The 71,667-nt window shown below is 39.1% G+C and overlaps 2 protein-coding genes across 4 annotated transcripts; both read right to left on the minus strand.

Annotated features, from left to right (window-relative positions):
- Window positions 1-42,761: 42,761 nt before the first annotated feature.
- GJD2 (gap junction protein delta 2) lies at window positions 42,762-44,297 on the minus strand (the record flags this gene model as incomplete). The annotated part of the gene is made up of 2 exons (XM_082317072.1): window positions 42,762-43,605; window positions 44,227-44,297. 2 exons carry the CDS (start codon window positions 44,295-44,297, stop codon window positions 42,762-42,764), a joined length of 915 nt encoding a protein of 304 aa, XP_082173198.1.
- Window positions 44,298-64,559: 20,262 nt separating this feature from the next.
- On the minus strand, window positions 64,560-69,178 carry ACTC1 (actin alpha cardiac muscle 1; the record flags this gene model as incomplete). Of its 3 annotated transcripts, none has more annotated exons than XM_082316778.1 (6): window positions 64,560-64,703; window positions 65,071-65,252; window positions 66,487-66,678; window positions 66,794-66,955; window positions 67,605-67,800; window positions 69,050-69,178. In XM_082316778.1, 6 exons carry the CDS (start codon window positions 69,176-69,178, stop codon window positions 64,560-64,562), a joined length of 1,005 nt encoding a protein of 334 aa, XP_082172904.1. The 3 variants fall into 3 exon arrangements, with proteins under 3 accessions (XP_082172904.1, XP_082172903.1, XP_082172905.1); XM_082316777.1 differs by having other exon boundaries at window positions 67,605-67,929; XM_082316779.1 differs by lacking the exons at window positions 66,487-66,678; window positions 69,050-69,178 and having other exon boundaries at window positions 67,605-67,929.
- Window positions 69,179-71,667: the final 2,489 nt, after the last annotated feature.

The following is a 71,667-nucleotide window of genomic DNA, read 5'->3' on the forward strand; positions in this document are numbered from 1 at the left end:
TGGTGACATGAGAAGTATGTGATTCCTTTGTAATAACTTAATAAGTGAGTCTGAGGATCTGTACTATTTGGGTAGTAGAGACAGACCCACATTCCCAAAACTCAAAGTGCCTTCCTGTAGATCTTCTACATACCCACACAAATACCATTCACAAGTTGTGATCCCTATTTGCCTAATTTCTAAAATAAAGTGAACAAACTCAATTAAAGGAAGAACATAACTTAAAGTAGAGAACAAACTGCCTGAACCTCTGCACTTGAGGATTGTCAAGTCCCTGACTGGTGTTCTATAGAAGTTTTCTGAATATTCTGGACATTGTTTATGGGAAAGCGCTGCTCTCTTTAACACAGTCTACAAACTACGTTATGCAGCATGCTTGATATGTGTTTCACATAACTCCTTGAGAGACAGGCTGTTTAGACATGAATATCATTCTCAGTAGCATTTAAGTCCTAATTTTAAAATGAGACTGAATTCAAAAGGGGGTATAGGGGACATACACCATGCAGTGCAGAGATTCCTGAACCAAGAAGTAGGGCTCGTTAGGTCAGTTAAACCCAATGCCACACATCTGCACTTAGGTCATGTCTGGATCCAGAGCTAGGCTGAGTTCTGAGTTGTTCTCCTATGTGAATATGACTGTGAGTGCATAATTAGCAACTTAAGGGAAATTTAGCTCTTAAGTTCAAAACTGCATTTCTCCAAGCTCCTAATTCAGCTGCCGCCCAATTTTTCAGGTGCTCAGCCCATAGACAACCTACTTTTCAATGCTTAAATTCAGCCTGTGCTCTGAGTTCAACTTCTGCATTAAAAATCCGCAGTCTTTATAGGGACAGAAAGCTTAGCACTTATCTCAAATCCAAATCCCCTAAAGGTTCAGAATTTATACATTTCTCCTTTGTCTTCAGGAGGAACTTGATTCTGTCAGCATCCCTTCACACACCTAAGATACAAGTGGTGTTAAGCTACTTAAAACATACATCATCAGCCAGCATTTTCTTTTATAAAAAGGGCTCCTTCTCTTCCCCCAAAACACAGACTCAGGTTGTGAAAGAGATTAATTAAATTCTAACTGAGATTATTCAGACCCACACTAGCCCCCAGACAAAGTCCTAACTAGAAAATTGTAAGCTTGGCAAATTGTCTTCTTGGACTTGGGACACTTTCTATGCTTTCTTTGAAGCTAAGCCACTGTTCAGTATTTGTTAGGAAAGCAAAAAGTGATCCATCATCTGCAAAGTACGTAACCAAACTCTCCATCTCATGAAGAGGGCTTCAAACCTGCTAGTATGAATGGCATCAGCAATGGATTAACTACTACTATAGGTAGACAGGCATTGCCCGGTGCTGTGTAGCTGATACTATCATAGGAAATAAATAAATAGCTACCACCTACTAGGCTTTCAAGCTATTCAGTTTTCAATTAGCATCATAGAATCATAGAATCATTAAGGTTGGATCAGTATTATTTTCTACAGATTCCGTAGTTCATTAGCAAGACTTGACAGTCCTGACAGCTGGTGCTTTGGAGCACTCCTGTATAGTATTCTTCAGTGACCTTGATGAACCTTTTAAATCACTTTAGCTCTGTTTTGGAGAACAGATTGTACACACTGAATTTATAACCTGCACTGCTACTGAGGCAGCTTTCTTGGCCAGCTTCTGCCTCCCAATTTCTGAACATCTGCTCTTCAGAAAAATCTAAGTCATCACCTGGATATTGGGTGAACTTAAAGGTAAACAAGTTAATAAGAACGTAATTTGCCTCATTTCCCATATAATATATTGAGGGTAATATGTATTTTTCTAATTCCTATACTAGTGCATATTGCAAAATGAAACTAATGAAAGTGAGATTTTTCATCATGTAAATGTACCAGCACAGTCAGCACTGTGTGAAACTGTTACAGAAACATTCACTGTCATGCCCTAGAAAAAGTAAAGTTTTGTTCCTTTACAATCCTATGGTTTTGTTTAATTTCACTGTTGTTTCCATGCCAGCTAGCAGCATCCCTCCCCGTAATTCTGCACTATCTCCTGTGAGTCAGGCCCAATTTCGTCTGTCACTATAGAGTTAGGATTTTTGGACTACTGCCCAGACCCTCAGCAGTCACTTCTCTTCTTTGTCTTTCCAGCATGCACTAAGTGCTCATAAGTCACATTAACTAGAATTGAGGCAAAGCAACAAATTGAACAAATAACTATAATGACCAGCAGGGAGAGCATAGACCAGTTTATAATTGCTCAATTTGCCGAGTACATGGATGTTAACATGACTGACTCCAGGGCAATTATGTTGTAGCTTCTGACAGGTGTGATACGGCATTGTTGATTTTGGCAGATATCTCTAGTACAATTACTCTGGTCGACCTTGAAAAGTCTGATGTCAGCATTCACTACTAGTGCCCTGATACTGACCCTCCTCATATTCCCTGCTCTTCCTTGAGAAACTGAACTTTAATCCTTTTGCTCAATATTCAAAAAAAAAGCCTCTGGTTTAGCTAATTTCATTGATATTTTTTGTTTGCTGCTTCCCCAGAATGATTGTTGATACAAACTTTTGCAGACTACCTTGCTTTATAACCCATTTCTGATGTCTAAAAGGGACCTGGGGTTTGCCTGAAAAGGGATCGGTACATTACAGTTAATCATCCACATAAAGTATCTCACGTTTCTTTATCCCCAAAGAAAAGGGAATAAAACTTGAGCATTATTTTAATGATTTATACCATACCCAAAGTCTGAGCTTCTTCCATATGAGCCTATTCAGTCTGAAAGTCCTGCAGGCTTTACACCCAGACTTTCAACAGACTTACTCCTGCAGTCTAATCTGCGTAAGCAGGATCATACCTTCAGGGTCAAAGCTCACTTTTTTCTGGCTTGAACATTTTTCTGGCATAGTGAGCTTGAATCTATGTACAAAAGATACACATTGACCAGCCAACTCAGATGTACAGATGGATTTGGGTTCTCGTTGTGTTTATGTATTTTTGACACATATACTAGATCAGTCCACCCCGTTTGTGCCAAAACCCAAAACGCAACAGAATAGAAAATAAGAAAATATAACAAGGACATTAGGGTCCAATTAATTAAAAAAAACCCCAACACTTCTCACTCCTTTTAGTTATCCGTATTTAACACAGGTAATACTGGATTTCTTTCACAGGCTTTTCTCCTTTTTCTTCACAAATGTTAACAAATTAATTTCCTCAAGAATTATCTTTATTAATAGTAACTCAGGACCTTTGGGGTGACATTTTCATTTCTGTTGACCAGTGTTTAATTGTTCTAACGTCTCAACATTTCCTCATGAAGCTTCCACGCAATTTCTGGGAGCGTTGGTTACTCATGGTTATTGCACAATTCTATTTCCATTCTCTGACCAAGTGTCAAGATCTGGCAGCTTAAACACTTGTAATGAACAAAATTTTGCTGACATGCACATGAGGATAGTGATTTGGACAGCAAGCTAGAGCATTTCAAAATGAGCTGATTTGATAAAGATCAATGTTTAGCACATCTTAAAAATCAAGCACTTTAAATGTATGCCTATTTGGCATTAAATCTAAGGGACAGAAAAGTGTAAACTTTCCAAAGTTTATAACTTGGCTTCTACACTCATTCATTTCAGGAAAATTCAATTAATTGAATGTCAATGAAAAGCTTCTTCAAATGGGGACATAAACTCAGCTGAAATAAACTCATTTTTCTTACAGGGACATGTTTGAGGAATATTCTTTTTTCTTTGCCAAGTTCTGATATTTATTGACCTTCAGGTAAGTGCAAAGTAGACCGCAGTTACCACTGCAGTCTTGTCATAAAGTTTAGACTCCAAGAATTTAAAAAAACAAGTGATACAGAATGACCAAACACATTTTGTGCTCTATATTATGAACACACACTGATTAGAACTCCTAGGCAAAACCAAAGACAGATTTCTTCCCTAGTATTCAAAATGTACTAGGATTAAGAACATTCTAATACATAATAAAAAATAATTATTAAAATATACATTGGAAACTTTAGCAAAGACAATTAAATTATTCCCCACATTGCTAGCAGATGCACAAGAAACTTCTACTGTCCAGAGAATGTGGTAAGTGACTTAAGTGAAATACTTGCCTTACACAGCAGTCTTTCATAGCATGTTATAACTAGTAATCTACCCAGGATCAGAGCCAAAGAGGGATTAACCCATCACAGAAAGACATTCTATTTTAGGCAGCAGGCACAAATGCCTAGTGACTGAACACACTGAGCTTTGTGCAATATGCCACTGCAGTTTGCTGCTTGATGAAAAAGAATACTGTAATTTATCTTAAGCTCATAATACTGTGTTGATGCATCACACCTGTCAAATTGATGTTAGCGTAGTAAACTCGTAAATCACACGCATCTTCCAAAAGCCTTCTTTGGTGACTCTTGCAGTTTAAAAAACACAGCTACAGCTTAATTGCAGCGTTCTTTCAGTGTAGGAAGAATCAGATTCTTCCTACCATCTCAGAAAGTTCCCACATTTAGAACAGAGAATCTAGGTTTGGTAACTAATCAATTTTTTTATTCTTTTATTAAACTGACTATTGAGCCATTGTTACAAGGGACTTTACTCCCCAGAGAACTATGCTTTAGTCCTTGCACTAGAATTCATGAATCTGATACAGGGATTGGGAAATATTTCTGTGCAAGGGGTATATGTTCAGCCTTTTAAGCTATTATCTGTAGCAATGACTAGATGTTTCTGTTTACTCCTTTTCTACTACCTTTGAAACCACTGTAGACCTTAGAGTTGCTGGTCACAAGAGCTTCTATTTGCAAAGCAGAACTGTTTAAAAATTGAACAGGTTAAACTTTCCCGCAAGTATCCCCCACCCATCCAGTTTAAGGGTTCATTTAACCAGCTGCAGTTTTCCCTTTTATTCATCAGTAGCATGTCTGATTCAAAACCATGTATTCCAGGATCACAACGTGTGCCCATGTGCTGTAAGACTGCAGTCATTTCCTTGGAACGTTTCACACCTGCCTGTGCCAAGGGGTCTGACATAACACTGCAGAGGTTCAAAAAAGCTACTCAACTATCGAGGGAAATGTTCATAGTGGGTGGGGAAGTATATAACTCTCAAATTCTAGATATATTACCTTAGAAGTGTTTCTGATCAGCATTCCCCAGATGACAGACCAAGGAATACAATTTATAGACCCAAAAGTCAGCTTGAGAATAAAGTGCCTCATGTTACTTTGTACAGTGCACATTAACCCTTTTTAATTTATTCTGGTGATCCTTTGCTATTATTGATTTTAAAGCACAAAGTGTTCTCTGGCATTTGAGTGATCACTCAAGATCTCTGTCTAATACAAGGTATCCGAAAGCAGCTGATAATTTAAACAAGCCAAAAACTTGAGCTTTTATCCAGCTCTGTACATCATTAAAATGTGTATGGAAATCGTACACACTCATTTTCATATACTTTAAAACATTCTTTCATAAATTAGATTTATTTTCTATAGGAGCATTTCTCATTTCATCCAGTAGAGGAATGAACAGCTATTTCCTATTTTGCTGCTTCTTCATGAATGGATGTGTGGTACTGTCTTATTCACGGAACATCAATCGGTCTCTGTTCTGGACACACAGTTATTTACCTCCTCGTGTAAGTCTTCTATTTGTCCAGCATCTGTAGCTCTTCACAAACATTATCGAACTTATTTTTGTACCACTGTAGTGAGCTGGTATTCTTATTGCCAGATACAGAAATATCAGAATTCTGCACTAATTTGGATTCCCAATTTCAAGCACTTCTGCAAAGAATTTATCGTTCCATGCTATCATCTGTGTACAAAACACAGGGTTTTGCTTTTAATTGCAGCTTTAAATGCTCAGCATTTCCAATAAAGTGCTCAGCAACTCAACTTACATCTTCAGAAATGAATAATTGCATGTGGAAACCCAATCTAAATTTACACTGCACAGAAACTATGTGACAGAGTCAAGGATAGAATCCAGTTCCCCAGAGTGACTGTCCTTTTTTTATTTTTTTTAAGCTTACCCATTCCACCCTATATATCTCACAAATTCTCCAACAAATGGAACAGTTATCCCAGAGACAGCAAACTAATTCAGCCACAGTACAGATCTACCTGGTGCACTGAAGTAGGCATGGCTGAGGGGAAAATGGTGTGCGATCATGTCATTTTAGATCAGAACTCCATAGGTTACAAAACTAGAAGGGTCCATCTTGATCATCTAGTCTGACAACCTTTATAGAAACAGGCCGTGGGAATGGCTCAGAATGAATTCTCCTTTCATAATGCATAAGTAGAGAGGAACAGAATTAAAAATGTGCAGGCAACTTTCATTCTGACAGTCCACAATTTTGACTGTCTCTTTTTTTTGCAGTGTAGATCTTTTTCAAGTGAGGAAGAAGGGTACAACTGTTTAATGTTTAATTCCTAGTTGCTGTTTTTCCAAAGCAGTCAAAAATTCCATCAGAATAATCTATAAATATCCTCCTGATCCAATTTCCTTCCCTCTGGGGTGTATAAAGTACTGGCTTTGTAGTGTGCCAGTGAAGTGACCACGTTGTCTTACTGCAGTAGATGCCAAGGGAGGGAGGCTATGGAAGCACTGCCACCATAGATGAAGATATGTCATTTGTGAGGCAGTGAAGGAGATTGCAGGGTGGGATATGGGTCCATGTTTACAGCTGGGAAAGAGGAAGCTGGGACAGAAGCAGAGAGGGGGATTTATTATACTTTATTCTCTGCATGCCATAGTTACCGTGTTCTCAGTTCCTTGGAACAATGCCCACTTCCGTAACTATTTTGTTATTTTATTTACTTATAGACTAAGTACTGTTTCTAAGTCACTTACCCATTTTAGTGGCAATCACCTATGCCACTACATCATTTACAAGTGCCATGTCACAGTTAGCTTCACCTAAGGAGGTATCTGATAGACAAATTGTTTCCCTGTTGGTAGTTTGTAACTAATGAGCAGTAAAACTTGGCAATCTCTCCGTATGTATTAAATATCAAAACTCTGTGTCAGTGTCTGGTCAGAATAGGGTGCATTGAGCACTCGGCAAACAGCAGAAGGCATCCCTTCTGCTCCGCATATCAGCTGAAAAAGTAGGTCTGCTGAGGTTCCTTCAACTGAAGGCAAAGCTTGCGGAATGCGGGAAGCAGCAGAGCGCCTGCCTCCGCTGCCTTCCCACACCGTCGCCGCCCTCCTCACCCCAGATGCCAGGCTATATGTCACACAATACGTGCACTGAGCCCCAGGTTTGGTCAGTCACACAGCCCTCTCCCTGCACTCCTAAGGGGACTAGTTGCCACAGGCAGTGTTTTTACCTCTACGCGTATGACTTTATGAAGTCATACATAGAAAGTATAGTCACAAAATTAAAAGCTTGCAATTGTGGGCCAAATCCAGCTCTCAGGCGTACTTGAATACATCTGGAATTGAATAGTTAGACATTTTTCAGATCTGAGAGTGTGCATAATCTATTTCTGTCATCCAAATATCTCATCTTTTAATCCAATCAGCCAAGAAGTTTGATCCCAACTGCGTAGATTTGATTTGCAAAATCAAATGGAAATGGCCAGCATAAACCCCATAGTACTTCAAATATCATTTTACCAACAGTCATCATGTAGTTAATGCTGTGAAAGTAACAGTGCTGTGTTTGGGGGATGGGCTAAAGCCCTGCCTGAATGCTTCTTACCTAAGAAGAGAAGAGATCTTTCTTATTGCTGCTATTAATCTGACAGCAGAGCTGGAGGGACCAATTCAAATTTAAGAGCTGAATTTAATCTGAAATGATCAATACCCTGGAACTTGCCATGTCCCAAAAGATTAGGCCAAATAGCAGCATCATGTATTCTGAGCTCATGTTGCAAACCACTGTGTAGTTACTAATTCTATTAGGGAGAGCATATTTCCTCCTCCTCACCCATTTCCAGCTGATAAGCCCATGCTAATGAATTTGACATTCAGTGGTCAGAGAATCAGTAGTTAGCAACATACAGAAAAACATTCTTTGGAACCAAGCAAAAATGTATTTCACATCTCTGTCATAAGAGAAAACATTTATTTTTTAATCCAAATAGGTAACGCCTTTACCATCAGTAAGTGGATTTTTAAAGCTAATATTTGTTCCTGAGTTACAAATCCTTTCATAGCACAGTGTGCGTGAAGCTGTGTACTACAAGCTTAGGGGGCCACTCATCCACACACAGCTTGATACAAGACCAGGGTCTTAGCTATTTTCCAATCACCACCCTAGCATGCATCTACAAGTCACTGTGTCACTGGTGCTGGCAGCTCATCTTAGTGTGATATGCAAAAATGAGCTTTGGATTCTGAGCAATGTGACAATCAGTTTGGATGAAGCTTTTTCCATGAGTTAGATGATTACTTTTTCCTATGTTAAAGCGTTTTTTTGTAACCCTGGATTCTTCCTGTATGGCACCTGGTATGGAATGACTGAATTATGTAAGGAGGGGCTGATTTTTTGGTATTAGTGGCCTACTAAAACTAGAAGCTAAAAGCAAGCTTGCTACTATGATATTCCATGACATTATTACACTCTTAGCCCTGTGGAATCAGATCATTTGTAAAAGTGTTGATACTTTTTTCATGCTTTATCTCATCTGGGCGCTTGCCTCTGGTCTTGCTCTAGATACTCCTTTTCACTGTAACTTTACTCAATCCAAAGAAAAACTGTATTGTATCTCCTGAGTAAGCAAAACCCAAATGCCTGTTAATAAAACTCAGGATGAAGGAATAAAGCTCAAATTTAGCTCTCAGACTTAGTATTTCAAAAATGGAATAGAAATATGGCAGCTTTCTGTGCAGTTGTGACTGTGTTTTAGTAAATTGACAGAACATTTAGATTCTAAAGGGACAGACATTGTGATGCTGACATTGTGTACAGAACCATTAGACCTCAGGAGAATCACACATCATGATTTATTACAGTCTGGTGACCTATTATTCCTTTTCTTGCTCAGCTAGAAACAGTGGACCAGACAGTGGCCTGGATAAAGCAACACTGGCATCAGGGGTATTTAAAGACAGGTTTTGATGAAAAGGGATAGTTTTAACTATGTACTTTTCCAAATCAGGGCCACAGGCATACACCCTTACCCTGTTGAAAACAAAGATTTAATTTGACTTCTGTGAGAGAAAAATAAGTATGCACTCTGAACTGAGCTAAAGGAAAATTTACTCCACCAAATTCAATTGAGTTTCAGCACTTTCAGAATATTCAAACTTTTGAAAAGCTTGAGAGTCAGTGTACATATATTTATATTTACCTACTAAAAAAATTTATAAATTAAATGGCACATACAAAATATCCGCATATCTCTCTAGCCACACAGAGAGAAGTAATATTTCTTGTCTGACTCTATATTTAATGCAGAGCAGAGTAAATATATCTAAATACACTTACAGTGTAAATATGTAAAATGCATAATTACTATTATTTTAAAGCTAGGTCCAGATTATCACAACATCTTAATGTAAGTCCACTTTGGAAGAAGCAATTTTAGGATGAAAACAAAGCTGAATGTGTGGACAGAATATTGAGCCCCAGCCTTGTTTTTAACTTCACTCTTTACTTAACATCCAGTTGCTGGGCCAACTGCAGTAGCAACTGGTTGGCTTGGAGCCCTCTTTTGCTTCTCTTTGGTTTGATATGACTGACATGGCACTCTGTTAAAAGTTATTCCTCTTTGAATAGCTGGTTTGAAGACTGAGTAGAAGTCTTTAAAGACACCCTAAAAAAGAGAAGGGAAAAGCCTGAATATAAGAACCACCTGTTGTCTGCGGTACAGTGAGTTCCTCTCCCCCAAAAAAAAACATTTTCCTTGAAACAGTTGCCTCAGTAGACACTGGTTTATTTATATGAAGGGTGACACCCATCACAAATGGAAGCCATTTAAATATTCTATAGAGCAAGAAAAAAGCGCATTGTCTGCTCTGCTTTGTAACTGGCATTACCACCAAGCTACCCAGTGATAAATGTCCAGCAAGAGCAAAATTCTCCTTTCTGATTTACAAAGGAACAAGCCCTTCCACTTCAAGATGTTACTTTGATATCCCACTATCAGTGTGAGAATGCATAACATTCATTAATGAGAGAATCTGTTTACCAGCCTCTTCTTGCTTCATTTAAAGTCAATACCAGAATTGCCTTAGTATGCAGTGTCATAGTGAAATTTGCTCCAGTCCTGCTCAGCTGCTGATACCTCAAAAACATCCCTGCTTGGCTTTTTACATTTGCAGAACAGATGAGAGCAAAGAGACAAATACACACCAAGTGACCTCCTTCTGCAGCATCTCACAAAACCTTAACAGCAATGTAAATCTAAACTGTCTTCCTGCTGAAGAGTTCTGAAGGATACTCTGCCTTTCTGATTCATGGTCCATCCTTGAGTTTTCAATGGAGTACCATTCTGTACTTGGTCTTGTGTATTGTTAATAATCATCCAGCTTCCTAATCTGACTGAACATCTGTACTTCTGTAAATCTGTATTTCTATATCACATAATGCACAACTGTTCAGAGATACTATGGTTTATCCCACAAAGAAGCAGAGTTCATTAGCTCACACAGAGTACCCAGCTAGCATTCAGTTAGCTGACAGAGCTACACCACACCATACAAACATAACCTGATCAAATGATCAAATATCATTCTGTTGCCATCAATGGCAAAAAGCACCCTACCAAACCAAATAAGGCCAGGATCTCACCATAAATGTATTTCAGCCATTTAAGTGGGAGGTAAGCATGCAAAGTCCTTTTTTAAAGCAAAATCACTATGTCATGATGATAATTAATGATTTTTCAGGGTCAGCCAGAGAACTCTAGCCCTTAGGACTCTCAGAAATACCATAGAGAGATACAAACTTAAGCATAAATCTTTAAGGAAGCTTTAACTAGCACATGAATCAGTATTTTGCATGCAGGAGAGTTTCCCATTGAGCATTTAAATACAGGAATTTAATTCCCTAAATAAAAATAGCCACTACTGAAAAACTGGGTTAATAACAATATAAGTCTGGAAAAATATTTGAAATCCAAGTCCTTTTTCTTGCAGTCTGTGGTGTGCCACTCACTGCTCTTAGCCTCACACGAAACTGGAAGTCTGTTTCCATGAAGAACGCAGAGAGCCTGCTACAACTTTCATCTATGTCTGCCAGAAAATTCTGACTGAGAGATTTAATGGCTGACGGTTCCGCATATGTTTCTGTCAACGTGATCCTCGACTCCAACTGCGTCCTACAGAGAAATGCTTGAACACACGAGAGCTACAGCTGAGCCGCACAATGACAAAGGCAAAGCTGACACAGTGATCCAGTTTTAGAACAGAGACAATATCTTAATTCATCATCTAGAATAGAAAATGTACTGCTTGAATAGAATGCCATGATTCATAGCTGGATTGCCATCATGAATGTTTTTTACATAAGGCAGCAAGTAAATTTGATAGAATTCTCTTAATCTGTTAAATTATTCTAAAGAATCTATTGCATGAATTCACAATTTGAAACCTGGTACAACTTAGGTTATTGTGTTGTTGTTTTACCTGCTGTACCTTTCAGCCAAAATTGCTCTATTTCTCTGTATATGGAAGATTCTCATCTCATTAATAGTTAAGCACACATTAAGGATTACCTACAATATTCTGTAAGGCTTTAAGAGATACACATCACATTCCTCATGTTCACTCATTCCTTTCAAAGGCTTGGGCTTAAAGTCAGACCTCAGCCCAAGAGGCTTGATAATTTAACAAACCATTCAACAAAACCAAGCTAGTCTGAGCCAAAATCAGGCAAACTCAACAGTATGGGCTGAGATTTTGTTTGTGTTTCGAATCAAAACCTGGGTCATAAACTCCCAATAAGTAAATCCAGCTGTCATGCCATTCTAATCTCACTGCCTACTGATAATGAAGAGAGAAGCATCTTCTTGGACAGAGCAGGTGTTAGAAAAAAAGCAGCCAGTCTGAGCCCCAAGCCCAGTACATGGTTGTGTCCCACTGGGTTAAGTTACAAAGAAATCCAAATCATTTAGTGTGTGGGTGAAAGGAGAGAGAGGCCCATGCCTTTCTTTCTCTTTAGGCTCCTCATAACTCTAACACTGCCCCTGCTCTTTGAATATGGTTATCAGCAAATCTGACTCTGAACAGCAACTAAGGGATATTCATGACGACAGCAGCTGCAAAGTTGTTAAAAATACACAAATTTTCATTGTGTGGGTGGAAAGATTGCCCTTGCTGAACAGAGACAGAAATCCTAGCAGCCCAATATTTTTGGCCACAACTTGCTATATTTTGACACATAGTCTAGGAACCCCTATCCGTGTTGTCCTTGTTGTTGTCCTTGCTGTCCTTGTTGAAGATCTTTTAAAAGCAATCTTTTAAAATAAAAGTGTGAGGCCACTTTTTTTTCCCCTCTTGAACAAGGCTCTCATGTTCAGAGATGAGAAAAGAGAAATGATTTTTCCACCTGCTATCAATACATGAGGCCAAGCTGCCTGGGGTAGCTAAAAAAAAGCATTCCACAACTCTGCATGGATTCCAGTGGATTGCTTAGCAGAGCCAAGATTTGCAGCTTTCAGCTGCTCCTGTGGGCTTGCGTGGCAAAGTGCACAGAAAATGCCATGCCAACCATTCCTTCAGAGCAGATGGGGAGAGGCATATTTACTAATCATCACAGAAACTGTTATATGTGTTTAAATCCTCTTTATAAAAACAATTTTCTTTTCAGCCATTTATTGAACAGCTACTAAACTGAACCTCTGCTGAGCAGTACATGACTGCACATTCAAGTTTTTGCTTTCTCTCCAAGACCCATTTGGGCAATGAATGGCAGTGACCACAACATGCTCCCACTGTAACTGTGACTCCTAGAAGCCTTCCTGACAGCTAAAATTGTCTAGGATTTTATGGTTCTGTATTTCTGAAAATAAGATTTCTAATTACAACCAATGCAATACATAATATCTAAAAGTGGAATTTTTTTAGCTTAGCCTAGCTTTTTTCCATAGCAATATAAGTTACCTACAGAAATGCACTCAAATCAAACTGAGAGATATACCAGGTATAACTATCATGACCCAAAGCCGTACTTTGCTTTCTAACCAGATATCCAAGTCTTTAATCTAATCTTGAAAGAGGTTCCTTGGCCTCTCTGAAAGCTTCTGAAAGCACCTAAAACAATTTAAAAAAAATGTATCCTAAGAGTGAAATCACCCTTTCTATAGCTGAAGGCAGACAATACTTGAAAATACTTGTGCATTTGGCAGTCATTTTCCCTTGTTCTAAGCCAAAGGGAATGACTGTATTATTTCTTCTGCATGTAGTGAAGAAACAGTAAATAAGTAGCCCTGCGTCCCCTCGAAATCACTGTTGCCCTCTGCAATTATCTTTATCCTCTATCATAAAATTAATACACAGATGACTTAAAATATCAAACCAGATAAAGGCAGCGCAGTTCTGTAGTTTCACAGTTGCCAGGGGTGGTGGCCACAGGAGGCAGCGCTGCAGAATGAACAAGCACTCAGGCGCTTGTCTGCATGGAGTCTCCTTGCACATTTTTCAGCCAGTGCTGGGTTTTGCTGGGTTTTTTTGGGGTTTTTTTGGGGGGGTTTTTTGTTTTGTTTTGTTTTGTTTTTTTTTTTAACACAGGAAACCCTCAATACCCCTGTTGTATTTTCACCTTCAGCTGAAATCACTGAAAGGGTTTGAGACAGCAACAGACTTCGTTCCCGTTGATTCAACATGATGTAAAACCTTAGGTCCCACTCCCGGCAAGGACTCCTTGCTGCTACGTTATTGTAACTATTAATAATTACTAATAACAATGTTATTAGTACATTGCAGCTATTCTTTTGTATATTCTGCAATATTTTCTCCAAGGATCCTTTTTGTATTTCTTTCCTCTCTGTTTGTCTCTAGTTTGAGGAAATTTCCTACTGAATGAATTTAAAACCATTAGTTCTTCTTGCTCTTTTATAAACCAGATTGAACTCCTTCTTTATTTCAGTTATTTGCATTTTCATTCATTTATTGTGTTATCTTCAGTGTTTCCACTTTACACTGCAAAACGTGATGTTTCTTAAAGATTCACTTTAAAGCAATAAATAAAAATAACTTAAGACACCATCTTGTGTCCTCAAGAAACAGTGTCATTTGTTTACGGCTAGGAATCATGACAGCAGCTGCATGCAGTCCAGGATCGCACTGATTATTATGCCATGGTATCATAAGAATGTTTTCTCTATTTGTAGCTGCGGATATATTAGAGCTATCAGTCAGAATGAAAATGTCTGTATTGAAACTCTGATGAGTGAAATAGATACTGACACCTAAAAACTTGACACCTAAAATTGTAAGAGAAACTGTGATAGAAGCAAGTCACAGAAATAATCCATTTCTTATGAAAGAACCTAAAAAGCAGTAGACAATTTACCCCAGGAGCAGCAGAACTGCAAAAGCATGGTTTCCAGTAGATTTGTAACCTTTATCCCAATCTCTTTCCCTGCTGCTTACCTCATTATAATAATTACAGCTCCTTCTGTCTCTCTTTGAAACCTCCACTGGGAGACAAACAGCATGAGCTGTGGCTTGTTAGCAGCTACATTTACACTGATTGGCCACAGAGTTATTCTTAAATAGGTAGTAAGACAGCTGAGCTCTTCTTCAGTGAGAGCTCCTACTTGGTCTTTCCCTCTGTTAATTTTTCTCAAAGCTTGTAGAAGCTTAATTCCCTTTGAGGTTTACTTATCTTTCGGAATTATTTGAAATCACTCTTAGGGTTCAAAAACTGTTAAGTGAAGAATAAGTAGCTCAATAGACAGACAGATAGCTTGATTGCATAAGCCTATTGTCTTTAGGAAACCAGGCTAAGAAATGCTGCTTTTCTCTTAGCTAGACAGCTATGGCACTGTGAAAGTGGAATGGTTCAGGAGTTAAACCTTCCAAGAACTATTTCCAGTAGTCACCTAGCATGTATCTACTCTATTTTGAAGAGTACAGAGATAAGTACTTGTCTAAGGAATTTAATTTATTCATATAAACAGAGCCAGAAAGTACCAGAACTCCAGTGGCAATCTTTTGTCTGAGCATGATAGCATAGGATAAAATAGAGTTGAATAATACAGTAAATAGAATTAGATGGCGCCCCAGGTCACCAGTAGAACTGAAGCCTTCTTACCTTCCACCAAAGAAGTGAGAGTTACTCAGCTTCTTCTGATTTTCCAACAAGAAGAGCAGAGGACATGTACAAGCTGGATGGACTGATGGTAGAGCCAAGCATAATCCAAGCCTCTTTTTAAGGAAATGGCACATGCTGCTCCTCTGATATAGCTTGACGTTCATCACTCTTCTTACAGCCAGCATGAACTCCACTTCTGTTGTCAAAGTTGTGTCATGTTCTAGAGCAAGAGAGGTCCATTTTAAGTTGGAGTCATGGTCCAGAAGAAATCAAGGTTGTGCACTGTCTCTGAAAAGTGGTTTATACTGTGTAAGGTTGAGATACATACCTTGTATCAGCTCCATTTCACTATCTTTCTGTTTCTCTCCTCAAAAGATAGCAGAAATTTACTTCAATGACAAAACTTGGTCAAAGATAGTAGGCAGTGATTTGGCAGATGTAAGTAACTGAATAATGTACTCAGGCTCAAAAGTAATTCTAGAAGCAGATCACCATATGGAGTGGAGACAGTTGTGGAAATGAGTGTTGAAAGAGATGGAATCCAAACGCCTACTGATGAAAGACAGACTGAAGCCAGGAAAGTACAGGACTTTGAAGAATGAGGAGAAGACATAGAAACTGGAGGAAGGAGAAGCTGAAACAGCAGGGAAGCATGAAGAGTAGTCTAAAAGATTTCAAATTACTGTGACATGAAGATGACTAGTGCCAAGGAGCTGGAGACACTCAAAGAGAGAAGTGCAAGTCTTATCATGTATCACATAGTTCATAGCATAGGAGACTGAGTTTTGGACAAAGACCATGACAGGAATGGAGAGAGCATAAATTGTGGGAAATTATTGTTGATGTTTTGCATCACAAAATATTTTATTGGAACCAGGTTTTACGTATATACATACACATACATGTAAAGGATAATTCTTAGTAGAATAAATACAGCTGTAGTGCCCCAGATAACACTTGGTTAACCTAAGTACATGACCTTTACAAGATGTACAGGGCATGAATATAAAAGTTACACTTCCCCAATGTGTCACCTCAGCTTCCAGCAGTCTGCAGTTTAAAGATGTTCTAAACCAGAGGTTAGACCAAGATTGTTGTATTCAAAGTCTCAAACAACTTTGCTTCCACAAATCTGTCAAATTAAGTTTTTTCACGTAGGGTATAAAAACATTTCTTAGTGAAAAAATCTACAATTTCATGTAGAAATGTACAAACAATTACTTCATGTGATTAGTTTAAATGTTGTTTTTTCATTTAATGCCCTTTGATGTGTTGTCAATATTAATAAACAAGAAATTTCAATTAAAGAAAAAATATTTTAAAACCGTTTTCCTGTTACTATGTTCTGTTAGTGTTTCCTTTATTATTGCGCTTACTATTCTTAAGTTCTTGCCGACTGAATGGGGGGAACTTTTCTATTTTCAATAGCTCTCATGACTTAGGGAAACATAATTTCAAGATTTTTTTTTTCTTGTTTTCAGAAGTACTTTATTTCAGTACAGAGAAAACTCCATTCTGAGAATCAAATTTTCTAGATATGGAAAAGTGTTTACAAAAAAAAAAAAAAAAAAGTTGTGGTAACTTAGAAGTGAGAACAGCACAATAACATGGAAGACAAAGAGGTGTTGGGAGCATACTCTCCTGCATGCATGGAATTTTTAGCTATGATGGAGAGGAAGAATATGGAAAAACCGAAACCAGCAGCTTCTTAAGGGATGCCTGAGAGACAGTTGCAGCTATAACACCAGATGGAGGGAAGAATTTGAGAGTCAATTGCTTTGAAAAGGAAATTTAAGTGCTGTGAACAGAAGGGGTCAATCAAGGATATGGTGACTGTAAAGCCCAAAATCTAATCCAAAGACTTCACCCCAGTTCAACAAATTCCAGAAAAATGCGCAGGTATAGATCAATGAAGAATAAACAGAAAGCAATAACCTATGTTTTATGAATGACCTCACTGAACTCAGTAACAGAACTTCCTTTTGCCTTGTGACAATGCCCTAAGATCTAAAAGGGATGACTTGGCTCCTTTCACAAATAAAGGCAATGGTGGAATTGGGATGCATTCATTATTTCTTCTTCTGACAAGCCCAGAAGTCTACACAAGAGCAAAAAAGAATATTACTGAAGGATTTTTATTTTTAAATTTCAAAAGCATAAACTAATATGAGAACAAAAGCCCAAATCATGTATTTTCTACATAGATTTAATTATCTCTGCTTATACTGGTCATTTTTTTGGCAACAACAGGTTGACCATTGGAGCCTTATAGCCTAGACTACCAAGATGGGTATCTATACATTGTAGTTCAATGATGTCATGGAGAACATACAAGAAATATGATTTAGCTAACATTTAGATAGGTCAGTCCCCAGCAGACCTCAGTTACTCCACTTTACATAAATGAACATGAGCAGATACGAAGTCTTGCTTTACCTGCTGCTAAGGGAAAAGCTATTGTTAGGCAAAAGACCGTATCATAAGGCAGCATACATCCGTCTGTGTTGTTCTGTTTATGTGGCACAACTGCAAAAGGAGGATGGCACATCATCAAGTTTCATATCATTGACTGTGGGAGCAGCTGCACCACATCCAAACTAAAAGAAACGTGAAAATGTCACCATCAGCATATGAGAAATACAGACCCTTAGCGTAGATGTTGTATATAACTGAAAGCAGGCTCAATGGGTGATGAAACAGTGAACAAATGTACTTTTTACACCTCCTGCAACACTATATTCTTTTCAAGAAAGATGTTGCTAAAAAAAGGTTTGAATTTTTGTCACTTCTCATTTAATCAGCTTCAGCCTCATGGCCACTGAACAAGGTTAAAGTTATTCTAGGCACACAATTTCTGTATAAATGGCCATCTATAATACATAATCACTCAAATAGACTCTATTTCACATACCTACTACATAACTTTCTCCTTCTGGTAGGGATCATAGAAGGTTCATGTTGTTAGTATGTAAGTCTGTCTTCTCTAGGAAAAGTATATAGGTTGTCAGAATCAAAACAGAGCAGAAATATATTATCATAGTCCATATAGTTTACTGCAAATCAAGTTAGACATTATATCTGGAGCTCTGTTTTTTCCCACTGGCTGTCATAAATGCTAACTAAGAGCAGATAATGCTTAGTTAATCTGTACTTCAAAACAAGTACGTCAAAACTGTCAGCAGTGTAACAGGAGCAAGAATTTGTATCTATCTTCTGGATTAGATGTTCCAAACTCTGATCTTTTTATGCCCCCTTCTTAAAGTCACACAGACACACACCAAGTTCCCTGTTTTCTCCTACATTAAACTTCTTGTCCATCTCCAGAGCAGAGACTGTGGAGTAGGGAGGGATGAAAGGTTCTCCTTCAAGTGAAGTTTCTTGATGTAGGTCAAATTTACTACTCACAATGGATAGACTTTCTAGTACAGTATAGTTCCAGGATACAAATCTACCCTTCCACAGGCAGGGCAAGGAACAAGGGATAGGAATTTAGCTAATGAAGGAATATTCTGTTTTCCTAACCCACTTTTTCTATGGGTAAGTACTGACTGTTTTTCCATTTCTTGATGCCCTGTCTGAGATATCCCAGGTCTCACTCGAAGAAGTGAGAAACACAACTTGAAATGGATTGGAATACTTAAAGTGCTCTAGAAGTGCTAATTGCCCTGAAAAAAGGAATAGTATTAAGAGAACAAGAAAAAAGTAAAGTAATGGGTTTCCAGTAAGCCAAAAATGAAAGTGATGCCTCTCATTCCAAAATAGAGAGAAGTAAAAATATTTTATGTTATTTGAAATGTTTTTGTTTCCATTTGTTGTAAATGTTCCTTTGAACACATATACACACAAAAAATGACAGTATTTTCAGAGTGCACTAATACAATTGTCAGTTGCATTTATATAAGTCAGAGCATAACAGTATCTTTGTTTAGTCAACACAATACATTTGAATACTTCATACATGGCCAACTATTTCAAAATTGTAAGTTATACAAACAAGTTATTTCATGGATATCATGTAACTCAGGAATTCTAAAGACTTTCCATGTCTCTTTATGAAGAAAATAAACTCATCAGATTATGAATTCTAGCATGCTATATCCCATCGCTTTTCAAAAGGAGCTCTCTAAGTCTGTTTTTAACTGCAGATCCAGGTTTCAGCTCCCCCCTCATTCTTCAGTTCCACACCATTTTGACTGCAGCCGCACACACTTCATGTTTATATTCACATACCGACGGGTCATATAAAACAGAACAGCAATGACTCTGCTCTGCACTTTTTGAGCTGCTCTGCAATGGGCAAGAAGTTTTCTTCTGAGCAGCAGTCAAGCTGTTTCATGAGTAGATCCAGCCCATCACAAAGCCTTGTGAGATTTTCTAGGTTTTATCCCACAAGCTTCATAAATTGCACCCTCAACAGAGCTTTACAAGCCAAAGGCAAGCAGCATATCTTTTTTCTTGATGATTTCTGGTGAGTCTAATGTGTATGAACAGCACTGAGGCCCCTATCCAATCCTAGTAAGTTTGCTTCACTTGTTAACGAGGTGTTCAAATCCTATGATACAGTTCAGTAGAGTTTTGTCATTGATACCTTACTATGAACCCAGGGAATTTTTCACGGCACTCAAATACTTTTACAAGTAAAGGTTCTTACACTATTACCTGGTCCTGTCCCAAATATATTTCAGAGTCCGTGTTGACAAGCACAGAGGAGGGAAGTTCCTATGTAATACCTTTGATGAACACTGTAAACACAGCACTTGACAGGTTCTTAGATGATTTCATATTCAGTGCTAGATGCAAATTAAAGCTTTGCCATGAGTTCTCACCATTTAGAGATTGTCATTTATTGTTAATGAAATGACCTTGCATTCCCTCACTGTCATTATTTTCTCAGCAAAATACAGCGTTACTAGGATTCTTTGCGTGGCATTCATTCTCAGGCATCAGATGTCTCTGGGCAGTTTACCTAGAGAAAGTACCATGTTAAAAGATCAGCATGATAAGTACTAGGAAAAATTTAAGTGCAAATATTGTCAGATAGAATAGGTCTCAAACTATCAGTTTGTGCTTTTAAAAATGCAGCAAGATAGATATCCTGCTGTTCCATTTTGGCTCTGACACTGCATAAGCAAGGTCATTTCAGGTGATCTATATATAGAGAAAGATCTTAGTCTCTTGAATACTATACTGAAAAAAAAAACCCTGTATAATTGACTGCTACAGGGAGAGGATCCAGCTCATTATTTGAATTACACATCCATCTGTTTCAGTCAGGACGGTTTATAAAGAGGTTGCAGGAGTTAGCTGAAACTGTCAAATAGCACGTAAGATAATTTTAAACTATAGAAGAAACTTAATATGGTCTTCCTTTTGTGAATCAGTGGTTTTTTAGAGGAGGAAAAAAAAAAGTTTATTGTGTAATCCAGGGATTTTAAGAAGCTTATACCATCCTCTTTTTGGCCCTGGACTATCCATTATGCTGAGCCTGGATGTCATGTATTCCTTGCCTCTTTGCTTTCTGATTAATTTACTGTATTCCGTTTAGCCTCTCATTTTATTTCTCAGTGTTAAATATTAAAACAGAAATACTAAATCATAACTAAGACAACAAATACATTAAAAATATATATCTTGCTCTTTCCTTCCTCTAAAATACTATGGAAAGGAAGAATGAAAACATCTCTCTCTACAGACTCTTATATTTCATAAGCATTCAATTTCTTCATGTTTTGGCTACTAAGAGACTAAGCAGATTTTGACTACATGATTTTACACAATCTGTTTAACATGGCTCACATGTAGAAACACCCATTTTCTATCTTCTTTCCCTTGCTCTTTGTATTAGTTGCTCTAAGCTGAGGCCCCCAGTGTGCTTGCTGCTGAGGTCCAATCCACTGTCCCTTGCCTCTGATCGATCATGAAATCACAATTGGAACCTGATTTTCATGATCTGGAATTTTTTATTATCTCAATGAGAATCATTAGTAGCAATTTACTTTCTACTTTATTATGTGCATATCCTCTTTCAGACCTCTGGAAGCCACTGATTTCCTTAAGCTCTGGATCCCTATAAACAACTTGCTTTTATGGTTTTTAGTCTAGATGTTAAATTCAGAATGCTGACAGATGTATTGCTTTGAAAACTTACATTTTCCAAATGGTCTGGGAAAGTACCTCAACTTCTACACAGTTCTACACAGAAATATATAAATCCAAAATGTTTTAAGTTATTTGAACCTGCAATGTTTCAGATATCTGACTGCTGCTACACTGAGAAGGAAACTCTTTTCACAGAAAATAATTTCTTCAGTTCTCAGTGTACTTCCTGTTTTCCTGTGATCAGAGGAATGGCTTCAGTTGAAGTACTTCATAACTCCAGTTTTGGGGTGTTGTGAGAAGAGAAAAAGATTCATGGAGGTACTATCAAGAAAGTAATTCAGTGATTCAGGTCTCCTGATTGATTCCAGGTACTAATACAGGGAAAGAAACAGAAACAATTACCAAAAAAGGCAAAATCTATTCTATGCTAAATAAGGTTTCAAAGGAATTTATAGATACTGAAGTGTATATTCTGATGTAGTCCAATTGCCCACAGTTAAAGAAAAGATGGTCGGGAAAGGGAATTGGAAAATAGAGGAAAATAATTGCCACAAGTCTACAAAGATCTGAGAGAATCAATACCTCCTTCAACAAAGGGACATAGTACAGTGTGCAGAGAATGAAAATGTGTGTATTTGCTCACACTAGAGTACAAAAGAAGGTCTTCAAGCTTCAGCATATGACTTTTCTTCTCCCATATGCAGAATAACTGGAATAAAAGGGAAGTTAGGTAATAATTTTCAGCTGAGCTTTCAGGATTACAGGAGGAAAGTTGATAAATTCAGAAAAGTCACGATACTCTTCCTGTATCTCCAATTCAAACAGAGCTATTCAATTGATAAGGTAATTCGTCATAATTCGACCATTAATTGTCAAGTGTTCTTCCAGTTCTGCTTCCATTATAACATTTTTGCTTGCCATTGTTGTTTAATTTGAGTATGATACTTGTGGTAGAATTTATCCTCCAATCCAGTTCACGAGAAAGGACGTCTTAAAACAGGTTGGGAGGGTACCTCTCCTTATAAGGACCACTAAACCCATACCTCTGCACTTGGCTTTGCTATTTTTATTACAAAGAAGCAGAATTTCCCCAGACCTACATTAGTGTGCTACTCTTATTTCAGATATTGTTTTGTCTTTTAGATAACAGATGAGGCGGGAATTTCCCAGTACATATCCACTTGTGTCATCAATTATTAACAATTCACAGATGCAGCAGTTTATTTCTGTCCAGAAGAGTGGATCAAGAGAACAATTAAGAATTTCTCTTTTTTTTTTTTACCACAGAAGATGTGTAAAGCCTAGCCTACCAAATATGCCTGTCATACCCTCATTCTTTGGCATAATGTGCTCATGCACATTAGCTCAATAATTAAGTATGGCATCCTTGTTATTTACACTGAGATGAAGTGCAAGGACAGAGATTCCATTATCCTCAAAAATTAGGCCAGGAATTTGTATTACTTTTTTTTCCCCATACATTTCACCTTTTCTGGCATCCTCATGTAGGCAAGTTGAAGATAACAATCAGTCTTTTACGATACCACTCTCATAGTATTTTTTTTTCCAGATAACGATAAGACACAGATGTTATGAATCCCAGTCTATGGTCTCACAATTGCAATGAACAAGTTACAACAGCTTAAGTTAACATTTCCTCCCCAAAGAGACATTTTCCCACTTGAAAGGTGGATATTTTTCAGCTGAGGCTGCTGTTACCTATTCGGTTGCCCTCTTTCAATCACATGTGGTCATCAGACCAGGTCTGTTACATACCTGCAAGTTCACAAATCTCCTCCACAGTTCAGGGACAACAGGACAACTCACAATGTCAGATGAGCTTAGTACCTCTCATACTCTTCAAATGGGAGCAGGAGCAGGAGCAGAAACAGAAGTGCCTTTCAGAGGTGCAAGGCACTAGCACTTCACTCTGGCCAGGCTCAGAATATTGCTTCTGAGGGTCCAGTTTAGATCATCTCAAAAAAGCAGGTCACTCGACTAGACAAGCAACAATCTCTCCCTGAGACGGGAGGAAGACAGGAGGCTCCAAAGAGGAACACGGAATAAGTCAGACTGCCTTTCTGTGTCCCACTGGGCATTTACTGCCTGTCAAGAAAGCAAAATAACTCAGTCTACTGACCTGCCCATGCCCTCATCCACCCATCCCTTTTTTGTTAATTATTTATGTAACTTGCTTGAATAAGCAATGTTTTAAAACAGAGCCTTTAAAATGGCTCACAGACATCTAACATGTGATTCAGCGAGCCAGTGTTCTGGCCTGCAAGTCCACCTGTCCCCAAGAAACAGCAAGGTTAAACCAACCATAAACTTTTTCTCAGCAGAACAGCAGGTTTCCAGATTGACAGTGTGCTGCAGCTGACAATGCCTATTCTCCCAGCTGTGGTGAAGGACAGAAAATGCTCATGTCACTCCCTCTGCTTTTACATTAAACTGAAATGAGACTGGAATTTAAAGAACTGCACTCAGCAGAACCAGGCTTCAGACTGAACAGCCTTGATTTTAACCATAAAAATGTCATAACTGCTACACACTATTCTGCAGACTGGATTTGGGAGAATGTACAAAGACTGGAGGTCTTCGCATAATGAATTTCTGCTATCCAATTTCACCTACTGATATAAAGGAAAAGGAAAGACTGCTGCTTCATTTAGAGTCTGAATCAGGACAATGTTTCTGAGTGCAACATTATTCCCATATTTATTAGGTTCTATACTGAACTAAACTATTGTGATTCATTTGAGAATGGCCCATCATTTATTTATTCCAAATGTTGGATGGTCATTCTTAGAAACACAGATATTGTTATAACTGGAACAGGTGCTGTCAACAAAACTGCTCAAGGAGTGTCAGTCCCTGAGAATACAAGGAAGTGCGAAAAACTTTCTACAATATAGTTTTGTTTCTCATCAAATATAATTTCAGACACTGGTGACAGAGAAGCGAAAATCAACTAGTCAGAGTAATATTTAGGCTTCCGAGAAATGCATACCTAAAGCTGAGATTGTTTTCAGGATTTTGATTTTCAGATTGAACATAGGAAAAACGTTGTTGCAAAGCAGTAATTCCTGTGAATATCATAATGTTGCTGAAAAAATTTCCATTGAATAAAACTGACAAATGAAACGCACCGCAGCCTTTAGTTCCTGTTAAGCTTAATAAAACTGGCTAAATAAATATCCAAACTCATAGGCTGCATTATGACAAAGTATTTCACCATACTCTTAGGAAAGTATTCATATTCAGGCTGTCATTTAAGTATTTGATCAACTTCAGATATACATAGTCTGGTGATTTCCCGTCAGAATTTTCCCACTTTATTTTCAATGCCTGAAGACATGAAAACATAATGTTATCTCAACCAGTTTTCATCAGAACACCTAAGCCGCTTTTATATGATAAAGGCATCAGCTATCCTGGCCAAATATCTCTGTCAGGCCCTGTCAGGGACTTCTGTGGGTATTCAAACTACAACCCACCACCAGAAAACAAGCCACCTGAAAGGTGGTTGGAATACATGTTAAACACCAGTTGCATGAAGAGATTCCACCAGTTCCTCCAGGCTGTTCAGTGTAGCATCAGAACTACTACTGCCTTCTGTCCCTGAAGCCTTAGCTTCAGGTTCCTCGGCTGTTCATTTGAAATGGGGAGCCAAAGTCAATCCAGCATGGATATCGGCCTGCTTACTCCTCTCACACTTCTGGCTACATAATATTTAACCAGGCAGTCCAATACAACAGCTCAGGTACAATAGAAGAAAAGTCTATTTTTCCTACTTTCCTTATTCAGAAGAAATGCTTCACCCAGTTTAAAAAAAAAAAAGGAAAACACAGATTTCAGGCAGCTCTTAGATATGAAAAATATGAACTCATATGATCACATGATTACAACCACGTTATTCTATATGCCATAGAATATGGATATTCTAGGAACTTTAAATCAGGCACTCAATATCCTGTGGAACTGACCAGTTTGGAAGTAAAGATTCATGGCACTTTAAAGCCCCTAATAATTCAAACACAACTTTATGTATACATATGGTTCCATAAGATAACTCTGTTGAGTTACTGATGCATATAGACTTATGCAGATCCTGTGTTGGACTGGAACAATAATGTTGTATATGTCAACCCTACTGAAAAAGAAAAGATACCGTAGGTTGTTGTTGGATTTCTTCTCTGACAGCTCCCTTAGGAGATAGTACAAAAGTATTTATTATTTATATATAAGCCAGCATGTCAACACATTTTTAGATAACACTGAGTGTACTTTTTCCGTCTAGCAATGGAAACTACAGAATAAATTATATATGACATTTGTAGCTATTCTAAGAAAGTTGGTATTGCACAGCCAGCAATCTACAAATTAGATATAAAATGCGTGCATGGAAGTAATATTTTTTGGTATGCTGTTGATGTTCCTAACTATTTCATGGCACTATCTATACAAAATTCAGATGAAATCTACTCAACATAACCTTCTGTAATCTGATAATATCTGTCCACTTTGTGCACTTTCAGATGTCCTTAGGTGGTATGCCAGATGTTAGGAAGGTTGTATTTTACTTCAAAACCCACAGGTATAGAGTAAATATATTTTGCTATACGTACCATCTGGTACCTGTTTTTTACCAGAGAACAGAGTGTGTTTAATCATTAAATCCCACCCTGCAGTACTTAAATTAATTCATACAGATATATACATCTTTCTCCCTGTGGATTTTCCTATCAGAATAATCTGGTTACTTTATGTGACAGCAGATGAACTCACTGAACCAAGTTCTACTCTAAGATACACATACATAAGCAACAGGAAGTCAATAGGTGTAAACATTCACAGAATACAGGTGTACAGGTGTAAATGTTCACAGAATAATCAGACGCGAACAACAGCTACATTTAATGTGATAAGTATTTTATATACATAGTAGAGCATTGTCTTCTATTTTTATCCTCATATGATTTGATTAGCAAATCAGAATTAACTTTCTATTAATGTTAAGGATATGCATCAATACTCTTCTCCTTGTTTTTTCCTGCAATATAGGTCTAACAACATTTCTTCTCCGACACTAGTTAAAATTCAAACAAATGAAACTTTTACCTAGTGCTCTGGACAGTTTCAATAAACAAAGGTTTTTCCAAAGAACAAATTATTGTTAGAACTGTTGCTTCGTTGCCTGCTGTCCGTTCTTCCCTTCATTGGTTTCTGACCTCTTTTATTGCAATTAATGATAGAACAAAACAGGTATTTATATAAACAAGCTAGATTTTTGTCAAACAGGTCATAAAGAACATTCATAGAAGTTTCTTCGTAAAGAGGATGATTCTCTCCAATCAGCTCAAAAAGTAAGATTTCCACAGGATTTTTTTTCCTGGTCTGGCCTTAGATGCTTATGTCATAGAGCTGTTAATCTTTGTGAATTAATTTGCAGCTTTCATCAAATTCTAGCTTCATAGCATCCCATGGTTATTTTATAAGCAAGACCACCTTATTTGAAAGACCTGCAATGTTCTAATACCATTCATGTTGCTTTCACAGGCAGACACAGTTAGTTGTCAAAAAAAGGAAAAAAAAAAACCAAAAAACAAGAAAGAAATCAGACAGTTTAAAGGACAACTTGAACAGCAGTATTAAATGGCATGTACTGGTTGAGACACTGCAATAGAGGTAAGAGTAACATTGTAAAAAAATAAGGGTAATCACACAGACTAAATAGAATTGTTAGGGTTAACAAATATTACTAGCAGATATTCTGTCAGGATAACTGCTATGAATTTACATACTTGTGCCACATAGACAAGCCAAAAAAATTTGCTTCAGAGGTAAAGAGTGGAAATGCAGCAGCACTGATCATATATCTGTGTTTGTATGTGATATCCACTAAATAGTCACGAAAGTGACACAAAGCGGTAATTATTTGACACTATCTTTGCTAAGTCTCAAGCCATAGTAGTAAAGCTGGTCATTGAAATTAACCTTGCACCAAAGTACCGTTTAACAATCTCTTTAAGTTAAGCAGAAGAATAAGTAAGAACAGATCAGGTACAAGGTTGTAATTTTCTAAAGGCAAATCAATGAATTAAGCAAACTGGTTAGTGGAATGGGCTAGGCTGATGAGCGTTTTTTACCAGTGGAAGAAGTTTTAAATTTCTTTCAAACAAATGTGCAGAAAGTACCTGGAATTTGAATCCCAAACAAACAGAAAAAACTAATAAGGAAAGACTCTATATTCGATTGAATGAGCAGTCACCATGAAAAATGAAAATTTATTTAAAAAAAAAAAAAAGTTGATTGCAGTTTTCACAAGAAATCAGTACAAGTTCATATGCACATCCATTTTTCATGGAAATAAAGATAGCAAGTTCAAGATTACAATCCATTCCTCCCTAAGATCAAAACTGTATTTGGTGTTTAGAAAAAGTGGACTTGCAAAGCTGGTAAATAGTAATCCACTCAAATAATTCTGCAGAAGCTACAAGGCTGCAATCAGATGCGTATCTCACTTTTCCCCTTGATATCAAGCTCTCATAAGGTGACATAGCACTACATATGGAGAATATTTTTGGAATCCCCAGTTATTTCACCTTCAAGACTTTTGCATAATGAGATTCACTTCTATTCATTTGTTTTTGCTCAGGAGAGCTGATGTATTACACATTACTACCTTATAAGCATCCTCAGGTTGGATTTAAAGGATTAGAGACAATTAATGAACTGAAATTCTAAATGTTTCTTTTTGTCTTGGGTTTTAGACAGGGTTTAGGCCCTCCAGACACAAACTGGCATACTTCTGACTAGGTTCTGGGTCCTAAATTGTAACACCTTCAAGCGCACCAAGTGGTGGCTCCATGCAGAAGGGCCATAGGAAGCTTCACTAATTTCATCATGTGGGAAGAACATGAACAATGTTACCTGCTTTTCAGGGAATTTAACATTCCTTCCCAATCCAAAGTTTCTTCTAACCATCTACGTGTTGATAGCAGGACTTCCAGGTGGCTGTCAGGCTTTGAACTGTGCGCAGTCCCTGACCTGAGATGAGCTGACAATCCTCTACTGCAGCTAATCCTGCACAAGAAGTGCTCCCTGTCTCTCTCTCTTGCCCTTTCACAGATGTACAGGCTTAATTCACTCTTAGATCTCGCTTTATTTTTCCAGGGTATCTGTAAAGTCATAAACACTTCTGTAAGCAAAAAGGATGGAGCTCAAATTTGAAAGAAATGACGCTATTTTGTTTTCAGTTTACTCCTTTTTCTGCAGCACTTTAAGACAGGGTGGAGGAAGTATGTGTGAAATCCATTTAATTACAAGCTCTTAACTTGAATAAACTAATTCAGAGCAGCAGTTTTTAATATAAGAGTTTAACTTGGTAAACAGCCTTAGGGAATTTTTGGACCAATTAGCTAAAAATCTCTCTCAAACAGCTTTCAGCTGCTCAGAAGCACCAAGGGTAGTATTTTGGTCATTGTGTTTTGTTACAGGGATGTCAGGTAGGAGAAGACTTTGAATTACATTGATGTGATTTAGTAATGATGTGATTTAGTAGTGTAGCTCATGTATGAGCTACAAAGGTGAACAATAATGAACCTGAAAAAGCTGAGTTACTTAAAGTTAATGACCTAGATCTATGTGACTAAATATGTGATATGTAATGTATGTGATGTATCAGCTAACAAATAGATACAAACAGATGCTTGAATAGCTTCTTAATTACTAAAAAGAAGGGGTCGCCCACTGTTAAGAGCAGAACACTAGAAATCATAGAGTGAGATACTGACTTTTAAAATTACTTACTAGGCCTTGGGTTTTCCTGTAAGCTTTATTCTGGACCCTGCCAATGATTTTACTGGTGTTGTGTAAGTTATCTCTGCCTTTTTTTTCCCCAATCTGTTATCCACAGACTGCTACTTGTACATAAGCTCTCAAAAGATAGTCCATGAAAAAAGCTGTGTTTGAAAAACAAGCAACCACAGTCCCATACATTGAAGGAAGGAAATGAAGAGAATAAACCTTACAGAAGCACCTAAGGGTTGCTACAATAAAGAAACATCCATATTTGAGCTTATTATTATTTTAGCTTCCATTGTAATATAACATGCAATACATTTTTCATAAAACTTCAGTTGAGACCTCTTGGTCTGTCACTGGCTTTTAATAACAGGGGGAAAAAAAGGGCTTTGCTTCAACATTTCCCTCTTTATGACAAAAAAAAAAAAAAAAAAAGGAAATCCACCAAAATCCAAAGGTTCATGGAAAACCCACAGACTACAGAGGATACAGTCCCTAAATTGCCCGCAGTGGAGTATAATGAAAGCAGGTTCATTTAAACCAAGGCCATTGAGCCTCAGGAGGATGGCACTCAGCAGACATTAACAGCGCTGTGTGTTCCCTGACACCACGACCAGGCTCATAACAGTGTCTGAGCATACCTGTGCAGCTGCAGCATGGAAATACTCCTCATAGTGAGCGAGTGACAGCAAGGGGTAGAAGGAGGAGACAGCTTATAGACATGTGTACATTTCCTCAGAGTATAGTCAGGTCAGTGGAATAACTGTAAATAAGAATAACTGCTAAATTTAACACAAGTCGTTGTGCGATATAACCCTTAAATAAAGGTGACTGAATTTTCTCTCACTATGATAACAAGATGTTCTGCTGTGCCATGGGGCTGAGCCACTCACTTTTCTTAACAAGTGTTTCTGTCATTAGCTTTTAAAGTCACCTGAGTGAAGTCAAAATAAGCCTGTGGCTAAGCAGCTATCAAAGAACTGTCCACATGGAAGGGAAGGGCTAAGATGCCTGTGCAAAGAAAAGGATCTTTCATAATGTTTCCTTTTGTAAGGATTGACAGGGCAGCTTAAACACAGAGGGAGTCAATACAACCTCAGATCTTCACAATATATACAAACATTTTGACACATATGTGAGTTTAATGGGGAACTAGCAAGCTGACCAAAAATGTGACCGGAATAAAAAAAGACAGCTGTCATATTCATTTTGAAGTGTCATAGAGTTTATATTGACATAAAGTTGTAACAATTTCACAATAGAATAAATTTAATCTGAATTATATTTTTATGACATTGCTTAGTTGTAAAAACAGTGCTAGACTTGGTTCTCACTTGACATGGTGAAAATGTGAGTCTGCACTGAGTCTACAAGTCTCCATGGAGTTACTCCCTCTGTACACTGGTGAAAGGTGTCCAGACCACAATGGACAACCTATACTGCAAACATTTCTGCACATTCTTTTTCATTCAGGTGTTTATGTCTTCATATTTGTTCTGTGCGTGCTACACTTACTGCACTGTCTTTGCAAGAAGGCAGGCAGTGAGCTGCTGTCTGTTTCAAAGTAAACTCAGACCTGCCATCTGTAATAAAACAGTGAAGAATTATTCAAGTAGACGATTGCTGGGGTTCTAACAGAACATTTATGAGAGGCATTTTATATGTTCTGAAATACTTTCTTCTGTGCCTGTCAACAGCCATCGAGCTGAAGAATAGGGACTGAGTTACAAGAGTAAGGGCTGAGATAGTCTATCATTTGAACTAACTAGATTAATAAACTGAATGAAATCAGAACAAAAGCAACAAGACAGGCCTATCTATCCCTTCATGTTTTTATGGTGTAAATCAGAGATGGTCAAAATTTTCCAGATTTTAAGTTTTTACTATGTACTATTAATAACATAGTTGTCAATAAGAATAAAATAATGGAAAACATACTATAGAGAAAAGGGTAACTTTTTCATCTTTAAGATGAAAACTTTAGACTTAAATGACCCTAAATTCTCAGAAATCCTCCTGCCTTTACAGAAGCCATAGCATTCTTCCTGTTGATTTGGCCATAGAGCTTAATGTCTCAATCCAGGAAAGCAATTTAGCACATGCCATTGAAGGACAGAAGCTGCTTTGCTGACTGAGAATTGGATCTAAGGGTGCTGACAGATATTGCAGAAGAACCAGCTGAGATGGTTTAAGAAGTCACTGGCCCCGGCTCTCAGTTCCTCTTCTCTGCAGGAGACTTGTCAGGACTGAATGCCTTAACAAATGTGAAGCCAACTTTCACTCAAGTTACTGTGAAATACTTTCACCTAGTTGAGGAAGGAAATGACAAAAAGTGATTGACTACCCCTGCAAAACATGCAAAAAAACCCTTCCATATTTGCACAGCTCAGCTGCTTCTTTACAAAGCTTACCATGTTAGTTAAAACTCCTTCTTCAGCAGTTTGAAATAAGTTGCAGGATCTCACACAGATACAGCTGAGGGGATTTTAGAAGTTTTTCTGTCATACATTTCTGCTATAAGCTCTGACAGAATAGTAAAGTTTCTAAAAGCCGCATCTATATCTGATAAAAATTTTTTATGTGATCAAAGCTAATCTGCACACCCACAAAAGAAGACAGAGAGACAATGGCAGGTGGGGGGGACCTAAATAATATCCTGCCCAGTTACTGCCACACCCATCACAAAAGCCATCAGCCCATAGAGGCCCATCTCCACAAGCCCAGAGAAGTACAGGAGTACAAAAACAAGGAGAGAATCCAAGTTAAAGACTCAAAGGAAGGGCTACCCTGTCTAGGCCCCTTCCAGGGCTGGCTCAGGACAGCCTCAGCACCAGAATCTGGGTATTAAGCCTATCAAGATGAGCTAAGCCTGGCGCACCTTTTGATGGTTTTGCCCCAACTGAGGGCGGGGGGTGGGACTGCCTAGGGATATGGTGGGATGCAGGGGAAGTGCATTTCAAGATTTATTCTGCGATGTTTATGGGACAAACCAAAGGTGGGGAAAGGAAGGGATCTAGATGACTTGGGGAGGAACAAGTGTGAGGATAAGGGGAGACAAAAGGGGCAGTCAGGTGTAGTGTCCTGGTCGGCATGCCTGTCTGGCCATGCCCTGCACCTGACCAGCTCAGTCTGTCCTATCTTTTTAAAGGCCTCTCTAACTCTTTCCTGGATGAGAGGCTCTCTACTGAGTGTGTCTGTATGGGGGTGTGGGTGCCAGCAACTGGAGTCAGACCATGGGTCGGGGGCTTGTGTGCCTGGGTGGTGGTGACTGGAGAGACCTGAGTGAGTGGAACCTAGTGCCAGCCACAGGACTGGGACCGGGACTCAGAGGCCCAGCTGCCAGCAACTGGAACAAATGCGAGTGTGTGAACACAAGTGAAGATCAAGCCAAACTAGCTAGGGAGTGGGTGAAGTAGCCGAGGAGTTGGTGGGAGCGGGTGGGTGTGTGTCTCTAAGGCTGAGATCACACCAGGAGCTGGCTATCAGAGGGGCTAGGGAGTCCCAGCCTGCTGCTGGAGAGACTGTGGGCTCTGGGCGTCTCTAGGGGTGAGACCTGCCAGTGTGTGTGTGTGTGTCTCTAAGGGACAGGACCATAAAGGGGTTGACTACTGGGGACCAGGGGAGTCCAGGCCAGCTTTGGGTGTGTGTACATGTGCATGTGTCTATCTGTGTGAGTGTGGGGTCTGCACCAGCAACTGGAGTGGGGCTGCAGCCTCAGGGGTCTCATATGTCCAGGTGACAGAAACTGGGGAGAATGGGATCCAGGGACAGCTGCTGGGCAGACCAAGAGTCTGAGCCCAGCTGCTGGAGAGATCCACGCTGTACATGCGTTTATACATATTTCCACTAGTGTACTTCCAACCTGCACAGCCAGAGAGGGGAACGGGATGAGATCCTCATGAGTGCTCTGTGTGTCTGTCTGATCTGTGTGGTCAGCCATATATATATGTGATGCACACGTGTGCATTGTGCGTGTGTGCCTACTGGGAATACATGCTCAGTCTCACTACTGTGTGGACCTGGGGCATGGAGTTGCAGCAGCCTCGCCTGTCTCAGGGCTGTGGAATCCAGCAAAATACATATTCACCTAATGATATGTTAAATAGGTTTTAGTCAACATTCTAAGTCATTCCCCCAGTTCTTTAGAAAATTTAAGTTAGTCTATCCTGGCAGTGGTTTAAAATTTCTCTTGATAAATTCTGTTTTAAAAAACAGTTCAAGTTATTTCTGGAGAGTAGAGTCAACTTTATATTTCTTCTTTGAAAGACTTTTTGAACTTTATCTTTTTTCACTTGAAGATATTTATGTATTCAAGTATGTTCATCTTCAGTGTTGGACTATCCTAGAGCTCTGAGTATGCTGAGTGCCAGAAGGTGTTATAAAAAGTATTAAAAATATTTGCAAGGGGATTATTGCATATTATGCTCATCAGCAGTAAAGAAGGAAGATCTTCTTTATATGTAGTGTTTTATCTTAAAGGAGCTTTTTAGAAAACATTGCCATTATTTGTTTTGCTCTTCACTCTAATTCGCATGTCACATGATGTTCTTTTTCGATAAGTCTAAGGAGTTCTAATTGGCATTGACAGAAATACCCTTACACTTTCTTAGGTAGAATTCAACTTCACATATGCATTAGTTCTGTAATGAGTCAACATTTCTGGATGAATGATCCAACATAAAAAATTTTGTTGTGTATATCTCTTAGCAACGGAGAAATTACAGCCCTAATTTCATAAAATAACTCTCGTGTTTATTAAACCCTTTTTTTGCACTATGGATTGAATGAATGAATTATCAAGAGTTGCCTTGGGCATGATATTACAGGCAGCTGTCTTGCACAAGAAAAATGCTTGATGTCTTGCTGAAGAACAATGAAGCCACCCCTGGACAAGCAAGAACTACCAACTGCCAGGGTCTTTCAGTTGTTGGGCCCATTACAGTCCCTACAAAAACACCAGCAGGCAGGACAGAACAACAGGCACAACCACAGAGCTCGCCACAGCTTCTGGGTCCAGGGAACGGCTGCATATGCAAGGTGACAGCCGCTTCCGAGAAGTGAGGACGGGGTGAAGGCAAGGACAAGCAGTAATCACAGCTTTCCTTCCGCACTTCTCCTTAGCAGCAGAAAACTGGCAAAGCCAGCCCTTCCTGTCCTCTCTCTCTCCTGTGTTTTTGCTTATGCTGCTGAACAGACTGGAGCCAGTTTTGTGTTTTTTATTTCCTGCGAGAATATGATCCACTGTCCTAGGATAAACTTTCAGAAAACACAGTTGATTGAATGGGAGTTTTACCTTTGGTGGGTAGTTGCATGGAGTGATGCTGGCCAAAAAAAAATTAGGGGGCTTAGCTCTTTTTAACAGGTGTGCAAGCCATACAGTATCTTCAAGACAGGCACTCAATGAGTGGCCACTCAGGTGCTAATTACATTTAAATATTTGCACACAGGAGTGCTGCAGCCTTACGGTAGCCGTCACAGCCCTATAGTATCATTCATAGTCTTATAGTAAAGTAACGGGGGAAGCTTCTGAGCAGAAGTCCTGTTTGACTGGGATTGACAGTCTAAACACAGTTCCATTTTTATATTCTTGTTTCAGAAGCTCACACATTTGCTAAGGAGGTGGCATGGTCAGGGACCTTAACATAGCCAGACCTCCTGACCATGCTATTGGCATGATTCCTTTTCTTCTCTTTTATCAAAGCAGAAGGTCATTGAAACAAACGGGGAAGGAATTCATAGGCTTTTCAGTACTGAGAGGAATAAAATATCCAGTGCTGCATAGCTCTTTGGCACAGAGTATCACTATAAACCCTGTAATACTGCAAAGTGTAAGCTGCTATTCCAATGGTGTGACAGTTTCAATGTATCGAATTTGACACCTTTTCAATAAAATAGGCTAAATTTAGATAACCATATGCTCATGCTGACAAGCTAGCTTCTCCCTGATATGTGTTTTCATGAAAGAGAACAGGAAGACCTCAAAGTTTAATTAGTTTAAAGTGAATTCAAAATATTGTATTAATTTACAGTAGAAAGGTCAAGTTGTTGAGCAAACAGCAGGGATGAATATTTTCTACTTATTACACTAAGATTCAGCTGTACAACCTCCATTAATGTTAATAGGAGTCATGCTGCCAAATTCAAAAATCATACTAGAAATATTTTATCTGTCTATGCTCTTACTGCACGTGTAATAAACACTATACAGTTAAAGCCCCTTCTCTTTTGACTGCCAGCTAGGCAAAGTTGAAGAGTACATGCACACAAGCAAAGCAGACTTTGATCATCACAGATGTATTGTGCTTCAGTAACTTAAGAAGATGGGCTAATTTCACAATTGCATTCCAATCTTTGCATTATGTTAAGGGATTTTTAAACATCCACTTGAGAAATTTAAAAATCAATGATTTTAAAACAAAACTCTCTCAGTAGTACCTAACACTGCCTTTTTGTTAGTAAGACTGCAGGTAATATACAATGGTATCTATTCATTTATGGGTGATTAAACCATAAAGACTGATTTCATTTAGTGTATGTTATTTATAAGACCAATGTCACTCTAAAATTAACTTATTTTTTTAATGTGTCCTGCTAAACATTGTGATTCCCTTGGTTGTTCATACACTCTGATCTTACTGGTCTAAAAGTAAGCCAAAATCTGAGATGCACACCACATAGCTGAAGGCAGAGAAAATCTTCACTCTCCACTTACATACAAATTACATGAATAAATGCAGGAGACATAATTTCTTAAAATGTAGTAATAATTAAAGTGAGAAGTAAAAACCTTCAGTTTTGGGGTTTTTTTTGGGTTTTGATTGTTTGTTTGTTTGTTTGTTTACCGAAACCTACGATTCCAATGATACATAATTGGCTGCCTCAAAAAAACTGACTATGTTTGCTGACACTATTTAAGAATTACAATACCTTAAAATATGTGCAGAATCTCAGTTAATTATGATCATTAAAAAAGAAAAACAGAAAAATTACACATCTCTGGAGACACAATCCAAATAATAACCAGAATATCTAACTGAAGAATACACCACACAGAAGAAAAAAAAAAAAAAAAACAAAAACAAAAAACAAAAACCACCAAAAAAACACAGAAAGAACCTGTGACATTAATGTAAAAATGTTAAATCTTTTTTAGAAATGTTTTCTACCCCTTTTATAAATGGAGAAACCTCAATAGTTTCAAGAGGTAGAAATATGATGTGTTTCACTTTGGGGAAATTACTACAAATATACAGCAGATACAACAAATTATTTTCTTGCTCTTATGAATTATATTCCCACTTGCATGTGAGAAAATGGTGGTAAAGAGCTGAACACATTATCTTTCTATATATGTAAACTAAATATTGCTCAAGTACACTTGCTTGTCGGCATTTAAGAATGTCAGATGTGGACTCTTCCCTCTGAGAAGCTGTACATATATAGAATTATACACATTCTTACACAAAGTACATTACTAGAGCAGGTTTTGTTTTCTTTTTTCAAAGGAGAAAGTAAAGAAATTCCTATGGATGTTATCTTTTTTCAAAACACCTGAATCTCTAGTACATCACATGCAGTGCAAATGTGAAAGGCCCTTTATATTTAAGTTCTAACAATGCAGTAACTCCATTCACAACACATGTTCACCACAAGTCACCCTTGAATGTGAAGCTTTAAGTCTGATTGCTCCATCTAAGTCTGCTAGATATCCATGTCAAGTACCGTCTGTTTTCTGATGGGCAAATTTTCTGATGGCAAAATGGTTTTAATTGCAGACCAGTGGTGAAGAATGTGGTGCATTTCAAAAAACCTCCGGATATGTTAAATTTACTAAAGCTAGGGGTGAAGCTAGGGATATTAGTATTCATGATGGCTTTGGACAGTGTAATGTGCCATTTAGGGTCTTCAGAGAAAATCTGGAAAATATTTGTAAATAATTTCTAGAACTGTTTTGCTTACATAAGACATAATGCAAGGAATCTTGTATATTTGCTCATGAATGTGTTCTGAACATGCTTTTATCCTTAAACTGCATAATAAGTAGAGAAAAGTAAGTCCATAGCCCACCTGTTTTTCCTTAATACCTACAAATCCTTACTTTTTCCCCAATTTTGCTGTTATATATGCTTCCTTAATCTTATCTCCTCACAGCATGTAATTCTAATATGCTATAAAATCCCAGCTCAATGTTAATTTTTCCAAAAAAAACCCTTACAGATTTGACAAATAAAGCTTGTCATTGAAAAGGAAACCATCTCTTCCAGAGGCAATGCAGCTTTACTGGTGCAAATAATTATTTACTTTAGCACTCCCCCAAAATAATATTTTGTTTACAGATTTAAAATATAGAATTAGCTATTAATAACACTTTTAAAAAAATGTAGACTGAGACAATTTCAACGAGAAATCTTTTGATCTTTCTCTGGAAAAAAAAAAAAAAAAGAAAACATTGGTCATGATTGCATCAGAAAGTTAACAAAATATTTAAAAAATGAGTGTTGCAGTTAATTATGTACCATGACATATATTTATAGAGAAATCATATTCAGCAAATGCTGTTTTCAGTGAAGGAAACTAAAAGTCCAGAATTGCTTAATCACTGTAGGATGTATTAATTATTCTCCAGGTACTGGTAACCTTTCTCTGTCCTTTTTAGCCACACCACATAACAAAAAAAGGTAGATTAGTAAAAAATTACCTTACTTTCACATTCTGTTGAATATAGGGGAGATTCTCACTTTGAGAGTCATTGTATATGTGGGTTTCCACAAGCTAGAGATAAGATTCATCCTGTATTTCAGTCACTACTAGGAAACAGCTGATAGCTTTTAATGCAACGAAGGCAAACCTCTCATTAGCTATAACTTAGATACACAACTGCTCAGCTAAACTTGCTAAAGCAATTAGTATAGCTTATACCTCCAGAAAGGAAAAGGGCAATTGTTGGGTTTTTTGCATGTTAAATATCTGGTCAGGTCACAGCACATAGTTGTAAGAATACATGCCTGTGCATTAATTGCACAGTTTTTAACTGTCTCTGGATATGTGACTTCTTCTGTATCCATCTCTGAAATTCAATCTGTAAGAGTAATATAATTTAGGTAGAATTCTTTTAACAATCTTGCATATATTTAGCTATTTATATATATACATGTATATGTATGGTTTATTATTAATGCAGTGCTATGGAATTCTCCATATCTGCACTTATTTCATGGGCTGCTGACTCCTGATTGACTTCTTTAGTATGTTTTAATAGACATAATATGAAGCACTTCCTAGTGAAATTTTTCTTCACAGAGATATTATCACAGTTTCATCAAGAGGACGGTGGGGTTTAGAATCTGGTGTTAGTAGCTGATACTAACCTACTATGTTTTCTGAAAGCTTACAATAAAATAGAATTTCTGGGAGAAGTATCCCAAAATGTCCAGGGATGAGCATGCAATACAGAAATAGTGTAATCTCTCCTGTTAATCTCATGAAATAGTGGAACTGAGTTTTCCCCCAGCTGGGAATTGACTTGGTCCCACAGAAAACAAAGTCACGTCATTGAATTCATGAAGAATAAGACCAGACCCTAAATGAGGAAAACCTTTGCCTGTTTCCTCCTCATACGTCTCAATTTTTTTTTCCTATTTCTATACTTGTACACCAAACAAAAGCCTCCAACCTGTTTCACTGAAGGAGCAAGGTGGAACATTTATATTCAAACAAAATAAAGCCAGAAGGATGCAAGGACAATGTCCGCCTGGTCCATCCTCTGGCCCTATAAGAAATGTATTCTTTTAGATGGGGATGAAAAGAATTCTTCCTCACATTTAACCTTTCATGTGCATCTTTTCCTATGGTTCTACATAGCAGTGTTTCTGACTTCTCTAGCGTAAAACAAACTAAAATCCATCTCACCACTTCTGTGATTCATTCATCTCAGTTGATCTCGTCGTTCTTCAGATTTTCCTTAAGAAAGATGAAAACCCTTATATTTCTTCAAAGTCAATGGTCTCTAAAATGGAACTATTTATGGGAAGAGTCAACTCAGCTTCCCCATGTAAAAATGTAGCTAGTTTTCATTATAAAAAAAAATTCCTAATTTTTTAAAAATCTTTTTATAAAATCTCATTGCAACGTATATATACCTAGTGAAATGTTTCTAAACCCCTATGTAAATAGTTTTTGAAATTCACAGAGGTTAAAGAAGCACAAGATCAAGCCTATGTAAAAATGAAATAATATCATTATTTTATGTAAATTTTAAAATTCCATGGAACCAATAGTGTATTAAATTCTATTGCAGTTTTCTATAAGAGCTTAGTGAACATAATTTTTGTTTGCACGTATGATGACATACAATACTGTCCACTAGTACAAAACAGGGTATAGAATGAATAAAACAAACATGAACTCAATTTTCATATTTAACGTTTGATTCTTCCATAGATGTCAATGGCAAGACTAATTAATTTCATCAAGGCAGGAGCAAGACCTAAGTGGCCACTAATGTGCCCATCAGCTTCATGTTCACTCAGTTCTGTTCACTTAACACACTTTTCCATTGCTGTGACAATTTTAAAGCGTTTATTCTGTAAATGAATAGTCAGCTTTCATGCAAACAATCCATTAGCATTAATCATATGACTCTCATGTGATACATTGACAAAAAAAGTGTTTGTGATATTTCTCTTTTCCATGACAAATAAGTAGTTGGTGAGAAATGAAAAATAACAATTCAAACGGAAGGTTATAACAATTGATCTCTTGACACCATTTAATTTCTCTTCCAAAATATGAAAAGCCTTATTCTATTTAGTGTAAATAAGGAGGATGGCATTTCTGTTGATCAAAATACGAGTCTTTGCCTACTTTATCACTGATCCCGTTGCATAAATTAACATTTGCATTTCCTTATATATTTCTCTCAGGAAAATTCTAAAGAATCCCAACTTACTGTAGTACAAAATGTGCAACTGCATAAAATAATGGAAGGGACAGAGTCACTGGCACTGACTATTATAAACAGATCCTTTCTTGGTCTTATCTAAAGATTTCTAAGGTATTAAAATCTTACAGCTACCAAGGCATGCACCTTCACTAGAGTTTGACAAAATACCGCTATGCAGCCACTGGAAATAACTTGCATTAGGGCTTATTCGTAACAGGAAATTATGCTGAACCTGAAGCAAAGCTCAGTGAATTCAGTATGAGTTTTTTCCTTCAACTTCAATTGGCACTGGATCAAGCCCTTTGCACACAATCTCCCATGTCTTCAACATTAAAACAATGCCTTTGACTGTCAAACAACATTTTTCCCTTCAATATCTATTCAAAAGGAGATTTTGCAAACCATCCCAGGACTGTGTAAAATGAAAATCAGACTTGGATTTGTGTGTTAAATAATAATCTTCAGAAGCTTGTTATATTGCAGATGGAGATTTTAGCTGCCATGTTGTCCTTCTAAAAATAACATGCAGTTTTCCAGTGAGCATGCAGTCAACTAGCAATATCAGTGTGCATTTATATCACAGAGAATCACTTGAGAAATCCATCTTTATAGGTGTCTATAATCAAGTTGGAAAACCTGTTCATTTTATACATAAGGAAAACTACTTCAAAAATCTTTAAAAACATGACACATCTCAAAGTCTTTTTATGTTTCACAGTGGAAGAAAAAAAAAACACAGATGAAAGTGATAATGAATACACTATCTAAGAATTAATCGACATTTTTTTAAATTACAATGCTGGCAAACCACAAGAATGAAACATTAAGGTATTTACTGTAAGCCAAGAGGCAAAAATTTATATGCATTATCTCCAAGCCAAAATACAATAAAATCCATTTTTAGGCTTGAAATAAAATACAATCAAAAGGCCGTTTGTGACTCTGAGCCCCTGTCTCCTTCTTATATTATAAACTATCCTCAAATTTTCCAGCACCATTTTGGCCCTTGTCTTTCAAGGGCAGATAATATTTAGTTAGGAATGCACTTGTATGTTTTTTTAGTCCTGATCCAACTCCTGCTGTTGCCAGTGGGCTATTTTCTGTTGAATTCAGTGGGAATTCAATAAGGTCCTTAAGAAAAACTTATTATCCTATATTAAAATGCTTGCTGTTAACAGATATTTATTTGTGACTGCCTCAGTGCCTTACCAAGTAAGTTGACGGGACATGAACAGCGTATTTCTTGAACCAGCTGTAAGGCAGAAAAGCTGAGGTTACTATTTGGATTCCCTGATGGAAAGCTGCAGTTGTTTCACTTACAGGTAAATGTACTCTGGCTCTTCTCAGAGTGACCTTGGCAGCCAGCTGCGTTGCCCTTAGTGTCAGCAGAAAGAAGGCTGTTAGTGTCAGTGGGCTTTGGATCAGGCTTTAAAGGCAGAGAAAGCTTGCTTAAGGAGGAAAACAGACATAATGAATAGTCCTGTTTTCCTAGGTTTTGTCACTTAGAGTTTAGAATACCAATGAGACACTTTAAACCCTGAAGAATAATTGTTGTAAGTCAATTATTTTGACCCTGTATGTTTTTACAATTGTATACAATAATAAAGAAGAGCAAATCTCTCTGGCTTACAAAAAAAGGCGAGTACTTTATTTATCAATAGAGATTTTAGCTGCTTTTTACACCATTGCAATGACTAAAAAAAAGCATAAAATGAACAAAGGAGAGTATAAAATCATTTTATTCCAGCTGGTATCCCAAGACAACCTTTTGACTAAGTACAGAGTTAGATGTTTCAAGTATGGCACTTATATAAATAAGAGCAGAGAGAAGGTGATATATTCACAGTTAAAAGCAATGAACTCTGTTCCTTTGGTATGCGTGTCATCATAGGTAATTGTAGGTAAATACATAACTTGGCTGGCATGAACCAACTCCATCTTATTCATGCACATATTAGGGAATGAACTGAAATGTACTGATATCTTTTGCAGATCACAACTAACGTAAGATGATTAAGGTCTCTGGTGTGTGTGTGAGGACAGGCAAACAAAAAAAATGGCAAAATTATATTCAGCATTTATTGTTCAGCGTAACTAATTGATGCACAAACTATGATAGAAAATAGCTAGCAATACACACCAGGGATAAAATCTGTGATTTAGACAAGCAAAATAATATAAGACATCTGTGAGACAGGTGAACGCAGATATCCTGATTGAGCTGTGGTCAGGTTCCTTACAGTGCAATTACCCTCCTTCTAAAACATGCTTACATCTGCATATTGCAACAGTTTCCCCCACCCCATCCCACCCCATATAGAGTATCCTTGCAGATTTTTAATATGAACATTCTACACGTTTACAACAATTAGTCAGACAGTCCAAACTGTAAACTTAACCTAATGACGACCAAAAAGCTGTTCCACCGACAGATAACACCCAATCATTAGAAAGAAAAGTAGGAATAATAGTAGCTGTGCTGTAAGGCTAGATCAAGCATGGTTTTATAGCTGTTTTTTCAGTCTTTTACATAGCACTGCATTTTGCAGCTAGTTCAGTAAGTGCAGATCCAATACCTTAATGGCTTTCTTGGTGGTTTGATAAAATGCTTGCCTAAGCAATGTACCTTTCTCTAATGGTGTCTGGGTCTGTTCCACCTGGCACAGTGTTTCAGTTCTGTCACAGCCTCACACATAAGCTGAGTCACTTGACTGAGTCCTGCCAAAGTTAGGCATGCTCATTCTTGGCAGGTCCTTATTTCTGATTTCGTATATGGATTTCCTTTTTGCCTGTACTCCTCTCACTGCCATTTTGATCTTTCTCCAGCCCAAGTGGTTCAGTTCTGCCAAATTGAGCACCACACAAATCCCACTGACAGCAAACATGAATACCAAGAATACAGTCTTCTCAGTGGGTCTAGAGACATAGCACTCTACCTCTTTAATGCAAGGGTATCTGTCACATTCGTACATGGAAGGGACATTGAATCCATACAGAAAATACTGTCCCACTAAGAATCCAATCTCTAGGGCATTTCGAAAGACCACTTGGATGATATAAAATCGAGAAATGCCTTCTTGCCTCCTCATCTTTGACTTTGTAGTTCTGATAGCAGGGTTGGGGATTTCCTTCACTTCTAAGCAGTCTGGTTCTGCCTCTTTGGTGGAGTTCTCAGTGTTCTGCAGCACCCCATTGACAATCGTGTTCTTGATTTTCTTACTGTCCTCACGCTTCATTGAATCCTGGTCCCTCTCCAAGGTGAGGAAGACAGTGGAGTACCTCCGTTCCCTCTGCTTAGCAGACTGGTGAACGGAGTACGTTATGAAGCAAAGGCTGGGAGTGCACACCATGATGATCTGGAACACCCAGTACCTTATATGCGAAATAGGGAAAGCCTGGTCGTAACAAGCCTGGTTGCAGCCTGGCTGCAGCGTGTTACAGACAAACATCGTTTGCTCGTCATCGTACACCGTCTCCCCTACAATGGCCACAATGAGTATCCTGAAGATCACCACCACCGTCAGCAGGATCCTGGAACAGAGAAGCCCGTCAGTGCGCGCCGCCGCCGCCGCCGCCGCCGCGGCCGGGAGCTGTCCAGTGCTGACCGGGCCCCGGGCCGCCGCCGCCCCGGCCCGGCTCCCGCCGCCGGCCCGGCACCAGCCACCGCCGCCGGCGGCCCCGCTCCCGCGCAGGAGGCGCGCACCCTGCGCGGCATCGCCTCGGCGCGGCCATGTGCGGCCGTGCGGATCCGCCGCTGTCACAAATCTGGGGCGGCGGGCAGCGCTGCCCCCCGCCCCGACCTCCCTTTGGAGAAAACGCGATCACAGGGGCCGCTAGAGCCCCTGGAAGCGCGGCAGGGCGCGGCACGGGGCTGCTCCGGCCGCGGGACCCCGGTGGCGGCGGGGTCTCCCCGATGGCCGCCCGCTGCCCCGTGGCTCCTCGGGGACAAGGGCGGCGGCGTTTGCGGTGTCCCCGCGCCCGGGTGCCCGGCGCCGCGCGCACACACACGCACGCACGCACTCAAGGCGCGCCCCGCAGGAGCCCCGCGCGAAGGGAGCTCCGCACGGCCGGGACCCGCCGCCTGCCGCCGGCCGGCCCGCTCGGGCAGCAGGGGATCCCCCCGTCCCCCCGTAGCGCCCCCGCAGCCCTTACCTCCCTATCATAGTAGAATGCTGCTGCACGGCAGCTTCCAGTAGCCTCTCTAGAATAGTCCATTCCCCCATCGCTGTTCATCCGGAGACAAAGACTTTGGCAAGCGGAGGGGATCTCTTCACTTCTGCCTTCCTTCCCCCCGCCCTCCTTTTTGGTTTGGTTTTTTTGTTGTTTGTTGTTTTGGTTTGGTTTTTTTTTTTCAGGGGGAGGAAAAACAAACAAAAGAGCAACCCCTCTCTACCGCCCGCAGTCCGGTGGCGGGAAGGCGGCTGGAGGCGGCAGCTCTGACGAGGACTCCCGGCTGGGCTGGGCTGGGCTGGGCTCGGCTGGGCTGGGCTGGGCTGGGCTCGGGGCCCCGCGGCGGCCGCCACCGGCCCGGCCCGCTCGGCTCGTGGCGCGGCGCGGCGCGGCGGACCCGCGGCGTGGAGGGAGGAAGGTTGGCTTTTAATGTCTTGCTGCCGCTAATCTGCCTTTAAGTAGTCTCCGCTTGCGTCACTGACAGGTTGGTGGAGAGCAGCCAAAAGCAGCGCTCGGATTTTCTCGTTTTTATTATTCCGGTGAATATAAATAAATAAATGCAATAAAATAAATGAAATAAATAAATGAGGAGGAGGAGGAGGAGGGAGGGCGGAGGAAGAGCTGCCCCAGCCGGTACGAGGCTCGTTGTGCAACCGAGTGCCTCCTGGCCGGAGCGCCCCGGCCGAGCCCCCGCGGCCCCCGCCCGCCGGCACACAGCCCGGCCCGGCCCGGGAGAGCAGCCCCGCCGGGGAACGGGCGCTGCCCCTCGGCTGCTGGTTTGAAAAGCTGCTCTAGGGCGTGACTGTGACACTGTGGCCCCTCCAGCCACGAACGCCCGGACGCCGGGGGGATTCCCGGGGGTTGCTGGGCTTTCCTTCTCCCCCAGAGCTTGACTCTGTTTTCTGCCACTCAGAAAACAGCAGTGTCATACAGCAATAACCTTACCTGTTAGAACTGCTTACCCTTGGAAGATATTGGACTTAAAATTGCATCTTTATTCTCACCTGATTACAGATACAAGAATCACTAAGGAGAAATTAAACGTATATCTAGCCATTTCAGAGAATTCTGAGACTGAGATTGGATTTATGCTAGGAAAGACACCAAACCTTCACACAAAGCATCCCTAAACAACACAAGAATAAAGGATCTTGAATAAATCCCTGCATTATAATCAGTCCACATATTTTATTCCCATAAACTACCACACTGTGTTTAAAACATTTTTTATTTTACAGATTCCCTTAGAGACTCTACCTGAGACACCACCAAACAATTCCACACAAAACATTGGCACCAATTGGAATTGACCGTTCTCTGGTGGAGAAGCGCAAAATGTATTCTGTATATTTCCATAAAGATCAAGTATAGCTTCATACCTGCTGTTCTTTTTGCTCAACTAATCTCATTAAAAAGCAACATAAGAAAAATTCTAGTCAGTCTGATCATAATGCTCCTGCTGCCAAACTCAGTTAAATCAGTCTCTTTCAAAAGCAGAACTGCTCAGGCCATTGTAAACAGTGTAGTCCTTTGTTTTCTTTGCAGCTCTCTCATCAACCAATTCTATGTTGTATTAATGATGTTAAGTGTTTTCTGAATAGATGGGACCATGCTTCATCTGTGCAGAGGACATCTGTGTGTTTTAGACACCCCAAGGTTTGTCGTCTTTTTATTTGGAGTGTGCAGATGGTCTCTGATTCACATGATAGCAGGTCACTTGCCTGACTGGGTCCCCAAATCTTTGAATTAGGAAAGTATCCAATAAGAGAAGATCAATGAATAACTGTTTGCACAGAAATTGGTAGATTTTTCTTCTCTCCTAATCAGGAGTCTGTGAAGAAGCATTCAATAATCTGGATTGTTTCCTTCCCACACTGTTGGGAATTACATGGAAGACTGAATAATCACTGTTTTTCCTAAAATCTGACTGCATTCTTCTTGCAAGCTGGTTTTTACAATTTCTGTGTTTGTTTTTTGCGTGTATTTTGTAAATCCTGCTGCTGCAGCAACACCATAACTAAAAAGAAGAGGCTGTTTCTTTGTTTTAAGAGGACCATAGTATCTATCCAACTACCCTGACAACTGAGTGTCTTATATGGACCCCAAAGTATCTGTTTGGAGATGGATCTGAAAATGAGAGAAATCAAAGCAGTAAAGGAAGCAGTAATGCATGTATAGAAGGAGAGAGGGCAAGGAATATGCTAAGAGGCTAATGATGATAATCCTATTTAGCAAGCCAAACAGAGAGGGAAAGCCTGTGATTGAAATTACTGAAGAGAGGAGAGGAGATTTTGGTTCATAGATGTATATAAGAATTTCTACAAAGGAAAGCTCTTCTCTAGCACTGGGATAGACAACCCACTTATCTGTGCTTTTAGGACCAGTAAATAAAAAGGAATTAAATTCTGATTATAATGAACACTGGCCTATTAATGAACAGTGTTTGATGTGTGTGATGAGTTCTACTTACTACTGACAGGCCAGCTATGGAGACATGGAGGGGAAATATCATAAATAAATGATACAAACACGTAAGCACTGTTATGAAATTTCTTTTGATTTAAATATGGTTTAAAGTTAAATACTTTCAGGCTTGCTCTTACAGGAGTTGCATCTCAATCTGAAATACCTGACCCCTCCTTTTTTAACAGTAACCTCATACAACACCCCCCAACTATATTCACATGCAGGATATTTGGCCTTAGACTTGAGAAAGTTTACTGAGCTTCAGATCTTAGTAAGTTCGGGAAAAAAAATAATTTCAGTGTGAAAGTCTCTTTCATGATGCTAACACACATTTTAAGTGACTGGAAAACTCAAAGGAGTTTGATGTATCTCAAACTTACGTGTACAATTTCTAGAGCTATGAATTGCTGTCCTTAAATTGAGCCCTGACTTATTGTCAAAATAGAAGTAATAAGAATCAACGTGATGTTCTCTGAGTGTTTAGTGCAACAGTGAAAGGTGTATGAAGAATGTAATTATTTGCATTTCCATTGTCCATTATATGTATAACAGCAACCTGTGGACTTATCAGACAAATTGTCTAAATCACAAAGTGCTCAGACTATGTACAGTCATGATTGTAAGAGAGAGCTGTAGACATAAGATTTTCGGCTTCTAAAGGTTCATCTTAGGTTTGATACCATTCCCCTGAATGCTTCAGGCCGTGGTAAAGCCAGGATTTGCAGAGCAGCAAGCTGCCAAGAATGCTGTGGATGTATATTGCACAGTGTATAGTATTTACATTAGAAAACCATGCCTACATTTCATTCACAAGCATTCAGGATTATCAAAGCTTTATGCGTCCCGGCTTACAGAGAACCATTTCCTAATGAAGCAGCAATACCAGTTTGCAGCAGGGCCAGGCCTGTCCTGTTCAATATTTTTTGTCAGTTGCATGCGAAGGAAAGAAAATCAGCTTCCCACTCCACACATAGGCTTTTGGGTGGGAGGGCATATTTTTGTTTGTTTTGCTTTGCACACGAAGAGGATGAGTATTCCTCTACAGACAAATTCACTATAAACTCTGTTGTTCCTAATAGGAGCTCAAACAAGCCTTGCAAAAAGAAAACTTCAGAGTCTGAGTGTGTTCAAAGATGCCACTGCCGCAATATTAATTCATGATAAAATAATATAGACTGAGTTGATCTTGGATTAGGTCCGAAGAATGAGACTGTATGTGTCCTCAGTTCGATGCCAAACTGAGGTTAATCTGTCTCTAAGAAGCTGTAGGCCAGATTCTCTCTAAGAAATCCAACCCTTTTGCTTGATCTGGTTTTGTAAAGGGTCCAGAAAGCAGTCAGATCTCACAGGCTGCACGTTCCTCAAGTATGGAGTGGATCACACTTGGAGCAGAGCTGACACATTTGGCTCTCCTGTCAGATCCCCTGCAGCCTGGACGTGGATGGCATGACTGGATGGCATGATGAAGAAGCCACATGGCTAGTGCCATACCTGCTGTCAGACAGTGTGCTAAACCATGGTATTCCCCCGCTTTGTTATTTTCTATGCTGAAGTGAACTAATATAAAAAAAATCCAGACCTTATACAAGCCTTCCCCATGTACTACCTCCTTTTAAAGATATATATTCATCTTAAATTTATTGATTGTTCTTTTGCAGTTGTTCTCAGTCAATCCATAATTGCAACAAATAAATAAATGTCATATTTAGATTCCAAAACTGCATGACAAATTACTGTATTTCATTATTATATTGCATTATTATATCACTGTTTCCACCAATTGTAGCAAACTGTGAGCAAAGAAAGAGCTTTTAATTAAAAATTGTAAGCTGTTACTAAAGAAAATAATGGGGTTTTCTTTTAGAAGTTTTTGTGAAACATGTTGCCCCATATCTGCTTTGTGACTGCATTTTCTAGCTAGTGTCACAAAAGAGATTTTCCAGCTTTACTTTCCTAAAGCAGTAGAACTTTCTTTGGAAGACTGAGATGATGAGTGCTTCCTTGCTGATAGTATTTGGTGTAGTCCATGAAATCTAAGTCATTAGCTACTAAACTGAAAATGCCTTTTTAAGACCTCTCATAGCCATCTGCTATGCTCTGTTTTCATTTGGTGCCATGTGTGTATTAATGAAATGATTACATCAGATTATATCTTTTATTCATAAAATCATCTAGGTCATCTGCTTCCACCTACACTTTCTCTCTCATTAAAATGAGCATTTGCGCATACATTCTTCCCCCACTCTATGAGTACAATCCCAGCTGCAGTCAGCTGCTATGTGCATCTTAATAAGAAATCTCTGTGCTTTTTTCTTAAATGAAATTCTTTCAAAAGACAACTCTAGTGTTTCACACCACAGAAAGTGCATTTTTCCTACAGTTTGAAAAGTAAAGACTTCCCAAAAAGTACGAGATTTACTGGATGTACTAATGACCTCAGCCCTTCACAAGAGAAACCAACATTTCAAGAACACTGTCATTTTGCTGCCAAGAAACAGGTAGCGCACTCTTTACACCTAGTCAACAGTGGTTTTGCCAAAACTGTCATCAGCAGGGCAAGCACTTGTGTTCCGTCTTGTGAGGACAGAATACAGCCTGCATTTATACACTTCATGCTTGAGAACAGCAAGGCGCCCAGTGCACAGAATTCAGGGCCTTCTGTAATGCATAAACAGACAAAATAGTTACCCTAATAATCATATTAAGACTCTATTCTGCATCAGGGTTCATATCTACAACGGAAGATCACTATAAATGGAAAGGTCTTTGGCAAATCAGTGAATGTTTTCAGTAAAGAACAAGTAAATCTATGAATATTCATGAGCTTTTTAAGTGAGGTCTCGTAAGCTGTGTTGCATTTCCATAACTATTCTTGCCAGGGGGGATTAGTATAAGAAATATTCATGAGAGGGACAGGTATTAAGTAAATATTCCACAATGTTTTGAACTAAGAGAATTTAAAATATCTAAATGTAACTGCTTTAACCAGAAAACAAATTTTAAGTGTTGTACTTTTCTAGTTACAGAATATTTTATTCCCTGACAGACAAAATCACTCATGTTTCATGGGGGTCTTGTCAGCTGTCCACAAAGACCTTCTCATGCACAAATTAACAGCTCAAATCAATTTCCTTGGAAATAATTTGGACGTATATAGTGAATCACAATTGCGTACACTTCTGGCATATGTACAGCTCCCAGAGCAACAGGGTCTGCACTTCTTGCAAACTCCTGAGACTAAACTCCAATTTATTTGCAGACAGGCTGCAGCTAGAAGAAGGAAAACTTCATCGAATCAAATCCTGATGAATTGACAGGCTCTGGAAAGAAGTACAAAAGTAGTAAAATATTCCAGGAGCCAGATCATCTGCTGCCAGCCTCTTGATCTTCCCTTCTGTCTTTCGCCAGTCTCGAAAGACCACTCACATTCTGCTAAAGCATCCATTAATGTAGCTTCATGGACTATGATGGCTTAAGTGTAAATTTGTGAGCAAATCTTATGTGGATTCTCATTATGCTCTACTTTAAGGTTCTATACTCAATAAAGAAAGAGCCTTTCAAAAATACGTTGGACAAGGAAGAGCATGAAAGTTTCCACATAATCAGATTTAGTACCTACAATACACATTGTAGAGACTCAAAGAAATATGCACATAGTAAGGTAATAATAAAGTCAATATGGGAATTAAAACCATCTTTCATTGATTAAAAAATGATTTTTTTTTTCCTAGAGTCTATTCTTTCAAAGATACATATTCCAAAAGATATACAGCCCTATATAACTGATTAGTGCATTATGGTAAAATACCAGACAATTATGCAGCCACTATGCCAGAACCAATACAGAATATTGGTGAGACTCAGTTTGACAAACCTCTTTTCCTCTTTTCCTTGCAAAGCAAAAGGAGTTATAAATTGTAATTGGAAGAAACAATTAAATTTAATGATAATAATATAATTTAAAAAAATATAAAATAAATTTACTTTTAATTTATATCATAACATTTCCATCTCACAGTAGTCAGTTTTCATGGTACTAATGGCAATTCCCACTGACTTTAGTGGAGCCAGAATTCAAAAACCCTTAAGACCTTATTTACACCAGAACATTTTAAAATCTCTAATGGCAGAATACTAATGATGAGAAAGTTAGTGAGTGCTTCAGAATACCCAGAGCAGCAAAAAATAGGATCACATACTAAGAGGAGAGTCCTCTATATTGGAAGTCTAAGCAGTATTTTGATGCTCTGTGTATTCCATAGGAAAAAAAATATAATTATGAGAAATCATTCTTCAGTATTTCAGTATGAATGCATTACTTTAAGCATTTTTTTCAGACCTACTGCTCTGTTTTGCCTTGTCCACATTTGTCTTCATCCGAATGCTGAATCCCTATACTTCCAGCTGCTTTCAGTTCAGTGGCGTGATTTAGGGCAGAGTTGCTTTCCTTTGTTTTGATTGTTACACCACCATATGTCTTCAGTATTCCTGGTGCCCCTCACTCTCGTCCTCTCCCTCCTCATCTCACCAGTCTCAGAAGGGAATTCACATTACATTAAAGCATCCCTTCAGAGGTCAGGCTGAAACAATCCCTTGAAATAACTAGGGCAGTCAAATGATTGATTTGAAAGTAAACTACATCAGTGAATGGACGTGAAAAGCGGGAGCTCAGTAAAAAATGCAGAGGTTTTTTTATCCTTCTGTCATTCAAAGATTCTACACTTACAATAAAAATGGGTGGAATATATTTGATATGAAATCCATTACAGATATATAAGGTATAAATGCATACATACACATAGTGTGTGTGTGCAAATGTATGTATTTATGTATGTGTTTTATAATTAGTGTGCATTTGCATGACAGACTGCAAAAAGAAATATGAAATAATATTTAATAATAGAATTCCACAGGAACTTCTATTCTCTAGGAATCCTGTTCTATAAGATTATTGAGGTGATTTAAATGGCCTGTGTGGGGAGAATATATTTAAATTCCACATGATTTTAGACTTTGTCCCAGGTAAGGCCCTAGGTAAAACCTATTGAGTTGTCTTTCCAGTGGCATTAGTACATGTGGATCAAGAATATACAGTAATGGGTTTGAGAGAAGAATCTGACATATTTTGTAGAGTTCATGAAACATTAAAAAAAAATCTTCAGGTGAATTTAAGTTTTATAAACATTCAAGCGTGTCAATTTTTTTAGTCTAGAATCTTTAGTCTACTCTATGGACCTACACACTTTCACTGGAAAATATCAATTCATAGACCCAGAATAGTTTCCCAGACCCATCCCAATCATGCACAACTGGAGTTTCACAGGTGGTGATTTAAACTGGCATTTTTGAGAGTTCCACAACTGTTATTAACAAACAACATCTGCTCAGTGCTGCAGAGAATGCTTTGGTTTCAGAACACCATTTGTTAATCTTTCTTAAACAAAAAGTTTTCCAGGATGAGCATTTCATTGAATTTTTGTAATGTTTCTGTTCCAAAATGGAGCAAAATCAAATTTGCAATATCAAAATTTTCTATGAATCAAAAGCCCTGAGTTTTATAAAGTTGTGATTACAGTGCTCATTTTCTTTTATCCCACAAAAAATTGAGGTGGTTACCTATAGATTTTGCAAAAATGTTCATGTTGTGAAATACTCAATTCATAACTATGTTTTCTAGAATCTGTTAGAGATGATGTATTTTTGACTATGCTGCAAGAAAGAATTTGTGACACAGCAAGAGAAAAACATAAATTCAATCATTCATAAAACATTGTAGAACACCTACAATTGTGCGTTGTTTGTTTCTGTGCTCTTAAGAAAAAGACTAATCAGCATTATGCATAATGTTGCTATGGTACTGGAAGTTACAGTTTATTTTTCTAGATAACAGTGAAACCCACGTAATTTCTCACATAGGTCAGAGTTGCTCAAGGGCTGCATTCATTTACACACATCCCATGCAAATCTGTCCTCATTTTAACCAGATATTTACTTTGCATTTTAGATTTAGGAGCTCTGCTTTGTAGCTGTTTGCAACCTCTTTCACACTTTCCTGTAAGAAAGTGGGGACTGTTTTCCTGTGAGAAACCAAACTATCAGCAATATATAGAACTCTATCCACATCTTCTTTATGACATTCCCAGGAGGTTTGGGGGCCTGGCGTGGGCAGGCTGGTTCACACTAGCAACAGCTCCAAGCAGCTGTTTGAGTTGTCCCTGGGTACCTTTCCCGCTAGTGCTTGCCCAGCTCGACACCTAGCTGAGGATCAAAGGGAAACCGAAAGGCTCCATTACCCACCTCTTGCCAGGCTGAACACCTAATACAGACCCTGAACCACAGAATTTGCCATTTCAAATGTTCATCAGTTGAACTTCAAAGGCTACATCAGAGTGAGAACAGTGTCATATATTTACAACTAAATGCAAGTGGGTAAATATTTTACGTGTACAATTTTATCAACTATTATTTTGTATCAATTCATAAGATTTACTGCAAATACTACACCAGGTTTTATCTACAGTGTCTGTTTTTCAGATTTTGAAGGATCTCTTGCATTTGTATGTGTCTGTACCTGCTGGGCACACAAAAAACAAAATACAGAATTTTATTTTCTTCAGTCACTCCTCCAGAATATCTCCATTCTGCACGCAACTTCTTCAGAGCAGACTCACGCGGGCTGTGCGCAAACCAAGAAAGAGGTTACGCCTCCTGAAATGGGACAGTAAGCCTCCCTTTCCCCCTCTGGATTTACTGTCATTTTCCTTCTTCAGCACAGAGCCATGACGAAACACAGGCTTTCTTATGGAAATGTCTAAGAACGAGTCTATGAAGAACTTGTCTCATCCCAGAGGCTCATCCCAGAGGCCTTAAAAGATGGGTTACAGTGAATCAGCAAAACAGAAGGATCAGGGCTCCTAAGCTTTAGATCTAATAAAGATTTTCATATGGTTAAAATAGACGAAAATTATACATACAAACAGTGCATTTTCTGATAGGAATTTCAAGGCCTCACATTGAGATGCAGCTATCCAGTGCTTTCTCAAAACCAGACCTCTTCTGATGTTGAGGAACAGATATCAGTAGATTTCCAGCCCTAATTTCACCGTGTAAGTATATCCATCCTATAGTTTCAGTGGACAAAAAAACAGGCAAGTGACTTGAAATATTTGCTGATAACCCTGTTTAAAAAATATGGCAATAAGTAGTATGTCAAAAAGACATGGATAAATTATTGATCTGATTTGTTTCATTAGTGTTGTTTGATACATTTCATTATTTCATATATTTCTTTGGAATGAAGGATCTGCTTTGAGGCAGAAATTGTATTATAAAGAGAAAAGGCTTACAGGAAAGTGAGTGCAGTGGGGGAGAAAAAAGGAATGACAGCCAAGTCCCCACAGGGTTTTAATAAATATTTGTGAAACATATTTAGTTTAATTACACCAAGTAGTTATCAAAGTCCAGTGTCATGCTACCTGAAATGTCAGTGCAAACTGTTCCTTGGGCTGGAAGGTGGTACGTACAGCAAAAATGAATGTGTGAAATCCAAATATGACTGCCACAAAGACAAACAAGGCATGAGAGAAAACATGAGCTCAAAGATAGATCAATTAATCCAAAGAACACCAACCAGACAGGTGGATGAGTCATACACACCGTGCGGGCAGGGTTCCTGTTGAATGGAAAATACACTTAATACAGCATGTTTCACTGTGAAAGACAATGCGGTCAACAAGCTAAATTAAACTGGGTGGCAAGCCTCCTACCTGTGCCATGATTATAGAAACATCCTCAAGCAGAGAACAGGGACTGAGTTTCCCCTTTTATAAGGTCTCTCCTCTTGTGATTAGCCCTTCCCAATAATGTGTTTTTCTTCAGTTTTTAAGATGGCTTTGGAAAAAGAAGGTATAGTGTAAAGCAAGACATTGTTTTTGACATGATAAATAAGAGTTATCCTTTCTTTTCACTGGGAGGGTTGGTCAGAGAAACATATCAAATGAATATATCAAAAGAATTAAATAAAAAAATGTTTAAATGTTCTTTTCTCTGGCAGCAGGGAAAAACAATCTTTCCAGAACTACAAAGTGCCGATACACTTGCATCACAGGTCAGTGATGATTGTCCGGCAGAGAAGGTACGACCTATCACAGCTGGCTCTGGAACAAATCAAGCACACTGCTACAATGGCTATAAATAACTTGTTAAAATATTTTTATTTTTAATTAACTGAATGTGTAAATAGGAAAACCAAATCACAATACACATAGAAAAGGCAAAGTTAAAGTAGTACCTCACTCAAAGTCTAAGTGGTCTTCTGTGACTGCATAGCATTGCATTCTTACTTAAGGAAACACAAAAGTGTTTCTTGTGTTTGATATTTACTATGAAAGTCATCTTCTCAGAAGTCAAAAAGTACATTCAGATATATACAGCTGCTTTTAAGACATAAAACCTCCAGCATTTTGGTGGGCATAAGAAAAAATTCAAAATTTGCACACATCAGCATTTAAGTTAACTCTCAGCACCTGCAGCAAGTTGCACTAGAATCTAGCCCAAGACACACAATTTTAAAAATCCACACTGAATGCCCTTTCACAAAGACAGACTTAAAATGTCTCCACTTGACTCTTTTCAGCCTCTATATTCAATGGTTGATTAGAAGCATGCATGGGAGATTTACAGCATGGGAAGAAAAAAACCCCACTACTTAGGAAAATAGCCATACCCTCACCTACCGTAGACAGTCCTCCTAGTATCACTGGCTTCAAAACAAGAGTAGTGTTCTGAGTTATCTGAGCTGAGAATTCGGGCCTTCATTTTTTTTTATGGCCCTAAGAATATAGTGCAGCATTTTTGTTCTACATTTACGTTACATCTGAAGTTCTAGTCTTCCAAAATAACACTCATTGAAGCAAAGTACTTTCCACTCTTCAAGATATTTTTAAAGCGGTCAACTTACCTATGATTTGGGTAAATTTTAAATTATTATAGAAATGACTGAAGTTGAATACAGTACCCTCTTTCAATAACATACTTCCCTCCATTCCTTTCACCAGGTAAATTGTGTTTGTGAAAAGAGCAGGGAATTTGGGGAGAATGCATGCCAAATGAATGTGAAGAGTTCATGTCAAGGACTGACTTGTAACACACAGGTTTTGTCAACAGCCCAGGAATTTCATTATATACTCTTCAGTGCCATCTGGTGTAATCAGGTGCATTCAAAAACTTAAGAGATAATCAAATAGCCAGTCTCAACAGCTCCATGGCAGGGAAATTATCTAACTCTAGGCTTACGTCTGTCCTACAAGGGTAGAATCCCGTTAAGGGATCAAGTGCACATCATTGCCAAAGATTAAGAACTTGGTCACAACTATGGCCACATTCTTTCAACTTCTTGCTATACTTTCTTAAGCTTTAGCAAAATACCCTTTACACAACTTAATACCTATGAGAATTGATGCTTTAGCACCACAGCACCTCCACCAGTCAAGCAGGGACAGAACAGCACCTGTGGATAAGACTTGAGAGCAGCTGTCCATTTCATGTTCACTCTGTGAACATGGAGGAGAGAAGTCAAGAAACAATATTTTTCCAAGGTACAAATGGGATTTGGGTATGACTGGGCAGACTCCAAAAACCCAACACTGTAAGACAATGGCAAAGCCTTTATTTCCTCTACCACCATTAAAGTTGTTTCATTAGTTGAAGAAAAAATAGTTCTATTATGCACTTTGTTATCTTAATGCTTTTTCTGCAGTTATTGCAAAGAAAATGATGATTTTTCTGTGTGTCTTAGAATAAGTGTACAATGTGATTGATTATGTCCATTCTCTCCTTCAGGATTTAAGCAGAGATCCAGAGCTCTTAAATTATGTCCTAGAGAACACCTTTCTGCTTGAAAAAACATGATTTCTAACAAGATTTGCACAGTGGGTTGTTTGTCACATGATACATGGCATATTTTCCAGTGAAACATTTCCTAACTTTCATGTGCTGGACAGACTCCATTTTGTCTGTGTGAATGATACGCCATGATCTGGCTTTTACTAGCTTTAGGACACTCAAACTCTGATAGGGTCTCCGTTGCTCTGGAGGCTACAGACACAGAGAAATATTTCCTCTACAAAAGACCTTTTGGTCTAAATAGGCAAGATAAAGGAAAAGAAAACCATAACAAACTTCTTTCCTTTTCCATACTGAGAAAATCCCAGCCAATAGCACCTGCAATGCATTTCTAGAACACAGAGTGCTATAGGTTTAGCAAAGCACCACCAGCAGTTTGCTGGGTTTTGCACAGCAGTATTTATCTGTTCTGTGGTATTTGTGGCATTCTCTATACTTAGATTGGCAAATGCCACAAATACCATGATAAATTTAACCACTGTGAGTGATAAATGTCAAGCTTTTAATAGCACCCACTGTCTCTCTGTCACCACACGACCCTATTTGGAGATTGCACAATCACCATCTCTGTATTATTACTTATAAAAGAAATAGTCTTTTGAGCATTTTAAATGGCAATATATTTGCTTTGTGTAATATATATGGACAGAATGAGCAAAGGAACCCTTTGTATGTCTTTTGGCAGAAGGAAGAGCCTGCAGGATACTATTCCTGATAATTTCATACGCTGTTTATTTACAAAAATAAGGTCAGAAGGTAGTTTCCTATTTCTGCTAGGTGCCAGTACAGTGGGCAGAATTCATAGTCTCAGTTGAAATGAAAGGGCAGAAACAAATTTGTCCACCCAGTTGATGATGACAGCTGACGTTATGTTTGATCAGAATAGAAAAGTCTACAAAACTATTGCTTGCAGCCATGAAAATACATAACATGACACCAGACATTGCAGACTTATTCTCTACATGACTGTGGGCACTTTTTACACTTTTAGCAGTATGTGGTGTATTCAGGCTCCATCTGAAGAACGTAACTCTGTGGCATTTTGACTGTAGCTTGTAAGAAGGAAAGAGTATTTCACATTATCACTAAAACCACTTCAGTTCTGATCTTTTCTCAAAATTCCAAAATTCTGAAGTTTTTCCTTGAGCAGAAAACTAAATCAGGAATTAACTTCTGTCTTAGGAACCAGGCTACAAAATATCCACAGTTTTGTCTTAGTCAAATATCTCTGTGATGTTCTGACATGAAATATTTGTCCTTCCAACTTCAACTATGCTAATTTTCTAGGGGGGGCACTCGTATGCTATGTCATACAGACGTGGTGTCTGAAACTTGTTACCAAGTCAGGGACACTCTTCCATTGCAAAGTTAAAGAGAAGACTTAGGGAAAATATTTGTATGCATATATATGTGTATACCCACATATGTATAAATATATCTATAAATATATATACATATTATTACAGCAAACACTTTGGAGAACCTAGAAACAAATGCAAGAGTGACTATCACCAGCAACAACATAATCACTCATTTTCCTATGTACAGTGAAGATATCAGTTCCATGTAAGTCTCTTTCAAAGTCCATTTGACTTAGCTGCCAAAATATACGGGCAAAAGATCAAAAGCTACTGCATTACTGCGGTTTGTCTGGTTGCCATACAGAGCTGAGCTGCAGAAGAGAGCTCCAATTCAATTAAAAATAAATCTGAAATCATTTCCACACTAGTAAGACTAGTAAGGCCTAAGACCATTTTTGTAAACCTGTTCATCACGTATTAAAGGTTTTGTCACATATTAAAGGATTTGGTTTTAACAATACACTATGTTACAATTTAAAATTATATCTGGGCATTTTGTAGTATCTTGTAATGGATTGTGACATTTAGTAAGCCATAATATACATTAAATACCTACTATGTACTCATTCCTGCAAATACATATATATGGGTTTTTAAGTATGGATCAAAGTAATCATTAAACCTTTGTAAGAATAAAACCACAGATTGTATTTTTCACAACTCACATTTCCACATATACAAACAAGCTGTCTTCTATGAGTTCGGTGTTTTAAATATGAATGAAACAGTATGGTAATAAAGTTGAATTCAGAACCAATGCTGAATTGGTAACTCAATTGGTTAATGATATTCATTTCGATAACCAGTTACCCAAATTGTCAAACTAATACATCAGATAATGAAGTCGGAAATTTAGCACAAGGAAGGTATTTTCTGTTTAACCTGTAATAGAAGACTGAGTAGGAGATGATTCCCTTTAAACTTTTACCTGAAGTAAAATTACAGCCACAGAAATGGCCTTGGTTTAACTGGTAGAAAACAATGTTTTCTTGTAGATGATGTTCCTTGGCAAGGAAGGATCTCCCAGTTTAGGTGCTAAATTCAAGGGATAATTCATGCTAAAGAAGTGAAGAGTGAAGTGCTTTTTTCTTATGACTTGTTCAGTGGTTTGTCTTTAAAATCTGCTGAGATTTCTATTTCTGCAAAAATTCTTCTCCCCTCTGGCTTACCAGATAATCAGAGCATTGCAAACACACACACGCACACACACACACACACACAGAGTTAACTTTAAAACATTTTTAGTAACCAAAAATATTTAGCTAAAAAGAAAGACCCAAGGTGGACAATTGGGTTTTTTTTGATAAAATAGAGAGAGCTTTTGAAGACAGAAACCTGAGTCCTGAAAATAATTTATATAATCAAAATAAAAAATAAATAAGAATTAACATGAAATTCAGTGTCAAAACTCCTCTATTACATAAACATGAGGATATGGCTTGAATTCCCTAAACTTATTTTTTTTCCTTGATAGCAGCTACTGTAAAATCCCTGTGCTTCTGGATGCTGTGGAAGATGTCCCCACCCTGACTGGCCCAGCAATATGTGCCTCCTAGAACCCTTCCTCCCCAGAACAAAATGAACTAGATTTGTCACCTTCTTTCTTTCTCATCTCAGCTGAGGCAGACCCAGCCAGGTACAGAGAGCTGGGGGAGAGGGATGAATACGTGGCAGGAGCTGCTGTGCTGCTACAGCCACCTATTTCCACTCTCTCTAGAAGAGCTGGAGTTGCAGGCCCTTTGTAACACCCAGGAGATCCTCAATTTCCCTTTGAGCATTGCCTTTTTGCAAAAGAATGTCTAGAAGCCACAATGTAGCTCATAAGGCATTTGGGACCCTTTGGAATGAAAGCTCCTGTAGTCCTCATTATCATTGACAATACCCTTTCTGGTGATCTAAACCTGAGGGGCTTAGCGACTCAGAACTAATCTTTAAGCTCTTTCTTACTGCCTCACTACCTGGATTTTATTGGGTACCTTCCCCGACTTACTATATTGTTTATGTGTGACGTAAATCTATGTTGATAAAGCTTTATGCTATTCCACATCCACTTTTTCCCCTGCATATATATATATATCACCTGACAGAAAATGGTTAAAAAATATTTCTAAAATACAATTCCTTTCCTCTAAGAGAGCATACTGCCCTATATTTTGTAGACTTCAGATATAGTGTATTTTGTGAATTATTTCTTTATGATGAAAAATAAGATCGCCACCACATATATTAACTTTTGCTAATGTCTGCTAAATTCTATTCATCCAACATTATTCACACCAGTCAGCTTAATCACAAATTAAATCCATCTTTTAATTATATATCGGCATAATAAAATTTTTCCAATAAATTACATTTCTATGTGATGAGTTTGCAAGTTTCAGCAATCACAGTCATCCTCAGGAGAAAAAGCAAAGGTAAGTGGTGATATGTTAACTGCCTGAATTGCTTCTTTCTTGAGTGTAATGAGTGAGATTTACTAATCACTCAATTTTATAATTTTTTTTCCCTTTTTCTTGTGTCTTAATAATGACAGAGGCTTCTGTCACAGGATGCTTCAGGGTGGGTCTGGGTTCAGCTGTTACTGGAAGAAAGCAACACTCTCTGCCTGGGCCTCATATTCAATTTATTCAACCAGCAGCGAAGAGGTTTTTCTCTATTTTTTTTCTATTGTTGTGTTACTACTGTGGATTAATCTGACTGTCACATATATTTAGAGTCACCTAAAGTTTTTAAGTATAAAACCCTCATTCTACATTAAAAAAATTATCACTCTACAGAATTCAATTATTCAAGCTAAAAATTTTCATATTAGTGCTTTGCCTCAGGCTGACTTTTTTAAAGCTTTGGCTAAAACAGGCTTTTTAGAGAAGATTAGTGCAAAGTAGACAACTCTATCAAATTTGTAATGACTGCCCTACCAATCTTTTTGAAAGAGTCTTAAAGCACTAACAAGTGACTTTGGAAACATCTCCTTATTTCCTGTCAAAAAATCCATCTTTTAAAGCAGAATCACAGGATTTTCAGATTCTTAGCACATACTTCATAAAGATGTTACAAGCTTTCTGTTCTGATCATAATCCTGTCCCTCAATACTCCTTAAGTGCCAACATGCTCCTTGATCTAGAAGGAAAGTTTTCCGTAAGATCAGTGGGTCAGGCAACAGTGGCAAAACCCCAATATCCTTCAGTCAAAAGCAGAAGTACTGGGCTGTGTTGTTCTGGCTGCCAGAACAGGCCATAAGGTTTTGTCTCAGCTCTTACTGATGTGTGTTAGTATTTCTTAACACTTTTTAGCCCTTATTACTGAAAAAAGCCTCTTCATGTAGCTAAAAAATCACATCAGACTGACTTCCACAGAATGACTTCCACACCATTTTACATATAGAGCAACAAGGAGCTGCAAAGTCAAATAACAGGACACACTTGGTGTGGCAGCCAGACGTTTTGCCATGTATCCATGTTGCTTTTCAAAATGCATATGTTGAATCTATAAATTTGGCTAAACATTGTGTTTCCTTCTTCCATCCAAAGAGAATCTCATCAAGAGCAATGAAGATTAACTATGATCCTTTAGTCTCAAAATTTATGTCAATGTCTTCATTAGCTGAGGTGTTTCAGAGGTGAAGATTGATGATCACAGCAGGGTTTGGATACATTGGTTTTTAATTTGCCTTTTTGAAGGAAATATCTGCAATAGCTTTACTGATTATCATGTAGGTGCTCTTCAGTTATTTTCTGCATCCCATTCCACCACCTTCATTTGCATACAAAACATATACCATTGTAATTAAAATGTAAACAGAGGGTAAACTTAAACACTGGCATCTCTTATTGGTGTTTTCAATCCTAGCTTATGTGACTTAACACTCAAATTCCTCTCAATCAAATTGATCAGTTGCATTATCCATATTTAAAAGATCTAGTTTTGCTTCCAAAAATAGTTATCATAATTCCTATCCCATTGAATTATTAAAGTTTTCACTGCACTGAGTGTGAATACATATTTTTCATATGTATATTTATATACATATATGTATAAACATATATGTATAAAAATATATGTATATTTATATACCTATAATATGTATATTTATATACGTATGAAAAATTGTATTATACATTATATTTTATATAATGTAATAATGGGATTATTACATTAAAACTGAATACATCTGGAAACACGCTATAAGAAGAGAGAGAGAGTAAGGCATTGCTACTTTTTAATCATATCCTACATATATGCAAGCATATCGCTATTTTGCACAATCCTTGCTGCTCATATCCATTTCCATAAACTGTGAATTACAAACCCCAAAATATCTATGGAAAGAATTTTTCCATCAGTCACGCAATCAGTGGCTTCCTTCAGTTCCCTCCTCATGCCCACATGCTCAGGGGTGAACTGATCACAGCCGTGAATGTGGTACCAGTTGTAGGCCTGCCGTTCCTGACCTGTCAGTCACAGCCAGTCAGTCAGGAATCCACTGGGTCTGACTTAGCATGCCCTTTGCATACTTGCTTAACATTTTAAGCTCCAATTAGTTGCAATTTATGTCCAGTATCACCCTATTAATTCACACTAATACCTGAGATGACCTTTCTGACCAGCCAAATCTTTCAAATTAGCAAGCAAGAACTAGCAAGAAAAGTACAATGGTTCTGAACAACAATACACAAACGTCCTTGGCAAATGTCATTTAAGTTTGAATAAATAAATTTATGCAGGTCAGAAATCTGGAAAGGTTTCCATGTTTTCAAAACATACAAAATGACTCCCTGGTGTGAACTTCAGAGTGATTCCCTGCTCTGGAAACCTTCTTCAAAACAGTGGAAGCTGTTGGCTTTGCCTTAACAGAGTTACAGATTAATTTGTATTGTCCTGTGAAAAGGCCTATTTGTAGCAGCATTTCAGTAATTCTGTGTGCAGTGTGAGAATAAGTATTTCATATTTATGTTTAAGTTTTCATATTTATGTTAGAATTTCATTTTTATGTTTAAAATGTTTAAATTTATGTTTAAATTGTAAAAAAGGTTTAAAATTTCATATTTATGTTTAAATTTCATTTATATTTAGCAACTCCATCCACCTTCTCTGTCCAAAAGCAAAAATATCTAGAAATATTTGAATATTTCAATTGCAAGCCAGTGGTAGGCAATTACAATGGTAACTCAGTAAAATGTCTTCTAATGATAAGTAAATTAAAGACAGATACCAGGTACATCTTCATATATTCAAAGAGTAAATTCCGTTCTGCTTAACTGCAGATCACATCTAACAGCCAGTGTTAATGCCTTTCTAGAAAATAAGAGAAAATAAGGTGGGAGAAACAGCAAAAGTTTCCCTGCAACTGTGTAAACTGCCTATTATTATTATCTGGGGGTTTTAAATTAGCATTTGAGTATAAAATTAGCATGAAACCTAATCTTTTCAAACACCTGTAATGGCTCTCAGCTGAGCACATGCCTAACTAACCACATGCACAGCTAGATAAATGATTTAATTGATTTCCTAAATCAAGTTTAGGTGAAATCCAGTCTGTACATAGTTCACACTATGATACTGACTGGTTCCATTATTTTAATGAAAACGTCCCAGGTCATTCTGTACTTCACCTTTTAGATATTACTTTTTTAAAAAATCAAAAGAACACAGTTATAAAAAGTCATGGTGAGGAACACAAAGGCCCATGGAAAGTAGGCAATTTATGATTGCAGTATCTGGGTCAAATAGCAACAAAGAACAGCAAGAATTGCCTAAGACATATGTATGATGATGTGAAAATAATCGTGATTATAACAATTGTACAATTATACAGCAGAAGTTTTATTCTTGTTTATTAGTACAATAAAGGCTTCACTTCTTTATCTCTGGCTTTGAAGAGATGCTGGAAGATGAGTAAACTGTCAGTTTGAATTAATGTTTTGTCATAAATATTTATAGCCCACAGAAAAGAATTGTGTGCCTCTTTAGGGTTGAGCTAATTAGTTATAAATTGGATTCTAAATGTATTAACATAATTCTTTTATAGAAGCTTTGGCTTTCAATAAATTAATATTAAAATACTTAAGTTATAATAAATGCAACAGAAGAAACATTTCTAAACCCAGTGAGTGACTATGAGAGGTTTCCTTCCACTTGTTCCACTTACTGGGCCTACCCTCAAGGCTATTTCTTTGTAAGCCTTGATATATGATGCATCTTTTGTTTCAAGTTTCAAAATTAAAACTATAAAGTATAAATTCTTACTAATAGAAAACCATGACCTAACACGCCTACATCACTTAGAAGGACACGCATGCAGTGAAGGCATTGATAGGTTTGACGGGAGTTTCCAAATCCCAGATTGTTTAGTCTCATTTTTTTGACCAAAGAATACTTATAATAAAACAAAAGACAATCATTTGTAGGTTGCAAGTCCCAGATCTTGTTTATTTATAAAGCAATAAATATTAGAAGCACAAATAAATTGCACGGGTGTGTAAACAAACTGTACAATGACTGAAGAGTTCAGGAAGGGTTGCCAGAAGACTCCAAGAAGCATATTGTCGTCATCCTGAGTGGGAAGTAAATTGAGGGAAAAAGTGCTTAGAAGCACTTGCGGTGGACAATGGATGGACCAGCTTCATCATACTCCTGTTTACTGATCCACATTTGCTGGAAGGTGGACAGAGATGCTAGAATGGAGCCACCAATCCAGACAGAGTACTTGCGCTCAGGTGGGGCAATGATCTAGGATAAAGAAAAACAACAAAATCCTCATTTAGCAGTTATATTTCTGACCAACCAACCCACATCACCAATGTAACAAACCACTAGATATTTCCTTAAGTAAATAAAGAACTTTTTTATAATAACACTATTGATTTTCAGCAGCTGGTACAATACATGTAATATTCCTTAAAATCTATAACCATATTTTCCTCTTTTCTAACACTTGCTTCTAATCAATATAATTATGCTGATTAAATGGAGTTTCTTCTCATTTGTCCATCAGCTGTTGATCTCACTTTTGAGTTGTTCCTGTATCCCAATTTAATGATGTGGACATTTTCCCCATCCTTACCCACATTTTAAAGTACAGAGTCAAATTCCTCACCTTGATCTTCATAGTGCTAGGAGCAAGTGCAGTGATTTCTTTCTGCATGCGATCAGCAATGCCAGGGTACATTGTCGTTCCACCTGAGAGGACGTTGTTAGCATACAGGTCCTTACGAATATCAATATCACACTTCATGATACTGTTGTAGGTAGTTTCGTGAATACCAGCAGATTCCATACCTTGAGAAGAAAGAAGATAGTAGATCAGTAAATTATACAAGAGGTTTTCATGAGAAGAACTCTCAGCATTTCTCCTCATCACTAACATGAACTTATATGACGTTTTTGTGGTGTAATTACTTACTGATTATTAAATGTTATAGAAAAACATAGAAAAATAGAATGACAGAACTAGCTAAGAAAATGAAAACTATTTGTTAGAAAGGGTAAGAATCATAATGCACGTGCAAAGAAAAGATATTCAAAATATACAGTAAGAGAAGAAGCAGACACACAAGATAAACTCATTTAGCATATGGCAATGGGAGAAAGTTATATAGAACAGAAAACAGGAGTATCAGATTACATCAAAGTCTCACAAAAAGCACTAGTTGAATATAGAAAAGACAGCAATTAAGACAATGAAAGCACTTGAGTTAGATAGTAACAATAGTGACAATAGTAACTTCATTTCTTCATTTCTTTTTCAGCCTACTCAAAATACAGTCTATACTATTTATAAACATCAAGGCAAGACATAACCAAGACATGGACCAAGATATTAGTACTCAGTGGTAAGGAAAAAGAAACTAGAAGCAAGTGTTTGTAGGTTGCATTCCAGTTTATTAATTTTAACAGGTGCTTCCTGTAAGGGCTGACACTAGATCCACAGCAAGATGTCAGCTGATGAACAACTGCATTTATTACTCAGGACTTACAGTATAAGCATTTGCTATATCCGTCAGCTGCACTCACAAACAGCAAAGCTTACCATCTTGACCATGGCAATGTTAATTAGAGTGCATAGAAATGTACACACACCTTCATTCCATTTTTTTCCCCTCCCAGACACTTCTTCATGGAGTCAGATACTGTTTTAAGTGTAATGCAGCAATGAAAGCTCTTCTTGCCACCAGTGACATAGAATCACAGAATATCTCAAGTTGGAAGAGACCCATAAGGATCATCAAGTCCAACTCCCTAATGATGATATTCTAACTGTACATTTTATCACTAAAAAACTGTGACCCTAAAACCTGATCTAAAACTTGCAACAAAAGCCCAGAGCTCAGCTAATTACCAGTTGAGCTCACATCAAGCACAGCTTACAGGGACCAGAGGATCTAACTCATTATTTATTTACGTTTGATTTCGTGCCAAATTTAGATAAGCAGGAAGAAGAGTGGGACACCTTCTCGATCTTCTGATTCATTCATACCTCCTACAGAAAGGAGAATTTCCTGGGAACACTTACCAATAAAGGATGGCTGGAATAAGGTTTCAGGGCAGCGGAAACGTTCATTACCGATTGTGATCACTTGACCGTCAGGCAATTCATAGCTCTTTTCCAGAGAGGAGGAAGAGGCAGCAGTGGCCATTTCATTCTCAAAGTCCAGTGCAACATAGCACAATTTCTCTTTGATATCACGAACAATCTCACGTTCAGCTGCAGATATACAGGAATCAAGTCAAGGTTTGGAGAAGCAAAATACTAGAGGAAAAAGATGGGCCAAGAGAGACATGAGGACACCCTCACACGAGGGCAAAGCTGAAGGACTGACCTGTTGTCACAAAGGAATAGCCACGCTCCGTGAGGATCTTCATGAGGTAGTCAGTCAGATCCCTGCCAGCCAGATCCAGACGCATGATAGCATGAGGCAAAGCATAACCTTCATAAATAGGTACATTGTGGGTGACGCCATCACCAGAGTCCAGAACAATACCTGGGAGAGAAATGTCAGAGAGCGGTTGGAATCACCTAGCAAATGCTTAGAGCCCCTAGGCACAGAAAGCAGCAACAAACACAACAAAATATAGGATTTTTCAGGCACTATGAAGTAGCATCATTCTATTTTAGCCATAAAGATCTTGCCCATTCATTCTGCCTTTGCTTGCCTGGACATTCCTGTTTGGTGTGAACTTTCCCATAAAACAGTTGTCCCAAACATATTTTAAGGTAATCCATACGAACAGCCTTCCACTGCTACTACACTGAGCAGTTAAGTATATTTGCAATAAAGATTGTCTTGGTCCAATAATGGGCATATTTTGGGCCCAGTTTAAAACTGGTGCAATACTTGTGTAACTGCAGTATCTTCACGGGAATGTCTCCTCGTTTGTGTCATGACAAGCGGCAGGAGAGTCAGTTCCACAGTGCCTCTCTGAAAGCAATGCAGACAGGTCCACATTGTTCTGCCCACAGACTATTTTGTACTGGATTTTCTGCTACTGTTATCATCAACTGCTATAAACTAAAAATACCTAGTTTTCTGTAAATTTGAATGAGTTATGGGGTTTTTTTCCTATTTGGAGTGAGAAGGAAGGAGGGTTCCTGGAAGGGAAAATCTAAATAGTGTTTATTTTTTATTTTACCTGTTGTACGACCAGAGGCATACAGGGACAGGACAGCCTGGATCGCCACATACATAGCAGGTACATTGAAGGTCTCAAACATTATCTGGGTCATCTTTTCACGATTAGCTTTAGGGTTCAAGGGGGCTTCTGTGAGCAAGGTAGGGTGTTCCTCAGGGGCCACACGGAGCTCATTGTAGAAAGTGTGGTGCCAGATCTTTTCCATATCATCCCAGTTGGTGATGATGCCATGTTCAATGGGATATTTCAAAGTAAGGATACCTCTCTTGCTCTGAGCTTCATCACCCACATAGGAATCTTTTTGACCCATACCAACCATAACACCCTAAGAGAAGAAAATACAGAGAAGCATTATTTGAAGAAGACTACATCACAGAGCCCAAACAATTACATCACAGACAAATATGCTATTTTCAAGAAAGGTACAAGCAGTCACACCACTGAAAGGTTGTTCAGGAAAAGAAATGAGCGTTATTAAAATATTTAGTCAACAGAATTTGAAGTTTTCTCATCAAATCCTTCTTCCTTTAATCTGATGAAAGGATTTGTTTTCCCCTTTTTTAATGCACCTCTTATTTTCAATTACTTGTTTCTGGTCCAAAGTCTGACTGAAAGTAAACTGCACAATACCATGAGCAGGAAAAGATACAGAAAGACATACAAAGAGAGTTTATAAACAAGAAGATACAGAGGGAAATGAGCCTTCTAGTGAAGGAAGATACTCCATATCACCATGGAGCCTCAGCAGTAATTTATTCACGATAACAAAATACATATTGCAAATGTTTTAGTTAAAAAAAAAAAAAAGGCATTACAAACTTTTTATCAAGGAAATTGTAGGAGAAAAAGTATTGTATTTTCTATATGCTGATTTAACTGTGACACAAGAGAAGGAGAATGAAACGGGAACAGAGAAGGAGGCTTAGAGAGCAGTGAGAAGGTAAGGTCAGAAACAGACAAAAGAAATAGAGGAAATGGAAAGAAGGTGTTTGGTACGTGAAACATTGGACAGGATGGGTGGGAAGGGCCTTAAACAAACTGCATCGTGCACAAATTCAGCCAATGGAGATGCCTTTGAGCGAGCACCAGCAGCAGGTCTGGCCTAGGGGATGGAGTGGGCAGCAGCTTTGTAGGAAGCTGGGTTTGGGCTCATTAGGAAAGAGAACAGGGAGAGAGTCAAGAGGAAAATTGGTGAGTTAGAAATAGCCGGGGGAAAGGGAGACAGTGATAGAAAGGAGATAAGGGACAGCCAGACGGGGGAGTTGAGGGCAGCGCTGGAGAGAACTGGGAAGGCGCAGCTGGTACCACCGCAAGAAGTGAGCCGAGGGAAGGGCAGGGTATTCGGGGCGGGACAGAAGAACTGAGGAGGGAAGGGGCGAGTGGAGGCGACTGCTGGAGAGAGGGGGAAGGCTCGATGCTGCCCCCGTCCTGCCCCCCGTATTTACCTGGTGCCTCGGGCGGCCGACGATGGACGGGAAAACGGCCCTGGGGGCATCGTCTCCGGCAAAACCCGCCTTGACCAGCCCCGAGCCGTTGTCGCACACCAGTGCGGTGGTCTCCTCGTCGTCGCACATCTTCGGAGGGAGGCACGGACCTGAAAAACAGCGCGGCGGCGCGTCCAGACCCCCGCGGCGAGCGCGGCGCTGCCGCCGGGCCCCGCTGAGCCCCCGGGCGGCCCCTCCGCGCCCTCCCGCCCGCCATCCCGGAGGGCACGGGCGGCGGCGGCACACCGGCAGCTGTCGGCGGGAGCGGGAAATCTGACTCGTCCCGGGAGGATGCTGGGTGGCTCAGCCACGCTCTTGGGCAGGGCTTTAAATAGGATCCGTCAGCCGCTTGCTTCTCCGCGCTTCAAAAGGCGCCCCGGCTTTCAGGACGCTCATTAGGGCATCATTAGCGGTACCCTCCGGCGGCAGATTGAAACGGGAGGGAAAGCGTTTGAAATGGGAAAGATCGGCCCTGCCCAGAGCGCTCCACCGGCGGCGGGGCGTCGCGCCCTGTCGGGCCGCGGCGGCTGCCGCTGGGCGGGGGGCGGCGGGGACGGGTCGGTGTCCCCGGCAGAACTAACGCCGAGCCGCCAGGTGCGCAGGCAGAGCAGCGGCTGCACCTGCGCGACCGGCATCCACCGGTGCCTCCCATCCAGCCCTGCCCTGCCCTGCCCTGTCATCCCATCCTGCCCTGCCATCCCATCCCGTCCCGTCCCGTCCCGCGCCGGCCCCGCGGGGCTGCGGGCGCCGCCGCGCTACTCACCAGACCAGCACGGGCGGCGGGGGGCTGCGGAGGAGAGCCTGGGTGCCGGCTCGGCGGAGACGCCCCAATTTATACCCCCCCGAGGGGCAGCGTCCGCCAGGGCCGCCGCGGGACGGGGCAGCCACCTTCTCCTTATTTGGTCGGCTCCGCGCCATTGAGCGGCCGCGCAGCCATGAATGGAGCCCGGCCAGCCCCGGCGCAGCCCGGCCGCCCGGCCCATGTAAGGCAGGCGCGGGGCAGCGCGCCCCCGGCCCGCCGCATGGCCAAATAGGGAGCCCCGCGCAGCCCCTCGGGGGCCAGCGCCTCCAGGGAGCGGGGTGGGAAGGTGCCTTCCCGGGCCGCCTCCCGGGGCGAGCTCCGAGTCCGGCTCGGCTGCGGCCGCCGCCGGCGCCCCGAGGTGTCAACACCCGCCGGGTGCCGGCCCAGGTGGGCCCAGAAACGGGAGATGCGCGGGCCTGGCGGAGGGCGCGGGGGAAGCTGCACGCGTGTTTTCTCCCCCGGCTTTTCATTTTTCCACTGAAAAGAAGCCACTCGAGCTCCTATTTAATCGACGACCCACAAGGTTACTTTGGTGCCAACAACTGAGGCTCTTCTACTGCACGGAGGCAGCATCCGCTGCCTGTATTGCCCTAGGAAGGAGCAGTGCACACTCCATTGCTTTTAAACTTTGATGAGCACATGCAGCAAAAATCGTGCTTCTCTCTGCTTTTGGCTGACATCTATAGCACAAAATGGGATCTGCTCATTTACATTAATACGCATATACTTAAACTCACAATTTTTTTTCTTTTAATGCACACTGGATCAGTAATGCATAGTGATATGTATAGGGCGGAAGATGAGAGATGGGAATAGCTTGGACAAAAACCAGCTATGGTATTAATGTAATGTGACAGTTGTTTTCCTGCTTAGTTGTTGAAACATCCATGTTGATAATTTGTTCCAGCGGTGGAACCTCAAAAATCCACGTATCTTCAGGATTACCTTTTTTTTTTTTTTTAGTTAAAAATAGAAAGACTGGAGAGGCATCCCTTGAGTGGGTTTGGCCTGGTATGTGAAGGCAGAGATTGTCAACGTGTGTCCCAGAGGAACTGCATTATAACGCAGAGTACAGTGTCCTTCGGGAGCTCAGCTTATAAACTGCCCAATGTCTGCCCATGTAAGACACAACAGGGGAAAAAAAGAATTGAGGTTTGGGACAGAAGGGAAGGGTGGGATGTCAAGGTCAAGAGGGGAACACTCGGTAAACTGGATCAACTGCTTAAACACAGGTCCAGTTTATCAGATGCCATACAAGGGCTGACAGCCGTCACATGGTTATATACACCTTAAATGAGGTGGAAGGAAAGAGCTTGTGAATACAACCCAACCTGCAATTTGGGGGCTTTGCGGGGGTGTTGGTGTAAGGGCTATCTTTGCACTGTGGTTTGGCTCTGACAAAGGGTGTGAGAACTGGAAATTGCCAACTACTCATTTCTAAACTGTATCCAAAGGGGGCGTCCGAGACGCTTAGACTTTAATTTCTTTTGAAATCTGAGATAGTGGAATCAGTTTCCTCGTTTCTAGCACAATTAATGAGGTGGTTAGCTCCACCCCAGCACCAGTGTATCTTGGGGTTGTGCCCAATTATGAGCACAACTCTGAAGCAGATGTAGCAACAAACTTCTTGGCCATTGATAGCTCCTGCTTTTCTTTAAATGCCTTGAGGAGAGACAACCTGTTTCAGGTGAGACACTATTTGTGTATAAGGGTGTGTGTATGTATATTTCATATACGTGTATATATAAATACATATGCACATATAAATTATATATGC

Source organism: Platalea leucorodia (genome assembly GCF_965183815.1).
Source record: "Platalea leucorodia genome assembly, chromosome: 7".
Lineage (NCBI taxonomy): Eukaryota > Metazoa > Chordata > Aves > Pelecaniformes > Threskiornithidae > Platalea > Platalea leucorodia.